The 72089-nt window shown below is 46.0% G+C and overlaps 1 protein-coding gene across 3 annotated transcripts; it reads left to right on the forward strand.

The window, feature by feature from the left end:
- The first annotated feature begins 1949 nt into the window (after positions 1–1949).
- LOC134346559 (nuclear factor 7, brain-like) lies at positions 1950–50419 on the forward strand. Of its 3 annotated transcripts, XM_063047976.1 has the most exons (7): positions 1974–2385; positions 2472–2567; positions 3376–3609; positions 5087–5109; positions 5206–5321; positions 45340–45640; positions 46359–50419. In XM_063047976.1, exons 1-7 carry the CDS (start codon positions 1975–1977, stop codon positions 46372–46374), a joined length of 1197 nt encoding a protein of 398 aa, XP_062904046.1. In that variant the 5' UTR covers position 1974; the 3' UTR covers positions 46375–50419. The 3 variants fall into 3 exon arrangements, with proteins under 3 accessions (XP_062904047.1, XP_062904046.1, XP_062904045.1); XM_063047977.1 differs by lacking the exon at positions 46359–50419 and having other exon boundaries at positions 1950–2385; positions 45340–45916; XM_063047975.1 differs by lacking the exon at positions 46359–50419 and having other exon boundaries at positions 5090–5109; positions 45340–45916.
- Positions 50420–72089: the final 21670 nt, after the last annotated feature.

Here is a 72089-nt window from a genome sequence, read left to right on the forward strand (position 1 = left end):
TGGATAGTTCGAATTCTGCATGGAGGACGGAGACCAGTGGTGTACTGCAGGGATCTGTTCTTGGACCCGTTCTCTTCGTGATTTTTATAAATGACCTGGAAAAGCAAGTAGACGGATGGTTTCAATCACATTCGTGAGGCATGACCTGCCCTTGATAAAACGAGGCAGGCGATCGTTTCATTGAACACCTACACTCTGTCCACCAGAGAAAGCAGGATCTCCCAGTGACCACATATTTTAATTCCACGTCCCATTCCCAATCTGATCTGTCTATACACGGCCTCCTCTACTGTAAAGATGAAGCCACACTCAGGTTGGAGAAACAACACCTTATATTCCGTCTGGGTAGCCTCCAACCTGATGGCATGAACATTGACTTCTCTAACTTCCACTAATGCCCCACCTCCCCCTCGTACCCCATCTGTTATTTATTTATATACACACATTCTTTCACTCTCTCTCCTTTTTCTGTCCTATGCCTCTTGCCCATCCTCTGGGTTTTCCCCCTCCCGCTTTTCTTTCTCCCTGGGCCTCCTGTCCCATGATCCTTTCATATCCCTTTTGCCAATCACCTGTCCAGCTCTTGGCTCCATCCCTCCTCCTCCTGTCTTCTCCTATCATTTTGGATCTCCCCCTCCCCCTCCCACTTTCATATCTCTTACTAGCTCTTCCTTAAGTTAGTCCTGACGAAGGGTCTCGGCCCGAAACGTCGACTGTACGTCTTGCTAGAGATGCTGCCTGGCCTGCTGCGTTCACTAGCATCTTTGATGTGTGTAGCCAGAGGCTTTTCCCAGGGCTGAATGGCTAACACGAGGGCGTACAGTTTTAAGGTGCTTGGAAGTAGGTACACGGGGATCTCAGGGGTAAGTTTTTCACGCAGGGAGTGGTGGGTGCGTGGAATTCATTGCCAGTGAAGGTGGTAGAGCCAGGTACAATAAGATCTTTTAAAAATCTCTTAGATTGGTACATAGTGCTTAGTAAAATAGAGTGCTATGCGGTAGGGAAATTCTAGGTAGCTTAATCTAGAGTATATTACATGGCCGGAATTACGCTGTGGGCCGAAGGGACTGTCATGTGCTGTAGATTTTCTATGTTCTATACTGGATGAACTCAGCAGGTCAGACTGCATCTATGGAAATGACAAATGATGAAGAAGGGAGGGGGGACAGAATTATTTTCTGGAAGCAGAAATAAAATTCATGCCATCAGGTTGGAGGGTACCCAGACATAATATACGTTGTTTTTCCTTCACACAAGGGAAAGCTATGTACTGACAGGTTGGAATGGGAATGAGAATTGAAATTAAAATGTTTGGCCACCAGGAAGTTCTATCTTTGGCAGATGGAGCAGAGGTGTTTGACAAAGCAGTCCCCAATTTACAACAAGTCACATCAATGTAGAGCAACATTGGGAGCGGCAAACTAAATAAATGACCCCAGCAGATGAAGTGTTGCCTCAGTTGGAAGGATTTTTTGGGTCCTTGAATGGAGGTGGGGGAGGAGGTGAATAGGTACTTTGGCTGCTTGCTGGGATAAGTGTCAGGAGTGAGATTAGTAGGGAGGGTGAATGGACAAGGAAGTCATGGAGGGAGTGATCCCTGCAGAAAGTAGAGAAGGGAGGAGGTAAAGATATGTTTGAGGACACGAATACAGTGGGGCAAGAGCACCCAGGAGCAGGGTCGGACAACAGGCCAACTGCTGTCTCGCTTTTAAGGAATTGCCCCTTTCAGTTCTGCCTTATATTGAACCAGGTTCCGCGCTCCGGGTTCACTTATATTTATTCAGACCTCTTTAATGTGTTTCTGATCCTACACTGATGTGGAAGTTGCCGCGATTCCTTCTCAGAGAATACTTGTACCTACGTTACGTTCATTCCCGAGACTGCAGCGCGCCTACTGGACAATCGCGGTACTGCAGGGGTTCAGCAGCTCCCAAAAGTGAAAGGATCCTGAACCAGGAAGTGCCGGGAATTAACATGGCTTCGAAAGGACAGGTCGAGAGTTGGACCGAGGAAGCCATCTGTCCCATTTGCTTGGATTTCTTCATCGATCCGGTTATACTGGAGTGTGGACACAACTACTGCCGCTCCTGTATCACACGGTGTTGGGAAAGGGAGGAGAGAAACTCCTGCCCGGAATGTAGAGAGGCGTTTGCAGACCGCACCCTAAGGGTCAATCGAGCCTTAGCAAATCTGTCTGAGAGAGCTCGAAAACTAAATCTGAATCCGAAAGAGAAGGAAAGTAAACTTCACTGCGAGGAACATGAGGAAGAACTGAAGCTGTTTTGTGAGACGGACAAGAAACTGATCTGTCTGATCTGTAGAGATGCGCGGGAACACAAGTCTCACAACTTCATGCCGATGAAAGAAGCTGTTGTAGTTTACAAGGTAAAAATAACCCGTTTTCGATCGTCTTTTTGTCTGATCCAAAAGTGTCATCTTTTTGTCTAATCTATTCACTCTTTGATTCCCAGGATCAGGTTAAATCTTCCTTAGACTCTCTCACAAAAAAGAAATCGGATTTTCAGGAAATGGAGCAACAACAGAAAGAGAAGATTTCCGGAGTTCGGGTGAGGCTTCCAGAGCAGAATTTCCATATCGTTGTGTAGTTTTGTTCCCTTTAATGCAGAATAGCAGAGTATCGCAATCCCAGTAGCCTGGGATCGATCCTGACCCCCGGAGCTGTCTGCGTGGAGTTTGCACGTTCTCTCAGTAACCAGTACCTTCTCTGAGCTGACATTCCATGGTTGGGACGGTATACTGGCTACTGTAATTAACCCTGTGAAGGTGTTTGTATGTGAATCAGGTGGGAGTTAATGGGTCAGTGAGGAAGGCTGGGTTTCAGGGAAATGTGATCGAAGATCTGAGAACCACTTACTTACTGCCTGTTATGCCCCTGGCGTTTAGGACAGCAATGAAGGTCCTCCATCTCTGGCCGTGTCCATGTCTTCATTGAACATGTCAGTCGCTACTTCTCGGTTTTCACTACTTTCAGTCATGCAGGTCCTGAGTGGAGACTCAGGAATAACATGACACTCAGATGTAGAAAGACTCTTCATTGTTTCCGTAGCAATTCTGTTTTACCTGTCAGTATTGTTAGCCCTGAGCTGAACCCATGAACCTGGAGGACCAGTAGACCACTCTTACTCTGGCCTCTACCCTTTGACCTGTTTGGCATGGGTGACCCTACCAAGAGTCAAAGCATAAAGCCCACATTCCAGCCAATATAGTTCTTTGGGTCATTGAGGCACACAAGCCTCCAAACCCAACGGCAAGGATGTGGTCCTCTTGGATGATGATGGGCTGGATAGACCTTCCATATCATAAGGAAATACATCAGGGCCAAATAATAAACTAGCCTCTCCTTTCATTCGACAGAAACAGTCACAAAGCTTTCAGTCCCAGATCATATCCCAGTTTGATGAACTGCGCCGGATTATCACCAAGAAAGAGCAGCGCGCGCTCCGAGATCTCAGGGAAGAAGAGGAGAGGATTCTGAATCCAATGGAGATAAATCTTCGAGAGATTCAAGAGAATCTAAATTCTATTCAGGAGGAAATCTCTAAGTTACAGACACGGATGGATCAGAAGGACAATTTGATATTCCTCATGGTGAGAGATTTCAGTTTGGTTCTGTAAAAGTGCAGTCACAAAATGATGTATATTAAATCAGTGTGGGATTTACAAATACTGTAGTTGTAAACTGATTTAAACCTGGCAGATGGTTTCACTGTTCCGGACTGCTGTCATTCCCAAACCAGCCTCCGACAACATCTATACATCACAGGGCAGTCTGCAACCTTCTCAGGAGTGAGTTACTCTGATCAGAGCACTGAGCTGGTGATCGTTTCTGTGATTCCCACGTATAATATCCCCTGATAGAGTAACAGCCAATTACGGTCAGAGGCTGTGAGTGTGTCTGGTGTGGTGGGTGTGAGGGTCTGTCTGCCGATCGTTGGGAACTGAGGTTGACTTGCAGAATGTGACCCACACATCAGATTTACCATCAATATCTGGTTTGTATCAGGTTCACTGTTTTGGAGAATTTTGTACCATCTGTTTTGTTTTTCTGTTATGTTCTTTTTCAGATTATAATCCCATTTTCCATCAAAGACAGGTCTTTCAGCCCTTCTTCTCCTATCAGCTTCCCTGCTTCACAAGCAACCTCCCACACCTTCACCACACAGAGCAACAGTGACCCCAACTCCATGGTCCCCCATGTGTTTATGCAGCTTCCCCATTACATTCAATCTCTGCTGTTCCACTTCAACCTCTCCTGTGGCAGTGAGTCCACGTTCTCTTCACCACATTTCTTGTGGCATTTATTAACAACTAACTGATGTTCATCTTTGACTTTTGGTCTCTGCCCAAGCAGAAATATTTTCTCTACTCCCACCCCATCAAATCCATTCGGAATCTTAAATTCCTCCATCTGATTCTCCCTGACATCATATCCAGATAAAAATACAAAACCTGTCCAGTGTCTCCTGTAAGTTCCATCCTCTCAGTTATGGTACAATTTTCATAAACATTCCTTGCGCTTACTCCCGTGGTTCTGTGTCCCTCTTTCATGCTTTATGAAAACAGGTTGAGTGCACTCGTCCCTTTGAGGTTGAGAGGCATTGATCGTGTGGATAGTCAGAGGCTCTTTCCCAGGGCTGAAATGAGTGCCACAAGAGGGCACAGGTTTAAGGTGCTTAGGAGTAGGTACAAAGGAGATGTAAGGGGTAGGTTTTTTTTTACGCAGAGGGTGGTGAGTGTGTGGAATGAGCTGCCGGCAACTGTGGTGGAGGCGAAAATGATAGGGTCTGTTAAGAGACTTTTGGATAGATACATGGAGCTTAGAAAAGTAGGGGGCTATTGGTAGCACTAGTAATTTCTAAGGTAGGGACATGATCTGCACAATTTTGTGGGCCGAAGGGCCTATATTGTGCTGTAGGTTTTCTGTTTCTATATTTCTTTCACCATCTGTGTTAGTGGGAGTAAGTGGGAATTTTCAGCAGTTTGTAATAACTTGGCTCAGATTCCTGCTGTTCGGATGCTGACAGCCAGTCTCAGTCAATTGAGATCTGTGTTTTATTTATTTCAGGAGGAAGCTCGTCGGAAGAAGAGGTAGGACATGGTCTTTACTGAAGCTCTGGATGGATTTGTAAAATAGTTCAAACATTGCTGATGATCAATTTATAACCAGCTGTATAATATTTACAGGATTAGTGAGGATACCCTGACATTGTCTGTGACAGATGGTGCCCTACTGGCTGAAAAATTCGATCATCCCTATTTGCTGATAGCATCGGAAAAAGTGTTTGACGGCATTAAGCAAGGTAAAACGTAGAGTTTCATTTGTCCTTGTTTATGAGACACAGTTTCAAAGGTTCAAAGGTCAGAGAAATGTATACAGTATACATCCTGAAGTGCTTTTTCTTCACAACCATCCACGAAAACAGAGAAGTGCCCCAAAGAATGAACGGCAGTCAAATGTTAGAACCCTAATTACCCCTGCTCCCCTGCCTTCCGCGGGTAAGCGCTAACGAGCAACAGTTCCACTCCCCCCACCGGCAAAATTAAAGCGCACTCACCACCAGCACTCAGCGTGAGCTAAGCCATAGCAAAGACACAGACTTGCAGTTACCCCAAAGACTACATTGTTCACCCGACAGTTCAACACGCTGCAGGCTCTCTCTCTCCTAATAAGGGAGAAAGAGGTGACTCCATTTATCCAGCCAGCGGGAGAGATAACAAACAACTCGCTGGATTATGATGTTAAAAGTCCGTTACGTCACTTATACCGAGCCCTGTGCCTGAAGATCGCAAAGAGTCCTGGTCCCCAGGCACCCAGCAGATGTTCCAACTCCCCCAATGACACACGGGTCTCCTGTGGTGACACCGACCCTTGATTCGCCCGTCTGCAGTTGCTTGGGATCCTTGGCTTCTGAAAAGATGCCGAGATCGTGGGCTGAGACTTCAGTATGTTGAATAGCAGCTGATTGTGGAACCCCGAGAGCGGGTCCCATTCTCACAAAGAACCGTAGTCAGCATCTAACTCCAGGTCAGGGTCTCCAAAAGAACCCTGAAAGGGAAAAACAGAGATATTAAAGATGGAAATAGAGCTGTTTCCGAAGATGCAAGCAAAGAAGTCACTGTTGGGAGCCATAACAACTTCACTCTGCCTCCTTGATATAATTAGATGCAAAATATGGCTGTAATAATACGGCTGAAGGGGAACAAGAGACAATAAGACATAGGAGCAGAATTAGTCTATCTGGCCCATCTTTGACCCTCCTTTGAACCCTCCCCAATGCCATCACATCTTTTCTCAGATCAGGAGCCCAAAACTGTTCACAATACTCAAGGTGAGGCCTCACCAGTGCCTCATAAAGCCTCAGCAACACATCCCTGCTCTTGTATTCTAGATCTCTTGAATTGAATACTAACATGGCATTTGCCTTCCTCACCACCGACTCAACCAGCAAGTTAACCTTCAGGTTGTTCTACCCAAGGACTCCCAAGTCTCACTGCATTTCAGATTTTTGGATTTTCTCCTCACTTAGAATACAGTCTGCAGATTTATTTCTACCACCAAAGTGCATGACCATGCTTTATCCAATATTGTATTTCATTTTCTCCTTTCTTCCCCATTCTCCTAATCTGTCTAAGTCCTTCTGCAGCCTACCTACTTCCTCAACACTACCTTCCCCTCCACCAATCTTTGTATCATCTGCCAGCTTGGCAACAAAACCATCTATTCCATCATCTAAATCATTTACATACAGCATAAAAAGAAGTGGTCCCAACATCGACCCCTGCGGAACACCACTAGTCTGGCACTAGATAGACTGGCAAATGATACCTAAAGGGTTGACGGTGGATATGCAATGGCAAGCATTTAAAGATCGCATGGATGAACTACAACAATTGTTCATCCCAGTTTGGCAAAAGAATAAACCAGGGAATGTAGTGCACCCATGGCTGACAAGGGAAATTAGGGATAGTATCAATTCCAAAGAAGAAACATACAAATTAGCCCAAAAAAGTGGCTCACCTGAGGACTGGGAGAAATTCAGAGTCCAGCAGAGGAGGGCAATGGGCTTAATTAGGAAAGGGAAAAAAGATTATGAGAGAAAGCTGGCAGGGAACATAAAAACTGACTGTAAAAGCTTTTATAGATATGTGAAAAGAAAAAGATTGGTTAAGACAAATGTAGGTCCGTTACAGTCAGAAACACGTGAATTGATCATGGGGAGCAAGGACATGGCAGACCAATTGAATAATTACTTTGGTTCTGTCTTCACTAAGGAGGAGATAAATAATCTTCTGAAAGTAATAGGGGACCGAGGGTCTAGTGAGATAGAGGAACTGTGGGAAATGCATGTTAGTAAGGAAGTGGTGTTAGGTAAATTGAAGGGATTAAAGGCAGATAAATCCCCAGGGCCAGATGGTCTGCATCCCAGACTGCTTAAGGAAGTAGCCCAAGAAATCGTGGATTCATTAGTGATAATTTTTCAAAACTCTTTAGATTCTGGATGAGTTCCTGAGGATTGGAGGGTGGCTAATGTAACCCCACTTTTTAAAAAAAGGAGGGAGAGAGAAACTGGGGAATTATAGACCGGTTAGCCTAATGTCGGTGATGGGGAAAATGCTAGAGTCAGTTATCAAAAATGTGACAACAGCACATTTAGAAAGCGGTGAAATCATTGGACAAAGTCAGCATGGATTTGTGACAGGAAAATCATGTCTGACGAATCTCAAAGAATTTTTGAGGATGTAACTAGTAGCGTGGATAGGGGAGAACCGGTGGATGTGTTATATTTAGATTTTGAAAAGGCTTTTGACAAGGTCCCACACAGGAGATTAGTGTGCAAACTTAAAGCACATGGTGTGGGGGGGGGGGGTATGGTATTGATGTGGATAGAGAATTGGTTGGCAGACAAGAAGCAAAGAGTGGGAATAAAAGGGACCTTTCCAGAATGGCAGGCAGTGACTAGTGGGGTACCGCAAGGCTCAGTGCTGGGACCCCAATTGTTTACAATATATATTAATGACTTAGACGAGGGAATTAAATGTAGCATCTCCAAGTTTGCGGATGACACGAAGCTGGGCGGCGGTGTCAGCTGTGAGGAGGATGCTAAGAGGATGCAGGGTGACTTGGATAGGTTAGGTGAGTGGGCAAATTCATGGCAGATTCAATTTAATGTGGATAAGTGTGAGGTTATCCACTTTGGTGGCAAGAAGAGGAAAACATATTGTTATCTGAATGGTGGCCAATTAAAAAAAGGGGAGGTGCAACGAGACCTGGGTGTCATTATACACCAGTCATTGAAAGTGGGCATGCAGGTACAGCAGGTGGTGAAAAAGGCGAATGGTATGCTGGCATTCATAGCAAGAGGATTCGAGTACAGGAGCAGGGAGGTACTACTGCAGTTGTACGAGGCCTTGGTGAGACCACACCTGGAGTATTGTGCGCAGTTTAGGTCCCCTAATTTGAGGAAAGACATCCTTACCATAGAGGGAGTACAAAGAAGGTTCACCAGATTGATTCCTGGGATGGCAGGACTTTCATATGATGAAAGACTGGATCGACTAGGCTTATACTGTTTGAAATTTAGAAGATTGAGGGGGGATCTTATTGAAACGTTAAAAATTCTAAAGGGATTGGACAGGGTAGATGCTGGAATATTGTTCTCGACTTTGGGAAGTCCAGAATGAGGGGTCACAGTTTGAGGGTAAAAGGGAAGCCTTTTAGGACCGAGATGAGGAAAAACTTCTTCACACAGAGAGTGGTGAATCTGTGGAATTCTCTGCCACAGGAAACAGTAGAGGCCAGTTCATTGACTATATATAAGAGGGAGCTAGATATGGCTCTTGTGGCTAGAGGGATCAGGGGGTATGGAGAGAAGGCAGGTACAGGGTTCTGAGTTGGATGATCAGCCATGATCATACTGAATGGCGGTGCAGGTTCAAAGGAACGAATGGCCTACTCCTGCACCTATTTTCTATGGTTCTATGTTTCTAGTCACTGGCAGCCAATGAGAAAATGATCCTTTTATTCCCAGTGGCTGCCTCCTACCAATCAACCAACTCTCTAAACATGCCAGTAACTTTCCTGTAATACCATGGGCTCTTAACTTGGTAGCAGCCTTGTGTGGCACCTTGTCAAAGGCCTTCTGAAAGTCCATTTAGGCAACTTCCCCTTCATCTATCCTATGTGTAATCTCGTCAAAGAATTCCAACAGGTTTGTCATGCAAGATTTTTCCTGAAGGAAACCATGCTGACTTTGTCCTATCTTGTCCTGTGTCACCAAGTACTCCATAACCTCAACCTTAATAATTGACTCGAACATCTTCCCATCCACTGAGGTCAGGCTAACTGTTCATAATATCCTTTCTGCTATCTTCCTCTTTTAAAGAATGGAGTGACATTTGCAATTTTCCAGTTGTCTGGCACCATGCCGGATTGCAATGATTTTTGAAAGATCATTTCTAATGCCTCCACAATCTGTACCGCTATCTGTTTCAGACCCCGAGTGTGCAGTTCATCTGGTCCGGGTGACTAATGTACCCTTGAGTCTTTCAGCTTTTTGAGCACATTCTCCCTTTTAAAATTAACTGCACTCACTTAGTTCATCTGCCACCTCCCTGGCCTCCGTTATTATTTCTCCGGCCTCATTTTCTAGCGATCCTACATCCACACTAATCTCTTTTTTTATTTTTACATACAGTACTTGAAAAAGCTTTTACTATCCACTTTGATATTGCTTGCTAGCTTGCTTTCATATTTCATCTTCTTCCTCCTAATGATTCTTTTAGTTGTACTGTGTAGTTTTCAAAAGCTTTTCAATCCTTTCTTCCCGCTAATTTTTGCTTTGTTTTATGCCTTTTCCTTTGCTTTTACATTACCTTTGACCTCCCTTGTATTATTTTTCCATTTGAGTATTTCTTTGTTTTTGGAATACACCATTCCTGCACCTTCTCATTTTCTCCCAGAAACTCACTCCATTGCTGCTCTGCTGTCATCCCTGCCACCATCTCCTCCCAAATTATTTTGTCCAAGTCCTTTCACCTATCACTGTAAATTCCCTTATTCCACTGTATTACTGCTATGTCAGACTTTAATTTCTCCCTATTGTTACGTACCCCGTAACTGGGTTGCCAAACCAGCAGAAATGGATCACTCAGTTGGAGTCTGGATTACTAGAACTAAGGAAGTTTTATTAAAGAAACAAGCAACACAGTAATCGAAAGGATAATAAATGCAACAGTTCAGCAATGATAACCACACATGTGCACAGAATTAAGATAACAGCATCAATCAAGCTCTATCGTTGTCTAGGGGTAAATGACCAAATTTAAAAGTGACTCAAAGTTCAGTCCAGTTTAGTAGTTCAGTTCGCAGTAATCGCTGCCACGGCGATGGACAACGTGGGGGGAGAGAGAGAGGGAACAGGAACAACTGATCATTCAGACACGGCTTCACTCACAGACCGACGATATGGCTCACAAGCAGCTTTTGGGCGGGTCCTTGGTGATGTCACCTGACGTCACCGACTGTGACCCCTCCTCCAGATGCGGTCGATCCTCTGCAGTGAACCCGGCACCCAGGCAAGGGCGGACACACACCGGGTTCCCGCTGATCGTACCTTTCCACCCTGGCCGTTGTCTGGTACTTTCCACTGACTCGTGAGAAGCGTACCGCTTCCAGGGTCTCGTTACCTCGGGTGGCGTGTGTCCTGCCTTAGCGAACTGGTCCCTTTTTATCCCCCTGCTGGGGTATCGCCTGTCCATCACTTCAAACAGTTCAAGGTTCAAAGGGGGGAGCCGCTCCAGACAGCTCTCTCTCCCCCGTCCCTTCATTACACATCTCCAGACGCTGCTCCATTGTTCCTTATCTCTCCTTCCCCTGAGGGCAGGTGGCAGACCACTTGCTGATGTCACTGATGCTAACCTAGGCCAGCAAACATCTTAATTTTATGTGTATTCTCGTCACACTATCAAATTTCAAGTTGGACTCAATCATTTTGTGATCACTGTGTCCTCGGTGTTCTATTACTTTAAACACCCTAATCACCCCCAGTTCATTCCATAACACCAAATCCAGTATTGCTGATCCCCCAGTAGGCTCAACGACAAACTGCTCTAAAAAGACATCTCATAGGCATTCAGCAAACTCACTCACTTGAGATCCATTTCCAACCTGATTTTCCCAATTGACCTGCATGTTGAAATCTCCCATAACTATCATAACATTGCCCTTTTGACACTCCTTTTTCCATATCCTGTTGTAATTTATGGTCCACATCCCAGCTACTATTGGGAGGCCTGTATATACCCTTGCAGTTTCTTGACTCAACTCAGAAGGATTCAACATCTTCCAATCCTATGTTACGTCCTTCTATTGATTTAGAAACATAGAAACATAGTAAACACAGCACAATACAGGCCCTTCAGCCCACAAAGCTGTGCCGAACACGTTCTTACCTTAGAAATTATGTCATTCTTTACCAGCAGAGACACGCCACCCACTCTGCCTGCCTTCCTGTCCCTCTAATACAACGTGTAACATTGGACATTCATCTCCCAACGACAACCATCCTTCAGCCACGATTCAGTGATGGCACAACATCATACTCAACAATCTGTAATAGTGCAACAAAATCATCCACCTTATTTCTTATCCTCTGTGCATTGAGATATAACACTTTGAGTACTGTATTTGCTACCCTTTTTGATTCTGCCTTCCTAAAGTACTGATACTCACCCTGTTGGCTGAGACTATGTCCCATCATCTGCCTGCTCTTCGTGACAGTCTGACTGGAGGCTATCTTTGTTTTTTTTTTACCATACTGCCTATCCTGTCCCTTCACTCTGGTTCCCACCTCCTGCCAAATTAGTTTAAACCCTCCCAAACTGCTCTAACAAACCTGCCCGCGAGAATATTGGTCCCCCTCGGTTCCAGGTGCAACTAGTTACTTTTGAACAGGTCGTACCTCCGCCAGAAGAGATCCCAATGGTCCAAGAACCTGAAGCCCTGTCCCTGCACCAGCATTTCAGCCACACATTAATTTGCCAAATCACAAACAAGCGAAAATCTGTAGATGCTGGAAATCCGAGCGACACAAACAAAATGCTGGAGGAAATCAGCAGGCAGGGAAAATCTACGGAACAAAAGTACACTTGACGTTTCGGTCTGAAATCCTTCGGCAGGACTGGAGGAAAAAAGCTGAGGAGTAGATTTGAAAGGTGGGGCAAGGAGAGAGAGAAACGCCAGGAGATACGTGATGGAGGGATGAAGCAAAGAGCTAGCAAGTTGACTGGTGAAAGAGACAGAAGGCCATGGAAGAAAGAAGAAGAAAGGGGAGGGGGAGGAGCACCAGACGGAGGCGATGGGTGGGCAAGGAGATAACGTGAGAGAGGGAAAGGGGATGGTAAATGGTGAAGGGTGGGGGGAGATGGATGCATTACTGGAAGTTTGGGAAATCGATGTTCATGCCATCAGGTTGGAGGCTGTCCAAACAGAATATAAGGTGTTGTTCCTCCACCATAAGTGTGGCCTTATCATGACGATAGAGAAGGCCATGGAGGGACATTTGGGAATGGGAAGTGGAAGTAAAATGGGTGACCATTGGGTGATCCTGCTTTTTCCGGCAGACGGAGCATAGACGCTCAGCGAAGCGGCCTGCCAATCTACGTCGGGTATCACGGGCAGACAAGAGGCCACGCCGGGAACTCTGAACACAGCATATGACCCTAACAGACTCACAGGTGAATTGTCACCTCACCTGGAAGGACTGTTTGGGGCTCTGAATGGAAGTGAGGGAGGAGGTGTAGGGGTGGGTGAAGCACCTTTCTGCTTGCAAGGATAAGTGTCAGGAGGGAGATCAGTGGGGATGGACGGATGGACAAGGATAAGTGTCAGGAAGGAGATCGGTGGGGAGGGACGGATGGACAAGGATAAGTGTCAGGAGGAAGATCAGTGGGGAGGGACGGATGGACAAGGATAAGTGTCAAGAGGGAGATCAGTGGGGAGGGACGGATGGACAAGGATAAGTGTCAGGAGGAAGATCAGTGGGGAGGGACGGATGGACAAGGATAAGTGTCAGGAGGGAGATCAGTGGAGAGGGACGGATGGACAGGGGTAAGTGTCAGGAGGGAGATCAGTGGGGAGGGACAGATGGACAAGGATAAGTGTCAGGAAGGAGATCGGTGGGGAGGGAAGGATGGACAAGGATAAGTGTCAGGAGGGAGATCAGTGGGGAGGGATGGATGGACAAGGATAAGTGTCAGGAGGGAGATCAGTGGGGAGGGACGGATGGACAGGGAGTCGTGTAGGGAGTGATCCTTGCAGAAAGCAGAAAGTCAGGGGGAGGAGGGAAAGATGTGTTTGGTGGTGGAATCTCGTTGGAGGTGGCAGAAGTTTCGGAGAATTATGCGCTGGATGCGGATGTTGGTGGGGTGGTAGGTGAGGACAAGAGGAACCCTATCCCTGGCAGCATGATGGCAGGAGGATGAGGTAAGAACAGACATGTGTGAAATGGAAGAGATGTGGTTGAGGGTAGCGTTGATGGTGGAGGAAGGGACCCGATGTCTTTTATAAACCAACAGGCTCTCACAGCCCACATCACGCACTTCCCGTTTCTACCTCTTACCCAAAATCCACAAACCTGCTTGTCCAGGTAGACCCGAGCAAATCTGCAGATGCTGGAATTTTAAGCAACACAGAAAAGTTGCTGGTGAACGCAGCAGACCAGGCAGCATCTCTAGGAAGAGGTACAGTCGATATTTTGGGCCGAGGCCCTTGGCCTGAAAGGTCGACTGTACCTCTTCCTAGAGATGCTGCCTGGCCTGCTGCGTTCACCAGCAACTTTGATGTGTGTTGTCCAGGTAGAGCCATTGTTTCAGCTTGTTCCTGCCTTACTGAACTCATAGCTGCATTTCTAGACTCTGTTTTATCCCCCCTGGTTCAGTCCCTTCCCACTTACATCCGTGACACCACACACACTCTTGACCTTTCAGGTACCCTGGCCCCTGTTGTAGCGTGGGTGAAATCACTGGAGAGACAGAGTCACTGGTAGATACAAAGCAGCTTCTTTATTCAACACAACAAGATACAGCAGGCATCATATGGACGGAGATGCTCAAGGTAGAAAGGTCTGCTAGCCCAATGTGGGCTCGATATTTATATGCTAAACACAAAAGGCAATTCCTATTTAGCAAGTTACAGACAATGCATAGACAATGCTTTCTTTTGAAGCTACAAACAAAACATTACACCTTCTGACTTCACCCTTTCCTCGTGACGCCAACATGTCTGGGTTGGTACTCACAGCCTTTAGGAGTGCAAGTCAAAGCCACAATACATTTATTTGGTATCTTATGTGCTAACATAGAGGACAATTAATATGTATGAAGTATGGATAAGGCTGTCTTCGAAATTACCTGTAAACTTCACACTTCCATCCGCAGCGCCTGGCTAGTATTCTGATATTCACAGCCTTTAGGAAATGCGTTGTTGTGAACTCAATCCACAGTACTTTGTCAAACAGGAGACTGGTGGTCAGAGTGATTTAACTGTAAATGAATCATCTACCCCAAAACTCACTCTAACAGCCCTCATCATCTTATTTTTACTATGGATGTCCCAGCCCCTGTACACCTCCATCCCCCACCAGGAAGGCCTCAAAGCTCTCCGTTCCTTTCTGAACACCAGTCCCAACCATGGATGGACATATCCATTCCCATCCACCACCACTCTCCTCCGCCTAGCGGAACATCCTCACTCTAGATAATTTCTCCTTTGGGTCCTCCCACTTCCTTCAAACAAAAGGGGTAGCCATGGGCACTTACATGGGTCCCAGCCATGCCTGCATGTTTATTGGCGACCTGGAACAGTTTATGTTGCAATCCTGCACTGGTGACTGCCCCGCACTTTTCTTTCGTTACATCAACAACTGTATCGATGCTGCTTCCTGTGTCCGTGCTGAAATTGTCGATTTCATCCACTTTGACTCCAACTTTCACCCTGTCCTCAGATTCACCTGGTCCATTTCCGACACTTCCTTTCCCTTTCTCGATCTCACAGTTTATATCTCCGGAGACAGCTTATCCACCGATGTCTATTATAGATCAACAGACTCTCACAACTACCTGGACTATACCTCGTCCAACCCTGCTACTTGTAAAAACGCCATCGCCTTCTCTCAATTCCTCCACCTTCATCGCATCTGCTCTCAGGATGAGGCTTTTCATTCCAGAACGAAGGAGATGTCCTCCTTTTCCAAGGAAAGGGGCTTCCCTTCCTCCACCATCAACGCTGCCCTCAACCGCAGCTCTTCCATTTCACACATATCTGCTCTTATGCCATCCTCCGGCCATGCTACGAGTGATAGGGTTCTTCTTGTCCTCGCCTACCACCCCAACTGCCTCCACGTCCTGCACATAATATTCTGAAACTTCCGCCATGTCCAACGGGATCCCACCACCAAACACATCTTTCCCTCCCCCGCCTCCCACTTTCTGCTTTCCACAGGGATTGCTCCCTACATGATTCCCTTGTCCATTCACCCCTCCCCACTGGTTTCCTTCCTGGCTGTTATCCTTGCAAGCAGAACAAGTGCTACACCTGCCCCTACATCTCCTCCCTCACTACCATTCAGGGCCCCAATCAGTCTTTCCAGGTGAGGTGTCACTCCAGGTGACTGGAGACCACTTCTCCGAGCATCTACGCTCCGTCTGCCAGAACAAGCGTGATCTCCCAATGCCACCCATTTTAATTCCACTTCCCATTCCGATATGTCTGTCCATGGCCACCTCCTCTGTCGGGATAAGGCCACACTAATGTCGGAGGAACAACACCTTATATTCCATTTGGGTAGCCTCCAACCTGATGGCATAAACATCGATTTCGCAAACTTCCAGTAATGCCTCCACAATCCGACCCTTCAACATTCCCCATCCCTTTTTCATCTCTCATGGTATCTACTTGCCTGAACACTGCCTCCCTCTGGGGCCCTCCCCCCACCCCCCCCCAGCCTTCTTTCTTCCATGGCCTTCTGTCTCTTTCACCAATCAACTTCCTAGCTCTTTGCTTCATCCCTCCCCTACCGAGTTTCACCTATCTTAAACACAAAATAATCTGCAGATGCTGGGGTCAAAGCAACACTCACAACACGCTGGGGGAACTCAGCAGGTCGGGCAGCATCCGTGCAAACGAACAGTCAACGTTTCAGGCCGGAACCCTTCGTCAGGACTGAAGAGGGAAGGGGCAGAGGCCCTATAAAGATGGTGAGGGGAGGGTGGGAAGGAGAAGGCTGGTAGGTGCCAGGTGAAAAACCAGTAAGGGGAAAGATAAAGGGGTGGGGGAGAGGAAGCAGGGAGGTGATAGGCAGGAAAGGTGAAGAAGGAATAGGGTAAAACACAATGGGTAGTAGAAGGAGGCGGAACCATGAGGAAGGTGATGGGCAGCTGGGGGAGGGGACAGAGTGAAACTGGGATGGGGGACGGGAGGGGGAGGGAATTACCGGAAGTTGGAGAATTCAATGTTCATACCAATGGGCTGGAGACTACCCAGACGGTATATGAGGTGTTGCTCCTCCAACCTGAGCTTAGCCTCATCATGGCAGTAGAGCAGGCCATGTATGGGCATATCCAAGTGGGAATGTGAATCAGAGCTGAAGTGGGTGGCAACCGGGAGATCCTGTTCATTGTGGCGGACGGAGTGGAGGTGCTCGACGAAGCGGACCCCCAATCTGTGTCGGGTTTCACCGATGCAGAGAAGGCCTCACCGGGAGCACAGGATGCAATAGATGACCCCAACAGACTCACAAGTGAAGTGTTGCCTCACCTGGAAGGACTGTTTGGGGCCCTGAATGGTGGCAAGAGAAGAGGTGTCACCTATGGCCTGGCGTTTCTCTCTCTCCTTCCCACACCTTCCAAATCTACTCCTCAGCTTTTTTTTCTTCAGTCCTGCTGAAAGGATTTGGCCCAAAACATTGACTGTACTTTTTTGCATAGATGCTGCCTGGCCTGCTGAGTTCCTCCAGAATGTAATAAATCATCCTGTTTCTACCCTCACTTGTGTGTGGCATAGGCATCAATCAAGAAATTACTTCCTGGGAGGTCCTGCTTCTCAGCTTTCTTCCGAGCTCTCTAAATTCTCTTTCCAGGACCTCCTTGCTCTGCGCTAACTGCCTATTCACATTTCCATTTCTCCTGACAGACTCCCAGCTACTCGCCTCCTGCAGCTTCGGGGTGACTACTTCCCTGTAACTCTGGTCAATTATCTCCTTACTCTCCTCTGCAATCCAAAGATCATTCAGCTGCTGCTCCAGATCCCAAAAATCTCCAAGGACTTGGGAGACCTTGTGCAGAACACCTTCAAGGTTAACTTGCAGGTTGAGTAGGTGGTGAGGAAGGCAAATGCCATGTTAGCATTCATTTCAAGAGGTCTAGAATACAAGAGCAAGGATGTGATGCTGAGGCTTTATAAGGCACTGGTGAGGCTTCACCTTGATTATTGTGAACAGTTTTGGGCCCCTCATCTTAGAAAAGTTGTGTTGGTATTGGAGAGGGTCCAGAGGAGGTTCACATGAATGATTCCGGGAATGAAATGGTTATCACATGAGTAAAGCTTGATGGCTCTGGGTCCGTACTGGCTGGAATTCAGAAGGATGAGGGCGGATTTCATTGAAACCTTTCGAATGTTGAAAGGCCTAGACAGCGTAGATGTGGAACAGATGTTTCCCACAGTAGGAGAATCCAAGACATGAGGGCACAGCCTCAGGATAGAGGGGCACCCTTTCAAAACACAAATGCGGAGAAATTTCTTTCACCAAAGAGTGGTGAATTTGTGGAATTTGCTGCCACATGCAGTTGTGGACACCAGGTCGTTGGGTGTATTTAAGGCAGAGATTGATAGGTTCTTGATTGGACATGGCATCAAAGGTTACAGGGAGAAGGCCGGAACCTGGAGTTGAGGAGGAGAAAGAAAAAGGATCAGTTATTATTGAATAGCGGAGCAGACTCGATGGGCCAGATGGGCTAATTCTGCTCCTATGTCTTATGGTCTTGTGCTCTAATATGGCCTTCAGGGAGCTGGAGCCGGATGCACTTCACACAGATGGTGTTCACTGGGAGACTCTGGTCTCCCAGGACTCCAACATCCAGCATGATGAACACACAACAGCTGTTTACTACACGAGGTACAGTAAGAGAAAAAAAGGGACCCTTAACATAAGCTAACCCAGAGCCAACGCCTCTTTAGAGCTGAAGACTCCTTTGTGCCAAAGCCAGACACTCCTACCCTCACCTACTACTACGATGTTGACTCAGGCCTAGGGGGCCGGCGTCGGGAACGATGACGGACTCTCCACTTCTCCCTCTCCCTCATCAGTGTGTTCAGTTCATCCACATTAGCCGTGCCGCTGTCTTCTGGGAGCGTGTTGACCATAGTCTTGGGAGGGCACCCAGGGTTTATCCTCCCATGCTTGGGTTCCCATATGATGATTAGGCTGGCAGGTAGCTCGGGGTGGCATAGACAGTGCCCCGCTAGTTGCAGTCTTCTCGCCTCGATTTTTGATTATGGCATTATGATGACAGACAACCCTACCCTCACCACTGACCTATTTCCAACAATGGCCGCTCCACTTGTTCCTTCCATACTTTTAAACAAGCGTCGCCAACCTGCGAGGAACCTCATCGCTGAGGCCTGCTCCTGCCGCTGATTGGGCCGTCAGAATGAGGCCAAACGCCTGCGAAGCTCTCCTTTTAAACAAGTGTCACCAACCTGATGGAAACCTCATCACTGTAGTCTGCTCATGTCTCTGATTGGGTCGTCAGAATTGAAATTAATTCCGGCACCAACCCCACCTGTTGGGAAGCATCACTGTCACATGTTCAGCTGGAGATGTCAAATCCCTGAACAGACCAACACAGGGGGCAACATACGACCAATACACGGCACTGTTATGTGAACCACTGCATCCTGATCCCATTCACACTGGACAAATACGCCATTGCATGAGTTTGAATCCCAACAGAGTATCTTTGGAATTAACATTCAATGAATGACATTAAAGGGGATAAAATCTGGTATCACTGTGGTGACAGGGATTGTCAGAAAAATACACCAGTCCTTCGTGCCGCTCACCCTGTCTGACCTGTCCGTGACCGCAGTCTGATTGACTCGGCTCTGTCCCCTGCTGGACTCGCGAGTCTCACTGTTGTTATCAAACCATCACATTGAAGCATTGTCAGACTGAGCCCGGAGGACACGCCAACCAGCATTGACCATGGTGAATGATGGGATAAGATCATGTAACCAGCCTAGCAAATCTCGGTTACACACTTGCACAAGGACGATCGATAGATTGTAGTCAGAGCATCAGCGTTGCACATTGTCAGTTTCCTACACACACACACACACACACACACACACACACACACACACACACACACACACACACCAGTGATAAATAACCCAGATACACCAGCAGACTGGAACACATCTTCAGAGACACGACACAAATTTACACTTAAGAATGAAGTCTGCCACCTTTATTCAATCTACCTATTTCTGTGGCACTGAACTGCCCTCTGAACTGACGTCACACCAACAGTTCACAGACAGACTCCAGGGTGAGATTCCTCAGGAGGATGATCTGGGAAGGGGTTTGGTAGATGTTGAACCCATGGCCCAACTCATCCATCCGGGCTAAGATGTCTTCTTGAGTATATCCCATTTCCGTGTGTTTGTCCCATATCCCTCTAACCATTCTTATCCGTGTACCTGTCTGAATGTATTTGAAAATATTTTAATTATACCATAGACCATAAGACTAAGATATAGGAGCAGAATTAGGCCATTTTGCCTATTGAGTGTGCTCTGCCATTTCATCATAGCTGATCCAATTTTCCTCTCGGTCCCAATCTCCTGCCATCTCCCCATATCCCTTCATGCCCTGACCAATCAAGAATCTATCACCCTCTGACTTAAATATAGATAAAAGGCTTCAATAGCAGCTTGTGGCAAAGAATTCCACAAATTCATCACTGTCTGACTACAGAAATTCCTCCAAATCTCTGTCCTAACAGAATGCTTCCCCATTTTGAGACTGTGTCTTCTGGCCTTAGAGACTCCCCCACCATAGGAAACATCCTCTCCATATCCACTCTGTCAAAGTCTTTCACCATTCGGTAGGTTTCAATGAGATCACCCCTCATTCTTCTGAATTCCAGTGAATACAGGCCCACAGCCATCAAACACTCTTCATATAACAAGCCATTCAACCTGGAGCCATTTTCATGAACCTCAATAGATAATAGACAATAGGTGCAGGAGTAGGCCATTCGGCCCTTCCAGCCAGCACCGCCATTCACTGTGATCATGGCTGATCATCCACAATCTGTTTCCAGTTCCTGCCTTATCACCATAACCTTTGATTCTGCTATCTTTAAGAGCTCTATCCATCTCTTTCTTGAAAGCATCCAGAGACTTGGCCTCCACAGCCTTCTGGGGCAGAGCATTCCATATATCCACCACTCTCTGGGTGAAAACGTTTTTCCTCAACTCCGTTCTAAATGGCCTACCCCTAATTCTTAAACTGTGGCCTCTGGTTCTGGACTCACCCATCAGCGGGAACATACTTCCTGCCTCCAGCGTGTCCAATTCCTTAATAATCTTATATGTTTCAATAAGATCCCCTCTCAGCTTTCTAAATTTCAGAGTATACAAGCCCAGTCGCTCCAATCTTTCAACATATGACAGTCCCGCCATCCCGGGAATTAACCTTGTGAACCTACGCTGCATTCCCTCAATAGCAAGAATGTCCTTCCTCAAATTTGGAAACCAAAACTGCACACAGTACTCCAGGTGTGGTCTCACCAGGGCCCTGTACAACTGCAGAAGGACCTCTTTGCTCTTATACTCAATTCCCCTTGTTATGAATTCAGCATGCCATTAGCTTTCTTCACTGCCTGCTGTACTTGCATGCTTGCTTTCAGTGACTGATGTACAAGAACACCTAGATCTCGCTGTACTTCCCCTTTTCCTAACTTGATTCCATTTAGATAATAATCTGCCTTCCTGTTCTTACCACCAAAGTGGATAACCTCACATTTATCCACATCAAGCTGCGTCTGCCATGCATCTGCCCACTCACCCGGCCTGTCCAAGTCACCCTGCATTCTCATAACATCCTCCTCACATTTCACACTGCCACCCAGCTTTGTGTCATCGGCAAATTTGCTAATGTTACTTTTAATTCCCTCATCTAAATCATTAATATATGTCGTAAACAGTTGCGGTCCCTTCACTGAACCCTGCGGTACCCCAGTGGTCACCGCCTGCCATTCCGAAAGGGACCCGTTAATCGCTACTCTGTTTTCTGTCAGCCAGCCAATTTTCAATCCATGTCAGTACTCTGCCCCCAATACCATGTGCTCTAATTTTGCCCACTAACCTCCTATGTGGGACTTTATCAAAGACTTTCTGAAAGTCCTGGTACACTACATCCACTGGCTCTCCCTTGTCTGTTTTCATAGTTATATCCTCAAAAAATTCCAGAAGATTAGTCAAGCACGATTTCCCCTTCATAAATTCATGTTGACTCGGACTGATCTTGTTACTGCTATCCAGATGTGTCGTAATTTCATCTTTTACAATTGACTCCAGCATCTTTCCCACCACCAATGTCAGGCTAACCGGTCTATAATTCCCTGTTTTCTCTCTTTCTCCCTTCTTGAAGACAGGGACAACATTAGCCACTCTCCAATCCACAGGAACTGATCCTGAATCTATAGAACATTAGAAAATGATTACCGCTGCGTCCACGATTTCTAAAGCCACTTCCCTGGGATGCAGACCATCAGGTCCCGGGGACTTATTAGTCTTCAGACCTAACAGTCTATCTAACACCATTTCCTGACTAATTAAAATTTCATTCAGTTCATCCATTACCCTAAATCCTTTGGTCACTATTCTATCTGGGAGATTGTTTGTGTCTTCCCTAGTGAAGACAGATCCAAAGTACCTGTTCAACTCATCTGCCATTTCCTTGTTCCCCATAATGAATTCACCCGTTTCTGTCTGCAAGGGCCCAACTATGGTCTTAACTACTTTTTTTTTTCCTTTTCACATATCTAAATAAGCTTTTACTATCCTCCTTTATATTCTTGGCTAGTTTACCTTCGTACCTCATTTTTCTCCGGGTATTGCCTTTTTGGTTACCTTCTGTTGCTCTTTAAATTTTCCCAATCTTCCGGCTTCCCACTCGTCTTTGCCATGTTATACCTCTTATCTTTTATTTTTATACTGTCCATTACTTCCCTTGTCAGCCACGGCCTACCCTTACTCCCCTGAGGATCTTTCTTCCTCTTTGGAGTGAACTGATCCTGCACCTTCCGCATTATTCCCAGAAACACTTGCTATTGCTGTTCCACTGTCATCCCTGCTAGGGTATTGTTCCATTGAACTTTGGCCAGCTCCTCCCTCATAGCACCATAATTCCCTTTGTTCAACTGTAATACTGACACTTTCGAATTTCCCTTCTCCCTCTCAAATTGTAGATTAAAACTTATAATATTATGGTCACTACCTCCTAATGGCTCCTTTACCTCGAGGTCCCTGATTAAATCCGGTTCATTGAACAACACTAAATCTAAAATTGAGTTCTCTCTGGTAGGCTCTAGTACAAGCTGTTCTCAGAATCCATCTCAGAGGGACTCCACAAACTCCCTTTCTTGGGGTCCAGTACCAACCTGATTCCTCCAGTCGACCTGCCTGTTGAAGTCCCCCATAACAGCTGTAGCATTACCTTTGTGACATGCCAATTTTAACTCTTGATTCAACTTACACCCTACATCCAGACTACTGTTTGGGGGCCTGTAGATAACTCCCATTAGGGTCTTTCTACCCTTAGAATTTCTCAGTTCTATCCATACTGACTCTATGTCTCCTGATTCTATGTCCCCCCTCGCAAGGGACTGAATATCATTCCTCATCACAGAGCCACCGCACCCCCTCTGCCCATCAGTCTGTCCTTTCGATAGGACGTGTTCCCTTGAATATTCATTTCCCAGGCCCTGTGCACTTGAAACCATGTCTCTGTTATTCCCACAACATCATACTTACCAATTTCCAACGGTGACTCAAGATCATCTACTTCATTTCTTGTACTCTGTGCATTCATATATAATACTTTTAATTCATTACTCCCCTCAACTCCCATATCAATTCCTATTTCACTTGGCCATACTGTAAGATCCCTTCTTGAGCTTTCGGCTCTGTTGATTCTGCTGTCTTTCTTAACTTTTCTTATTCTCACTTTCCCTTTATCTCCATCCTTATGTTTCCAGTTTGTCCCCTCCCCGCCCCCACTACTTAGTTTAAACACACCCGTGTTGCTGAGGCAAACATGCCTGCCAGAATGCTGGTGCCCCGCTTATTAAGGTGCAACCTGTTTGAACCTCTCCAGTTTCAGCTCATCCTTTCTAAGATAAAGGGCCCAAACCTGCTCATAATACTCCAAATGAGGCCTGGCCAGTGCTTTATAAAGTTTCAACATTACATTCTTGCTTTTATGTTCTTGTCTTCTTGAAATGAATCCTAAAACCACATTTACCTTCTTTACCACAGACTCAATCTGCAAATTAACATTTAAGGAATCCTGCACAAGGACTCCCAAGTCCCTTTGCACCTCAGTTTTTAAGATATATTTTCTCTCCATTTAGAATATAGTCAAGCCTTACATTTCTTCTACCAAAGTGCATGACCATACACTTCCCAAAACTGTATTCCATCTGCCATTTCTTTGCCCATTCTCCAAAACTATCTAAGTCCTTCTGTAGCTTCTCTACTTCCTCAAAAGTACGTGCCCTTCTGTGTATTTTGATATCGTCTGCAAACTTTTCAAAAAAGCCATCAATTCTACCGTCCAAATAATTGACATACAATGTAAAAATAATCAGTCCCAACACAGACCCCTGTGGAACACCATGAGCAACTGGCAGCCAGCCAGAAAAGGCTCCATATATTCTCACTCTTTGCCTCCTGCAAATCAGCCACTGCTTGTCCTTGCTAGGACCTTTCCTGTAATACCGTGGGCTCGTAGCTTGTTAAATAACCTCATGTGTGGCACCTTCTCAAAGGGGCCTTCTGAAAATCCAAGTACACAACATCAACACATTCTCCTTTATTTATCTGGCTTGTTATTTCTTCAAAAAATTCCAAAAGATTTGCCAGGTAAGATTTTCCCTTGAGGAAACCATGCTGACTACAGTCTATTTTATCATGTGCCTCCAAGTACCCTGACAACTCCTCCTCAATAATCAACTTCAACATCTTCCCAGCCACTGAGGTCAGACTAACTGGCCCAGAGTTTCCTTTATTCTGCCTCTCTCTTCTTGAACAGTGGAGAGACATTTAGAACTTTGCAGTCTTCCAGAACCATTCAAGAATCTAGTGATTCTTGAAGGATCATTACTAATGCCTCCACGATCTCTTCAGCCACCTCTTTCAGAACTCTGGCATGTACACCATCTAGTCCAGGTGACAGCTACCTTAATATCTTTCAGTTTCCCACGAACCTGTTCTCTGGTAATGCGAACTTCACGCACGGCATGCCACCTGACACCTGTAACTTCCACCATCCTGCTAGTCTCTTCCACAGTGAAGATTGATGCAAAATACGTCTTCAGTTCATCCACCCCTTCATTGTCCCCCATTACTACCTCCCCAGCATTATTTTCCAGCAGTCTGATATCCACTCTTGCCTCTCTCTAATCCAGAAATTAGCATCTCCCGCGTACTAATTTCTAGATTGCCCCCTATGCCACGTGTCAGTGAGGGTAGAAACAGGATGATTTGGCAGATAAATGTGTGGCTGAGAAGCTGGTGCAGGGACAGGGTTTCAGGTTCTTGGATCATTGGGATCTCTTCTGGGGGAGGTATGACATGTTCAATAGTGATGGGTTGCACCTGAACCGAGGGGAACCAATATTCTCGCGGGCAGGTTTGTTAGAGCTGTTGGGGACGGTTTAAACTAATGTGGTAGCGGGGTGGGAACCATGGTGAAGGGACTCAGGATAGGACGGATAGTGAAAAATAAAGATAGCGTGCAGTCAGACTGTCAGGAAGGGCAGGCATGTGATGGGCCTCAGTTGCAGTCAACAGGCTGAGTATCAAAACATTAGGGATGCAGAATCAGAAAGGACAGCAAATACGGTACTCAAGGTGATGTCTCTAAATGCACGTAGTGTAAGAAGTAAAGTGTATGATCTTGTTGCACGATTACAAATTGCCAGGTATGATGTTGTAGCCATCACTGAATTGTGGCTGAAGGATGGTTGTAGTTGGGAGCTGAATATCCAAGTTACACATTATATCGGAGTGATAGGAAGGTAGGCAGAGGGGGTGGTGTGGCTCTACTGGTAAAGAATGGCATCAAATCACTAGAAGAATGTGACATAGGATCGGAAGATGTTGAATACTTGTGGGTTGAGTTAAGAAACTGCAAGGATAAAAAGACATTGATGGCAGTTATATACAGGCCTCCCAACAGAGCTGGGAATTGGAACACAGATTACAACAGGAAATGGAACAGGCATGTCAAAAGGGCAATGTTATGGTAGTGATGGGAGATTTTAACATGCAGGTCGATTTGGGAAATCAGGTTGGTAATGGATCTCAAGAGAGTGAGTTTGTTGAATGCCTAAGCGATGGCATTTAAATCAGTTTGCATTGGTCTACCAGGGGATGAGCTATACTGGACTGGTTGTTATGTAATGAACCGGACGCGATTAGGGAACTGAAGGTAAAAGAACTCTTCAGAACCAGTGATCACAGTATGATTGAGTTCAACCTGTAACTGGATAGGGAGAAAGTAAAGGCTGATGTAGCAGTATTTCAGTGGAGTAAGGGAAATTACAGTGGTATGAGAGGAGTTGGCTGAAGTAATTTGGAAAGAGCTGCTGGCAGGGATGTCAGCAGAGCAGCAATGGTGTGCGTTTCTGGGAAAAATGAGGAAGGTGCAGGACATGAGTATTTCTTCATTTCTTCCAAAAATGAAGAAATACTCAAATGGTAAAATAGTACAACCGTGGCTGACAAGGGAAGTCAAAGCTATTGTAAAAGCAAAAGAAAGAGCAGACAACAAACCAAAAATTAGTGGGATGATAGCGGATTGGGAAGTTTTTAAAAACCTACAGAGAGCAACTAAAAAAATCATTGGAAGGGAAAAATATGAAATATGAAAGCAAGCTAGCAAATAATATCAAAGTAGACGGTAAAAGTTTTTTCAAGTGTGTTAAAAATAACAGAGAAATGAGAGTGGATATAGGACCGCTAGAAAATGAGGCAGGAGAAATAATAACAGGGCACAAGGAGACGGCTGATGAACTAAATGAGTATTTGCATCAGTCTTCACTGTGGAAGACACTAGCAGTGTGCCTGATGTTGTAGTGTGTGAAGGAAGAGAAGTTGGTGAAGTTACTGTTACAAGAGAGAAGGTGCTCAAAAAGCTGAAAGACCTAAAGGTTCATAAGTCACCCAGACCAGAGGAACTGTACCCTAATGTTTTGAAAGAGGTCGCATTAGAGATTGTGGTGGCATTAGAAATGACCTTTCAAAAATGATTGGACTCTGGCATGGTGTCAGAGGTCTGGAAATTTGCAAATGTCACTCCACTCTTTAAGAAAGGAGGAAGGCAGCAGAAAGGAAATTATAGACCAATTAGCCTGGCTTCAGTGGTTGGGAAGATGTTTGAGTCAATTGTTAAGGATAAGGTGATGGAGTACATGGTGACACAGGAAGAGATAGTATAAAGTCAGCATGGTTTCCTTCAGGGAAAATCCTGCCTGACGAACATGTTGGAATTCTTTGAGGAGATTACAAGTAGGATAGACAAAGGGGCTGCAGTGGATGTTGTGTATTTGGACATTCAGAAGGCCTTTGACAAGGTCCCACACAAAAGGCTGCTTACCGAGTTAGAGCCCATGTTATACAGGGAAGATACTGGCATGGTTACAGCATTGACTGATTGGAAGGAGGCAGCAAGAGGGAACCAAAGGATCATTTTCTGGTTGGCTGTCAGTGACTAGTGGTGTTCCGCAGGGGTCAGTGTTGGGACCACTTCTTTTTATGCTGTATATTAATGATTTAGATGATGGAATAGATTGGTTTTTTGCCAAGTTTGCAGATGATACAAAGATTGGTGGATGGGCAGGTCGCTTTGAGGAAACAGGTAGGATGCAGAAGGACTTAGACACATTAGGAGTATGGGCAAGAAAGTGGCAAATGAAATACAATGTTGGAAAATGTATGGTCATGCACATTGGTAGTAGAAATAAATGTGCAGACTATTTTCTAAATGGGATATGAGATCTAAATCTGAGATGCACAGGGACTTGGGAGTCCTTGTGCAGAACACCCTAAAGGTTAACTTGCAGGTTGAGTTGGTGGTGAGGAAGGCAAATGCCATGTTTGCATTCATTTCAAGAGGTCAAGAATACAAGAGCAAGGATGTGATGCTGAGGCTTTAAAAGTCACTGGTGAGGCCTCACCTTGAATATTGTGAACAGTTTTAGGCTCCTCATCTGAGGAAGATGTGCTGGCATTGGAGAGGTTCCAGAGGAGGTTCACAAGGATGATTCCAGGAATGAAAGGGTTGTCACACAAGGAACATTTCATGGCTCTGGGTCTGTACTCACTGAAATTCAGAAGGATGAGGGGGGGATCTCATTGAAACCTTTCGAATGTGGAAACGCCGAGACAGAGTAGATGTGGAAAGAATGTTTCCAATGGTGGGAGAGTCCAGGACAAGAAGGCACAGACTCAGGATAGAGGGGTGCCCTTTCAAAACAGAGATGAGGAGAAATTTCTTTAGCCAAAGGGTGGTGAGTTTGTTAAATTTGTTGCCACATGCAGCTGTGGAGGACAGGTCGTTGGGTGTATTTAAGGCAGAGATTGATAAGTTCTTGAATGGACATGGTTTCAAAGGTTACGGGGAGAAGGCTGGAAACCGGGCTTGAGGAGGAGATAAAAAAAAGGATCAGCCATGATTGAATGGCGGAGCAGAGTCGATGGGCAGATGGCCTAATTCTACTCCCATGTCTTATGGTCTTTTAAATTTTATGTATCTGAAGAAACTTTTAGAAAGAGGTGATATAGGATCGGAAGGTGCAGAATCTTTATGGGTTGAGCTGAGAAGTTGCAGGGGTAAGAGGACCCTGATGGCAGTTATTTATAAGCCTCCAAACAGCTGCAGGGATGCGGACTACAAATTACAACAGGAAATAGAAAAGGCTTGTCAGAAGGGCAGTGTTGTGATAATTGTGGGGGATTTTAACCTGCGAGTGGATTGGGAAAATCAGGTCGGCACTGGATCTCAAGAGAGAGAATTTGTAGAATGTCTGCGAGATGGCTTTCCAGAACAGCTTGTTGTTGAGCCCACTAGGGGATCGGCTGTACTGGATTGGGTATTGTGTAATGAACCGGAGGTGATTAGAGAGATTGAGGTGAAGGAACCCTAAGGAGACAGTGATCATACATAATTGAGTTCACTGTGAAATTTGAAAAAGAGAAGCCGAAATCTGATGTGTCGGTATTTCAGTGGAGTAAAGGAAATTACAGTGGCATGAGAGAGGAACTGGCCAAAGTTGACTGGAAAGGGACACTGGCGGGAAAGACAGCAGAGCAGCAGTGGCTGGAGTTTATGTGAGAAGTGAGGAAGGTGCAAGACAGGTATATTCCAAAAAAGAATAAATTTTCGACTAGAAAAAGGATGCAACTGTGGTTGACAAGAGAAGTCAAAGCCAAAGTTAAAGCAAAGGAGAGGGCATACAAGGAAGCAAAAATTAGTGGGAAGACAGAGGATTGGGAAGTTTTTAAAACCTTACAAAAGGAAACCAAGAAGGTCGTTAAGAGAGAAAAGATTAGCCATGAAAGGAAGCTAGCAAATAATATCAAAGAGGATACTAAAAGCTTTTCCAAGTATATAAAGAGTAAAAGACAGGTGAGAGTAGATATAGGACCGATAGAAAATGATGCTGGAGAAATTGTCATGGGAGATAAGGAGATGGCAGAGGAACTGAACGAGTATTTTGCATCAGTCTTCACTGAGGAAGACATCAGCAGTATACCAGACACTCAAGGGTGGCAGGAAAGAGAAGTGTGTGCAGTCACAATTACGACAGAGAAAGTACTCAGGAAGCTGAATAGTCTAAAGGTAGATATATCTCCTGGACCAGATGGAATGCGCCCTCATGTTCTGAAGGAAGTAGCTGTGGAGATTGCGGAGGCATTAGCGATGATCTTTCAAAAGTCGATACATTCTGGCATGGTTCCGGAGGACTGGAAGATTGCAAATGTCACTCCACTATTTATGAAGGGGGCAAGGAAGCAAAAAGGAAATTATAGACCTGTTAGCTTGACATTGGTGGTTGGGAAGTTGTTGGAGTCGATTGTCAAGGATGAGGTTACAGAGTACCTGGAGGCATATGACAAGATAGGCAGAACTCAGCATGGATTCCTTAAAGGAAAATCCTGCCTGACAAACCTATTACAATTTTTTGAGGAAATTACCAGTAGGTTAGAAAAGGGAGATGCAGTGGATGTTGTACATTTGGATTTTCAGAAGGCTTTTGACAAGGTGGCATACGTGAGGCTGCTAAACAAGATAAGAGCCCATGGAATTACGGGAAAGTTACACACGTGGGTAGAGCGTTGGCTGATTGGCAGGAAACAGAGAGTGGGAATAAAGGGATCCTGTTCTGGTTGGCTGCCGGTTACCAGTGGTGTTCCACCGGGTCAGTGTTGGGGCCGCTTCTTTTTACATTGTACATCAACGATTTGGATTATGAAATCGATGGCTTTGTGGCTAAGTTTGCTGATGATACGAAGATAGGTGGAGGGGCCCGTAGTGCTGAGGAAAGGGAGAGTCTGCAGAGAGACTTGGATAGATTGGAAGAATGGGCAAAGATGTGGCAAATGAAGTACAATGTTGGAAAGTGTATGGTGATGCACTGTGGCAGAAAAAATAAATGGGCAGACTATTATTTAAATGGGGAAAGAATTCAAAGTTCGGAGATGCAACAGGACTTGGGAGGCCTCATACAGGATACCCTTAAGGTTATCCTCCAGGTTGAGTCGGTAGTGAAGAAGGCGAATGCAATGTTGGCATTCATTTCTAGAGGAATAGAGTATAGGAGCAGGGATGTGATGTTGAGGCTCTATAAAGCGCTGGTGAGACCTCACTTAGAGTACTGTGGGCAGTTTTGGTCTCCTTATTTAAGAAAGGATGTGCTGACGTTGGAGAGGGTACAGAGAAGAATCACTAGAATGATTCCAGGAATGAGAAGGTTAACATATGAGGAACATTTGTCTGCTTTCGGACTGTATTCCTTGGAGTTTAGAAGAATGAGGGGAGACCTCATAGAAATATTTTGAATGCTGAAAGGCATGGACAGAGTGGATGTGGCAAAGTTGTTTCCCATGATGGGGGAGTCTAGTATGAGAGGGCATGACTTAAGGATTGAAGGGCGCCCATTCAGAACAGAAATGCGAAGAAATTTTTTTCGTTAGAGGGTGGTGAATCTATGGAATTTGTTGCCATGGGCAGCAGTGAAGGCCAAGTCATTGGGTGTATTTAAGGCAGAGATTGATAGGTATCTGAGTAGCCAGGGCATCAAAGATTATGGTGAGAAGGCGGGGGAGTGGGACTAAATGGGAGAATGGATCAGATCATGATAGAATGGCGGAGCAGACTCCATGGGCCGAATGGCCAGTTTCTGGTTCTTTGTTTTATGGTCTTATTCTCCAAAATTATCTAAGTCCTTCTGTAGCTTCTCTACCTCCTCAAAAGTACCTGCCCTTCCACCTATCTTCATATCATCTGCAAACTCTTTAACAAAGCCATTAATTCTATCATTCAAATAATTGACATACAATGTATAAAGAATCAGTCCCAACACAGACCCCTGTGGAATACCACTAGCCACTGGCAGCCAGCCAGAAAAGGCTCCATTTATTCCCACTCTTTGCCTCCTGCCAATCAGCCACTGCTTTGTCCATACTGGGATCTTTCCTGTAATACCGTGGGCTCGTAGCTTGTTAAGTAGCCTCATGTGTGGCACCTTGTCAAAGACTTTCTGAAAATCCAAGTACACAACATCAATGATTCTTCTTTGTTTATCTGGCTTGTTATTTCTTCAAAGAATTCCAACAGATTTATCAGGCAAGATTTTTCCGTGAGGAAACCATGCTGACTACGGCCTATTTTATCCTGCGCCTCCAAGTACCCTGACAACTCCTCCTCAATAATCAACTTCAACATCTTCCCAGCCACTGAGGTCAGACTAACTGGCCCAGAGTTTCCTTTATTCTGCCTCTCTCTTCTTGAACAGTGGAGAGACATTTGCAATTTTCCAGCCTTCCAGAACCATTCAAGAATCTAGTCATTCTTGAAGGGTCATTACTAATGCCTCCACGTTCTCTTCAACCACCTCTTTCAGAACTCTGGCATGTACACCATCTAGTCCAGGTGACAGCTACCTTAATTTCTTTCAGTTTCCCAAGAATCTGTTCTCTGGTAATGCGAACTTCACGCACGGCATGCCATCTGACACCTGTAACTTCCACCATACTGCTCGTCTCTTCCACAGTGAAGACTGATGCAAAATACGTCTTCAGTTCATCCACCCCTTCGTTGTCCTCCATTACTACCTCTCCAGCATTGTTTTCCAGCGGTCTGATATCCACTCTTGCCTCTCCCTAATCCAGAAATTAGCATCTCCCGGGTACTAATTTCTGGATTGCTGCCTGTGCCACGTGCCAGTGAGGGTAGAAACAGGATGATTTGGCAGATAAATGTGTGGCTGAGAAGCTGGTGCAGGGGGCAGGGCTTCAGGTTCTTGGATCATTGGGATCTCTTCTGGGGGAGGTATGACCTGTTCAATAGTGATGGGTTGCACCTGAACCGAGGGGAACCAATATTCTCGCGGGCAGGTTTGTTAGACCTGTTGGGGAGGGTTTAAACTAATGTGGTAGGGGGTGAGAATTGCAGTGAAGGGACTCAGGATAGGACGGATATTAAAAAAGTAAAGATAGCGTGCAGTCAGACTGTCAGGAAGGGCAGGCAGGTGATGCATCTTAGTTGCAGCTGAGTATCAAAACATTAGGGATGCAGAATCAGAAAGGACAGCAAATACGGTACTCAAGGTGATGTATCTAAATGCACGTAGTGTAAGAAATAAAGTGGATGATCTTGTTGCATAATTACAAGTTGCCAGGTATGATGTTGCAGCCATCACTGAATTGTGGCTGAAGGATGGCTGTAGTTGGGAGCTGAATGTCGAAGGTTACATATTATATCAGAGTGATAGGAAGGTAGGCAGAGGAAGTGGTGTGGCTCTACTGGTAATAATAATGGCTCCGTCTGTCTAAGTAGACAATGGACGTGCCCTTGGGGGCACAGACCTGGGCGATGAATATGGAGATCCTGGGCTGCCCAGACATCAAGATCCCCTCTCGGCCTCGCGGATGTGGTCCAAAGGAATGTGAAGCAGTACATTTGGCATCACCTTGGCTGCAGGAGCTGCTGGGTGGTGACGTGGTACGTCATCCAACCGCCTTAGGGGCTCCACTCTGGATTTATGTAGGGTTTACTCCTTAGCCTTCTCTTCTCCTGAAAATACCCACAAGGCACTGGGATCCGTAACCCTGGATAGGGGTCCATACCGGGTACTGTCAGCCGGAGCCAGCTAAGCCCAGGACTCATGTAAGGCAGGGTCGTCACGCCCTGTAGTAGCAACATATGAAGCCACTACCCACTACCTTTCTACTGGTAAAGAATGGCATCAAATCAGTAGAAGAATGTGACATAGGATCGGAAGATGTTGAATACTTGTGGGTTGAGTTAAGAAACAGCAAGTATAAAAAGACGTTGATGGCAGTTATATACATGCCTCCCAACAGAGCTGGAAGGTGGACCACAGATTACAACAGGAAATAGAAAAGATGTGTCAAAAGGGCAATGTTATGGTAGTTATGGGAGATTTTAACATGCAGGTTGATTGGGAAAATTAGGTTGGTAGTGGATGTCAAGAGAGTGAGTTTATTGAATCCCTGAGAGATGGCATATAAAGCAGTTTGTCATTGAGGCTACCAGGGGATCAGCTATACTGGATTGGCTGTTATGTAATGAACCGGAGGCGATTAGGGAGCCGAAGGTAAAAAAACCCTTAGGAACCAGTGATCGCAGTATAATTGAGTTCAACTTGAAATTTGTTAGGGAAAAAGTAAAGTCTGATGTAGCAGTATTTCAGTGGAGTAAGGGAAATTACAGTGGTATGAGAGAGGAGTCGGCCAAAGTAAATTGGAAAGAGCTGCTGGCAGGGATGTCAGCAGAGCAGCAATGGTGTGCGTTTCTGGGAAAAATGAGAAAGCCGCAGGACACGAGTATTTCTTCATTTCTTCCAAAAATGAAGAAATACTCAAATGGTAAAATAGTACAACCGTGGCTGACAAGGCAAGTCAAAGCCATTGTAAAAGCAAAAGAAAGAGCAGAAAACAAAGCAAATATTAGTGGGATGATAGCACATTGGGAAGTTTTTAAAAACCTACAGAGAGCAACTAAAAACATCATTGGAAGGGAAAAGATGAAATATGAAAGCAAGCTAGCAAATAATGTCAAAGTGGATGGTAAAAGTTTTTTCAAGTATGTTAAAAATAAAAGGGAAATGAGAGTGGATATAGGACCGCTAGAAAATGAGGCAGGAGAAATAATAACAGGGGACAAGGAGATGGCTGGTGAACTAAATGACTATTTTGTATCAGTCTTCACTGTGGAAGACACTAGCAGTATGCCTGATGTTGTAGTGTGTGAAGGAAGAGAAGTGGGTGCAGTTACTATTATGTAAAGCTCCGCTATATTGACTCGTATATATCTAAGGGAAATCCCGCCCGGCGCCCACCTGGATGGCTCCCGCTGGGTCAGTTGCTGTACCACTGCCACCCACGTCAGTCCCAAGCATCAATCATCAGGCAGCACGCACAGTACGTTTTACCAAGTACACTTTATAGATATTACTAAGTCTATGACATTAATGTAAGTTCCATAGAGAAAAAAAGAAGTAATGGAAAAAGGCGCTAGACTTATCAAAATTCAAGTTCTTCATGCACAAGTTGGAGCTCAGAAAGTTGTTTGGGACCACCCGGACCCTGTCGACTCACGGCTTGGGACCACCCGGAGTGATCAACCGGAGCCTTCCCCGTCTCCCGTCCGACACCCTGCCAAAAACCTTCATTCCCAGTCACATGAGACAGCATTATCACCCCAAGAAATAATAACATGAATACCCATTGGCTAATAGCACACTGCTATCTGTATTAACCGAAGCAAATTTCTAGCTTGAGATTTTCTCAGCATTTACCATAACATAGAAGCCATTTTAATCCACATACGCAGCAGTTTAAAAGATTAACAAAACAAAGAAGCCATTTAAAATTTAACGTACAAAGAAGAGACCCCGTATACTTACAAGAGAGAAAGTGCTCAAAAAGCTGAAAGACCTAAAGGTACATAAGTCACCCGGACCAGAGGAACTGCACCCTGGGGTTCTGAAAGAGGTAGCATTAGTGATTGTTGTGGCATTTCAGAAATAATTCGACTCTTGCATGGTGTCAGAGGACTGGAAAAGTGCAAATGTCACTCCACTCTTTAAGAAAGGAGGAAAGCAGCAGAAAGGAAATTATAGACCAGTTAGCCTGACCTCAGTAGCTGGGAAGATGTTTAAGTTAATTGTTAAGGATAAGGTGATGGAGTACATGGTGACACAGGACAAGATAGTATAAAGTCAGCATGGTTTCCTTCAGGGAAAATCCCATCTGACGAACCTGTTGGAATTATTTGAGGAGATTACAAGAAGGATAGATAAAGGGGATGCAGTGGATGTTGTATATTTGGACATTCAGAAGGTCTTTGACAAGGTGCCACACATGAGGTTGCTTCCCAAGTTAAGAGCCCGTGGTATTACAGGAAAGTTACTAACATGGTTAGAGCATTGACTGATTGGTAGTAGGCAGTGAGTGGGAATAAAAGGATCCTTTTCTGGTTGGCTGCCAGTGACTATAGGTGTTCTACAGGGGTCCGTGTTGGGATCACTTCTCTTTATGCTGTGTATAAATAATTTAGATGATGGAATAGATGGCTTTTTTGCCAAGTTTGCAGATGATACAAAGATTGGTGGATGGGCAGGTAGTGTTGAGGGAACAGGAAGGATGCAGAAGGACTTAGGCAGATCAGGAGTATGGGCAAGAAAGTGGTAAATGAAATACAATGTTGGAAAATGCATGGTCATGCACATTGGTAGTAGAAATAAATGTGCAGTCTATTTTCTTAATGGGGAGAAAATCCAAAATTCTGAGATGAAAACTCCCAAGTCCTTGTACAGAACACCTTAAAGGGTGACTTGCAGGTTCAGTCAGTGGTGAGGAAGGGAAATGCCAAGTTAGCATTCATTTCAAGAGGTTTAGAATACAAAAGCAAGGATGTGATACTGAGGCTTTAAAAGTCACTGGTGAGGCCTCACCTTGAATATTGTGAACAGTTTTGGCATCTCATCTTAGATAGATGTGCTGGCATTGGAGAGGTTCCAGAGGAGGTTCACAAGGATGATTCCAGAATGAAAGGGTTATCATACAAGGAACATTTCATGGCTCTGGGTCTGTACTCGCTGAAATTCAGAAGGATGGGGGGGGGGAGGATCTCATTGAAACCTTTTGAATGTTGAAAGACCTAGACAGAGTAGATGTGGAAAGGATGTTTCCCGTTGTGGGAGAGTCCAGGACAAGAAGGCACAGCCTCAGGATAGAGGGACACCCTTTCGAAACAGAGATGAGGAGAAATTTATTTAGCCAAAGGGTAGTGAGTTTGTTAAATTTTGCCACATGCAGCTGTGGAAGCCAGGTCATTGGGTGTATTTAAGGCAGAGATTGATAAGTTCTTGAATGGACATGATGTCAAAGGTTACGGGGAGAAGGCTGGAAACTGGGCCTGAGGAGGAGATTAAAAAAAGGATCAGCCAGGATTGAATGGCGGAGCAGAGTCAATGGGCAGATGGCCTAATTCTGCTCCTATGTCTTATGGTCTTTTAAACTTTGTGTATCTGAAGAAACTTCTGCTGTCCTTTTTAATATTATTGGCTAACTTAATTTTGTATTCCCTCTTTAGCTTCTTAATGACTTTTTTTAGTTGCCTTTTAAAAGCTTCCCAATCCTCTAACTTTCCACTACTTTTTGCTCTGTTTTATGCCCTCTCTTTGGCTTTTATGTTGGCTTTGACTTCTCTTGTTAGCCACATTTTGCCTTCAGAGTACTTCTTCTTTGGGATGTGGAAACATAGAAACATAGAAAGCCTACAGCACAATACAGGCCCTTTGGTCCACAAAGCTGTGACGAACATGTCCTTACCTGAGAATTTACCTGGGGTTACCCAAAGCTCTCTATTTTTCTAAGATTCATGTACCTATCCTGGAGTCTCTTAAACGACCCTGTCATATCTGCCTCCACCACCGTCGCCGGCAACTCATTCCACGCACTCACTACACTCTGTGTTTAAAAAAAAACTTACTCTTGACATCTCCTCTGTACCTACTTCCAAACACCTTAAAACTGTGCCCTCTCATGTTAGCCATTTCAGCCCTGGGAAAAAGCCTCTGACTATCCACATGATCAATAACTCTCATCATCTTATACACCTCTATCAGGTCACTTCCCGTCGTCCGTCGCTTCCAGGAAAAAAGGCCGAGTTCACTCAATCTGTTTTCATAAGGCATGCTTCCCAATCCAGGCAACATCCTTGTTAATATCCTTGGCATCCTTTCCATGGTTTCCACATCCTTCCTGTAGTGAGGCGACCGGAATTGAGCACAGTACTCTAAGTGGGGTCTGACCAGGGTGCTATATAAGTGCAACATTATCTCTCGGCTCCTAAACTCATGACCTCGATTGTTGAAGGCCTATGCACTGCATGCCTTCTTAACCACAGAGTCAACCTACGTAGCTGCTTTGACTGTCCCATGGACTCGGACCCCAAGATCCCTCTGATCCTCCACACTGCCAAAGGTCCAAGAGTCATTAATACTATATTCTGCCATCATATTTGACCTGTCAGAATGAACCACCTCACAGTTATCTGGGTTGAACTCCATCTGCCACTTCTCAGCCGAGCTTTGCATCCTATCAATTTCCCGCTGTAACTTCTGACAGCCCTCCACACTATCCACAACAGCCCAACCTTTGTGTCATCAGCAAATTTACTAACCCATCCCTCCACTTCCTCAACAAGGTGATTTATAAAAATCACGAAGAGTAGGGGACCCAGAACAGATCCTTGAGGCACACCACTGGTCCCCGACCTCCATGCAGAATATGACCCGTCTACAACTACACTTTGCCTTCTGTGGGTAAGCCAATTCTGGATACACAAAACAATGTCCCCTTGGATCCCATGCCTCCTTACTTTCTTAGTAAGCCTTGCATGGGGTATCTTGTCAAATTCCTTGCTGAAATCCATATACTTCTTCCGTCATCAATGTGTTTAGTCACATCCCCCAAAATTCAATCAGGCTCATAAGGCACGACCTGCCTTTGACAAAGCCATGCTGACTATTCCTAATCACATTATGTCTCTCCAAATGTTCATAACTCCCATCTCTCAGGATCTTTTCCATCAACTTACCAACCACTGAATTAAGACTCACTGGTTTATAATTACCTGGGCTATCTCTACTCGCTTTCTTGAATAAGGGAACAACATCCACAACCCTCCAATTCTCCATAAGCTCTCCCATCCTCATTGATGTTGCAAAGATCATCGCCAGAGGCTCAGCAATCTCCTCCCTCGCTTCCCACAGTAGCCTGGGGTACATCTCGTCTGGTCCCGGTGACTTATCCAACTTGATACTTTCCAAAAGCTCCAGTGCATCCTCTTTCTTAATATCTACATTTTCAAGCTTTTCAGACCGCTGTAAACCATCCCTACAATTGCCAAGATCCTTTTTCATAGTGAATACCGAAGCCAGGTATTCACTAAGTACCTCTGCTATCTCCTGCGGTTCCACACATGCTTTTCCACTGTCACACTTGATTGATCCTATTCTCTCACATCTTATCCTCTTCGCAAATTTGTAGAATGCCTTGGGATTTTCCTTAATCCTGTCCTAATCCTATTTGTTTCCCTGAGAACATCTGTTTCCAGTTTATGCTTCCAAGTTCCTTCCTGATAGCCTCATATTTCCCCTTATTCCAATTAAACGCTTTCCTAACTTGCCTGTTCCTATCTCCCTCCAATGCTATGGTAAAGGATATAGAATTGTGATCACAGGAGACAGAATTGTATGTATCCTGTGTCTTCCGAATTGCTTGTCTCCCTGCCAGTCTTCTTTTCCAATCAATTCTGGCCAATTCCTCTCTCATGCCTCTGTAATTCCCTTTACTACACTGTCATCCTAATGTATCTGACTTTAGCTTCTCTGCAAATTTCAGGGTGAATTTGATCATATTATGATCACTTGTTCCTGAGTCTTATTTCTTAAGTTATCTATTTAAATCTAATCAACACCCAATCCAGAGTAGCAGATCCTCTTGTGGGGTCAACCATGAGCTGATCTAAAAAGCCATCCCAGTGGCACTCTCAAAGTTCTCCCTCCTGTAATCCAGCACCAGAATAATTTTCCCAATCTACCAATCTATCCCATGACCATGGTAATATTGCCCTTTTGGCATGTATTTTCTATCTCTCATTGTAATTTGCAAGCCAAGTCCCTACTAGTGTTTAGGGGTTTGTATACAACTCATTTTTACCCCTGCAGTTCCTTAGCTCTATCCACAATGATTCAATACCTTCTGACCCTGTGTCACATCTTTCTCATGATTTGATTTTATTTTCTACCAACAGAGAATGGCGCCCCATCTCGCATCCTGCCTGTCCTTTCGATACAATGTTTATCCTTGGACATTAAGCTCCTTGCTGTAACCTTTTAGCCATGATTCAGTGATGCCTATAACATCATACCTGCAAATCTGCAACTGTGCTGCAAGTTCATCTACCGTATTCCGTATACTGCGTGCATTCAAATACAACACCTTCAGTCTTTTTCCAATTTTGTCCGCCTTTTACATTACAACTCATACTGTTGAATACAGTTTTGCCCTATCAACAGCCTCTCCTCACTACACATTGCCTTTGTTTGTAAACCAGCTGCCTCATCTTCAACACTATTATCCATTGAAATATACGCAGCTCAGGACACTAGTTACACCATGCTCAACCTTTTGATTTCTAACTTTGTCTGAGGTCTTATCTCCACAACCTCTCGACTAACTGTTCTGACACTCTGGTTCCCATCCCCCTGCAACTCCAGTTTAAACTCCACTGTGCAGCATTAACAACCCTTCCCACCAGGATATTAGTCCCCTCCAGTTCAGGTGCAAACTGTCCCTTCTGTACAGGTCCCACCTTCCCTGGAAGGAGCCCAATGGTCCAAAAATTTTATGCCCTCCCTCCTACACCAACTCCTTAGTCACATATTAAACCGTATAATCTTGCTTGTTCTGGCCTCACCAGCACGTGGCACAGAGAGCAATCCTGAGATCACAACCCTGGAGGTCCTGCCCTTTAACTCAGCACCTAACGCCTTGAACTCCCTTTGCAGAACCTCGTCACTCGCCATACCCATGTCTCTGGTACCAATATGGACCACGGCTTCTGGCTGTTCACCCTCACACTTAAGAACGCTGAGGACTCAATCCGAGATATCCCAGACCCTGGCAACCAGGAGGCAACATCCCATCTGGGAATCTCGTTCTCGCCCACAGAGCCTCCTGTCCTTTTCCCCAACTAACAAATCCCCTGTCACCACAGCATCTCTCTTCTCCCCACTTCCCTTCTGAGTCACAGAGGCAGACTCAGTACCCGGGACCTGAGCAGTGAGACTTTCCTCTGTTAGGTCATCTCCCCCCAACACTCTGGACAGTATCCAAATTGATATACCTGTTGTTGAGGGGGATGGCCACAGGGGTACTTTGCACTGTCTCCCTAAACCCAGTTTCCGTGTCCTGCACCTTGTTGTAATTACCTCCCTGTACGTCCTGTCTCTCATCCCTTCAGCCTCCCGAATGATCCGGAGTTCACCCAGTTCCAGCTACAACTCCTTAACGTGGTTTGTTAGAAGCTGCAGCTGGATGTACATCTCACAGTTGTAGTCCTCCAGGACACTGGAGGTCTCCCTGCCTTCCCACATCCCGCAAGAGGAGCATGTGACTACCGTCCTAGCTGAGCAGATAAAAAGAAGAGAAGGAAAAAAAAAAAGAGCTTTTCTTTCTTTTGTTTTCTCTTAACCACGTGGCCAAGTGGTTAGGGCAATTGACTAGTGATCTGAAGGTCGTGAGTTCGAGCCCCAGCCGAGGCAGCATGTTGTGTCTTTGAGCAAGGCACTTAACCACACAGTGCTCGACGACAACACTGGTGCCAAGCTGTATCGGCCCTTGTCCTTCCCTTGGACAACATCGGGAGACTTTCAGCAAAGGCAACTGCCGGTCTTCCATACAAGTGAAGACTTTCCAGGTGCAGATCCATGGTCTTGCAAGACTAACAGATCCCTTTTATTTTCTCTGTGCGAAGCCTCGAAGAGCTGAAGCCTCAAGGTTACCACTCTGACGATGTCCACTCAGACGATGGCTGTTGTGTTTGCCCGTCTTCCTTTAATTTGTTCTTCCTAATCAATCCCAGATGCCAATTGGTCACTGATTGCCCTGCAGCTCCCTTAAAAAACTTTCCCCTCTCACCTTCCCTCTTTGCCCTTTGGTTTTGGACTCCCCGTTTATGGGAAAAAGACCATGAGCCTACACCTTACATCTGCCCCTTATGATTTTATATACCTCGAAATGGGGTCACCCCTCAACATCCATCGCTCCAGGGAAATAGCCCCAGCTTATCCAGTCTCTCCTTTTAACCCAAGCCCTCCAGCCATTGTTACAGCCTCCTGAAGCTTCCTGACCAGTGTAATGACATCTTCCCAAAGTCGGGGACCCAGAAATGCACACAATACTCCAAGTGTGGTCTATGATCAACATCAAAGGCCTTGGTGAAGTTCATGTGGACAATGTCTACCACCCTGTCCTGGTCAATCCTCTCTGTCACCTCTTCAACAAACTGGAATTTGTGAGACGTGATTTTCCATGCACAACGCCGTGCTGACTGTCCCTGATCTGTCCTTGTCTTTCCAAATGCAGCAGGCAGGACTTAGGGAGAATGTTTCCCCTGTCTGAGGAGTCGAGGGTCAGGGGTCACTGTCTCAGGATGGGGTGGACCCTCACAGGATGGTCTATCTTTGGAATTCTCTGCTCCAGAGGCTGTGGGGTCTCAGTCATTCAGTTCATTTAAAGTCACAGAGTCATCGTTGTACAGTATTGAAATGGGTCCTTCGGCCCGTCACCTCTGTTCTGACCTATTTAGGTCAGTCTCCTTCTGTGCCTTGTCTATTAAAGTGTCTGTCTGAGTGTCTCGTAAACACAGTGATTGTATCTGATTCCATCACCTCCTCTGGCAGCAAGTTCCAACATCAACCACTCACTGTTCAAATAAATTCACCTTTAAACTCCTTCCTCCCTCCTCAGACATATGACCTCTTGTATTTGATCCCCCTCCTGTGGGAAGAAGATTTCAACCATCTGCTCAATCTACAACTTTATATGTTTCTGTCAGTTTACCTGCATTTTGCCTGTATCCTGCTAAACCTTCCTTGTCATTATTTCTCAACTCATCTTCTGTGCCAGTTTCTACCACATTACAGAAGCAAATGTGCTGCAGGTCCTAAAATGCAGAAATGTAGATAAATCCCCAGGTCCTGATCAAGTGTATCCGAGGACATTGTGGGAAGTTCAGGAAGAAATTGTGGGGTCCTTTTGGAGATATGTGTGCCATCGATAGCTGTGGTGAGGGGCCAGAAGACTGAAGGGAGACTAATGTTGAACATTTATTGAAGATCGGCTGTAGGGAAAAGCCTGGGAAGTACAGACCAGTGAGCCTAACGTCGGTGGAGGGTACATTAATGGAGTGGATTGTGAGAGACAGCATCTACATTCATTTGGAAAGACAAGGACTAATCAGGGATACCCAGCTTGGTTTTCTGCATGGACAGTACAGTAGCATAGTGGTTAGCACAACGCTTTACAGTACCAGTGACCCGGGTTCATGTCCCGTCACTGCCTGTATGGAGTTTGTACGTTCCCCATGACCACGTGGGTTTCTTCCAGGTGCTCCGGTTTCACAGTCCAAACCCGTACCGGTTGGCAGGTTAATTGGTCATTGTAACTTGTCCCATGGTCAGGATTGGATTAAATCAGGGGTTTCTGGGTGGTGGGGTCATTGTAACTTGTCCCATGGTCAGGCTCGGATTAAATCAGGGGTTGCTGGGTGGTGGGGGTCATTGTAACTTGTCCCATGGTCAGGCTCGGATTAAATCAGGGGCTGCTGGGTGGTGGGGTCATTGTTACTTGTCCCATGGTCAGGCTCGGATTAAATCAGGGGTTGCCGGGTGGTGGGGGTCATTGTAACTTGTCCCATGGTCAGGCTCGGATTAAATCAGGGGTTTCTGGGTGGTGGGGGTCAAAGGGCCGGAAGGGTCTATTCCGTGCTGTATCTCAATAAATAAATTACAGCTGATGAAAGTGCAGTAGACATCGTCTCCATGGAGTTTAGCGAGGGATTTGACAAGGTAGCAGACAGTTAGATCACATGGGATACAGTACGACCTGGAATAGGATACAGAATTGTCTGGGTGGAGTCCTGTGACCAGTGGTTGTGCTGCAGGGATCGGTGCTGGGTCCACTGTTTTTCATCATTCCATATGACTTGGAGAGAATGTAGGTGACATGTTTAAAAACACAAACACAAGGAGATCTGCAGATGCTGGACATTCAAGCAACACACACAAAAAAATGCTGGTGAACGCAGCAGGCCAGGCAGCATCTATAGGAAGAGGTACAATTGACATTTCGGGCTGGAAGCCTTCGTCAGGGCTAACTGAAAGAAGAGATAGTGAGAGATTTGATAGTGAGGGAGAGGGGGAGATCCAAAATGATAGGAGAAGACAGGAGGGGAGGGGTGAATCTTAGAGCTGGAAAGTTGATTGGCAAAAGGGATACTAGACTGGAGAAGGAAGATGATCATGGGACGGGAAGCCTGGGGAGAGAGAGAAGTGGGCAGGGGAGCCCGGATGGTGGAGAGCAGGCAAGGATTTATAGTGAGAGGGACAGAGGGAGAAAAGAGAGAGAGAGAAAAGGAGGGGAGAAGAAAAATGAATGAATGAATAAATAAATAAATAAGTGATGGGCTGTGAAGGGGAGGAGAGACATTAATGGAAGTTGGAGAAGTCAATATTCATGCCATCAGGTTGGACAGTGAAGAGGTTATTTATTTATTTAGATACAGTGTGAAACAGGCCGTCCCAGACCAATGACCTGCTCCACCCAGCAGCCCAACTATTTCAAACTAGCCTAATCACGGGGCAATGTACAATGACCATGTAACCTAAAAACCATTATGTCTTTGTACGAGCGTCACAGAGTGATAGAAACTAACAGCACAGGCCCTTCAGCCCACCTGGTCTGTACCAAAACATTTAAACTACCTGCTCCCATCGACCTGCACCGGGACCATTGTCCTTCAACTCCTACCATCCTTGTACCTGTCCAAACTTCTCCTAAATGTTTAAATCGAGTTTGCATGTACCACTGTTACTGGCAGCTTGTTCCACACTCTCACAACCCTCTGAATGAAGCAGGTTTCCTTCAGTTAGTCCTGACGAAGGGTCTCGGCCTGAAACGTCGACTGCGCCTCTTCCTATAGATGCTGCTTGGCCTGCTGCGTTCACCAGCAACTTTGATGTGTGTTCCTGTATTAAATACTTTGATTTTTGAAGGACAATGTGACAAAAGCTTCTTTTTACCCTATCTACCTCTAGCACTACTTTCAATGAATTATGAACCTGTGTTCCCAGATCTGCTGTGGAACATAGTCCTCAGTGCCCGACCATTCACTGTGTAAGACCTACACTCGGGTCCTACCGAAGTGCAACAGCTCACAATTGTCTGCATTAAATTCCAGCTGCCACTTTTCAGCCCATTAAACCAGCTGCTCCAGACCCCACTGCAAGTAAAGATGGTTCTCCCCGCTGTCCACTCCTCCCCAATCTGAGGAATGAATCGAGAGCACGAGGTAATGGGGAGAATGTACAAATTCCTTCCAGATGGTGTTGGAATTGATCTCTGAACTCCAGAATGCCCCAAGGTGGCATAGTATTGTGTTTTCCGCTACATAACCCTGTTGCTCATCGTTTATCCAAGATTACAACGAGATCTTGATTAATTGGGTCTCTGGCCCATTGGATGGAAATTGATTTTAATTCAGAGATGAGGGTGTTGATTTTGGAAGGGAAACCAGGACAGGATTTATACAGGAATCGGTGGGGCCCTGGAGAGTGTTGTGTACAGAGAGACAAGGAGGTGATTGCCTTCATCAGTCAGAATACTGAGTACAGGAGCTGGGACATCACCTTATGAGTGTACAAGACATTAGGAAGGCCACATTTGGAGCAGTATAAAACACATACACTGCTGGAGGAAATCAGCAGGTCAGGCAGCAGCTATGGATATGAATAAACAGTTGATGTTTTGGGTCAAGGTTTTGTGTGTGTTGCTTTGGATTTCCAGCATCTGCAGATTTTCTTGTCTTTATGATTTGGATCACACTGTCCAGTGCTGGTGATCTGTCCACAGGAAGAATGTCATTAAACTGAGAGGGTATGAAACAGATTTACAAGGATGTTACTGGGACTGGATGGTTTCGGTTATAAGGAGAGGCTGGATATTCTGGGTCGTTTTCCTGGAGCTCAGGAGGCTGCCAAAGGAAATTGTAGAGGTGGATAAAGTTACAATGATTTAAAAGACATCTGGACGGGTACGTGGGTGGGAAAGGTTTAAAGGAATAATGGGCAAATACAGGCAAGTGGAACTAGTTCATTAAAGTGAGTTGGTCAGCACGAATGAATTCTGCCTTACCTCCTCTTTAAATGCCTCCAGTGTTTACTCACCCCGTCCTCATCTGGATCCAGTTGTTGCTCCACCACTTCCTCATACCCGTTTCCACTGCTATCTCCCTTCTTTCCGGGAAAGGTCCCTGTCGGCCACCCGACTGAGCCTGAGGCCGAGCGGCCTCTCCCCCGGTCCCGGGACCGCGCTGCCCGAGTCTCCCCCCGATCCCCGGGGACTCTCTAATTCTCTGCTTCTCCCCCCAGTCTCTGTCACCCTGGATGTGGAAACGGCGCATCCGCGGCTCGAGGTGTCTCAGGATCGGAAGAGTGTGAGACGGACCGGGACCCAGTGGAATCTCCCTGACACCGGGAAGAGGTTCACAGACCGGCCTTGTGTGCTGGGATCGGAGGGATTCACATCGGGGAGACATTACTGGGAGGTGGAGGTGACGGGGAGTCGGAGCTGGGGTTTGGGAGTCGCCGCAGAGTCTGTGGAGAGGAAGGGAGAGTTCACACTGAGACCGGAGACCGGATTCTGGATCATCGAACGGATTGATGACGAGATGTGGGTTGACACCTCCCCTGCGTCCTGTCTCCCCGACGGTCCCATCCCCGGGAGGGTGGGAGTTTATCTCAGTTACGAGTCCGGGACAGTTTCATTTTACAACGCGGAGACCAAGTCCCATCTCCTCACCTTCACTGGGAATAAATTCACGGGGAAACTTTATCCTTTCTTCTGGCCATGGCAAAAAGACAAGTGGCTGAGAACTTGCTCCGATTCCGCTCCGGGTCTGTAAACGGGTCGGGTCCTGGGACTGGCGTCAGGAGTAAGTCAGTTGATCCTGAAATAAAGGGAGGGAGGTGGGGAGGAGTGTGTGGGTGATGGGCAGATGGAGAGGGTGGGGAGGTGGGGAAGGAGATAGGGTGATGGAGCTGGTGAATCAGGAGGAGAGAGACAATTACATAGTAAAAGTGACAGGGAACGACTACTAGAAGTTTGAGAATTCAGTGTTGATGTTGCCAGGTTGACGATCACCCTGACGGAACATGGGGAGCTGTTCCTATAATTTATGAGACAAATGGAGCCGGGATCTCTACGTTAAATCAGATATTCATTTTGGGACCCAGTTCACACTCAGGAAATGCAGGAGAAACACAGCAGGTTGGTCAGGATCTGTGGAGAGATGAAAAGGCTTAATGTTCCACGTCGGTGACTCTCCCGGAATTGATTCAAACACTGCCTGCTCTGTTATGGGTTTCAAGTAATTTCTGTTTTGTTTTAGTTCTTCCAGCATCTGATTCAAGAAAAAAATGGGAGTGCAGTGTAATTTCCTCTGGAAGGGGGATATGGAAGAAGGAATGTGCTCGGAGAGGGGAGTGGACCATTAGAGAAATCGATGCTCAGGTTGGAACTACCCGGAGAGGTACGGTGAAGGTTAGAGAGACATGGACATGATATTTTGGAGCCGGAAGTGTGGCAACACATGCAGGCTGATCCCAGCACAATCCTCGGGCAGACTGTGTTGGTCATTGACACAATGGAGAAATGTAAATGGTGATGTCCCCTGTGTGTATTTGTGTATGGTGGAGACAGAGAGAGAGTCTGAGATCTCAGGGAAGCACAAAACTCTTTCAGGGCTCAACAGACAGGATGCAGGGAGGACTTTTCCCCTGTCTGAGGAGTTGAGGGTCAGGAGTCACTGTCTCAGGATGGAGTGAACCCTCAGTGACTTCACACACTCTGGATATTTTCAGTGATTTCAAGTTCCCTGGCCCCAATCATCTTATTTTCACTATGGATGTCCAGTCCCTATGCACCTCCATCCACCAACAGGAAGGGCTCAGAGCTCTCTGTTTCTTTCTGGACACCCGTCCCAACCAGTTCCCTTCCACCACCACTCTCCTCCATCTAGCGAAACTTGCCCTCACTCTTAATAATTTCTGTAATTTCCACCATCTCCAACGGGATCCCACCACCAAGCACATCTTTCCCTCTCCCCCACTTTCTGCTTTCAACAGGGATCACTCCCTACACGGCTCCCTTATCCATTTGTCCTTTCCCACTGAACTCCCTCCTAGCACTTCCAAGGGAGGCGACACTTCACCTGTGTGTCAGGTGGGGTCATAGACTGTGTTCGGTGCTCCTGGTGCGGCCTTTTGTACATCGGTGAGTTCTGACATAGATTGGGAGTCAGCTTCATCAAGCACCAGAGAAAACTGGATCCCAGTAGCCACCCATTTTAATTCCACTGCCTATTCCCATATGTTCATCGAGGGCCTCCTCTACTGTCACAATGAGGCCACACTCAGTTAGAGGAGCAATATCTTATATTCCGCCTGGGTAGCATCCAACCTGATGGCATGAACATCGATTTATCGAACTTCCAGTAATGACCACCCCTCCTTCACCATTCCCTGTGTCCTTTTCCCTCTATAACTTTATCTCCCTGCCAGCCCATCACCTCCCTCTGGTGCTCCTCCCACTTTTCTTCTATGGCCTTCTGTTCTCTCCTGTAGGACTCACCCTGCTCCAGTCCTGTATCTCTTTCACCCAATTCCCAGCATCCGGTTTCACCTATCACCTCGTGTTTCTCTCCCCCCCCCCCCAACCTTTTGACTGTGATTCCTCATGTTTTTTTCTCCAGTCCTGCTGAAGAGCTTTGGCCTGAAACGTCACCTGTAACATAGAAACATAGAAACTAGGTGGAGGAGTAGGTTATTCGGCCCTTCCAGCCTGCACCGCCATTCAGTATGATCATGGCTGATCATCCAACTCAGAACACTGTACCTGCCTTCTCTCCATAACCTCTGGTCCCTTTAGCCACAAGGGCCATATCTAGCTCCCTCTTAAATATAGCCAATGAGCTGGCCTCAACTGATTCCTGTGGCAGAGAATTCCACAGATTCACCACTCTCTGTGTGAAGAAGTTTTTCGTCATCTCGGTCCTAAAAGGCTTCCTCTTCATACTCAAAATGTGACCCCTCGTTCTGGAATTCCCCAACATCAGGAGCAATCTTCCTTCATCTAGCCTGTCCAATCCCTTTAGAATTTAATACGTTACAATAATATCCCCTCCCCCTCAATCTTCTAAATTCCAGACAATATAAGCCTAGTCGATCCAGTCTTTCATCATTTGAAAGTCCTGCCATCCCAGGAATCAATCTGGTGAACCTTCTTTGTACTCCCTCTATGGCAAGGATGTCTTTCCTCAAATTAGGGGACCTAAACTGCGCACAATACTCCAGGTGTGGTCTCACCAAGGCCTTGTACAACTGCAGTAGTACCTCCCTGCTCCTGTACTCGAATCCTCTTGCTATGAATGCCAGCATACCATTCGCCTTTTTCACCGCCTGCTGTACCTGCATGCCCACTTTCAGTGACTGGTGTACAATGACACAGAGGTCTCGTTGCATCTCCTCTTTTCCTAATCGGCCACCATTCAGAAAATAATCTGTTTTCCTGTTCTTGCCACCAAAGTGGATAACCTCACATTTATCCACATTAAATTGCATCTGCCATGAATTTGCCCACTCACCTAACCTATCCAAGTCACCCTGCATCCTCTCAGCATCCTCCTCACAGCTAACACTGCCGCCCAGCTTCGTGTCATCCGCAATCTTGGAGATGCTGCATTTAATTCCCTCGTCTAAGTCATTTATATATATTGTAAACAACTGGGGTCCCAGCACTGAGCCTTGCGGCACCCCACTAGTCACTGCCTGCCATTCTGAAAAGGTCCCGTTTATCCCACTCTTTGCTTCCTGTCTGCCAACCAATTCTCTATCCATAACAATACCTTACCCCCAATACCATGTGCTTTAAGTTTGCACATTAATCTTCTGTGTGGGACCTTGTCAAAAGCCTTTTGAAAATCCAAATATACCACATCCACTGGTTCTCCCCTATCCACTCTACTAGTTACATCCTCAAAAAATTCTATGAGATTCGACAGACATGCTTTTCCTTTCACAAATCCATGCTGACTTTGTCCGATGATTTCACCGCTTTCCAAATTTGAGTACTTTTTTTCGTAGATGCTGCCTGCCCTGCTGAGTTCCTCCAGCATTTTGTGTGTGTTGCTTGGATTGAATTGAATTGACTTTATTTCTTACATCCTTCACATACATGAGGAGTAAAAATCTTTACATTACCTCTCCATCTAAATATGCAGTCATAGTAATTTATAATAAATAGAACAGTCAGTGTAACATAGAAATACACTCAAATCAGTGTGAGTTTATCAGTCTGATGGCCTGGTGGAAGGAGCTGTACTGGAGCCTGTCGGTCCTGGCTTTTATGCTGCGGTACCATTTCCCGGATTATAGCAGCTGGAATAGATTGTGGTTGGGGTGACTTGGGTCCCCAATGATCCGACGGGCCTTTTTTACACACCTGTCATTGTAAATGTCCTGAATCATGGGAAGTTCACAAGTACGGATGTGCTGGGCTGTTGGCACCACTCTCTGCAGAATCCTGCGATTACGGGAGGTACAGTTCCCATACCGGTCAGGATGCTCTCAGTTGTGCCCCTGTAGAAAGTACTTAGGATCTGGGGGCCCATACCGAACTTCCTCAACCGTCTGAGGTGAAAGAGGTGGCTGTTGTGCATTTTTCACCACACAGCTGGTGTGTACAGACCACGTGGGGTCCTCGGTGATGTGGATGCCGAAGAACTTGAAGCTCTTTACCCTCTCAAACCCAAATCCATTGATGTCAATATGGGTTAGCTCGTCTTCATTCCTCCTGTAATCCACAACCAGCTGCTTTGTTTTTGCGATATTGAGGAAGAGGTTGTTTTCTTGACACCACTGTGTCAGAGAGATAACTTCTCCCCTGTGGGCCACCTCGTTATTGTTTGAGATTAGGCCAATCAGCGTAGTGTCGTCGGCAAATTTAATTAGCAGATTAGAGCTGTGGGTGGCGACACAGCCCTGAGGAGCTCGTGTATTGAGAGTCAGAGGGGTGGAGGTGAGGGAGCCCACTCTTACCACCTGCTGGCGATCTGACAGGAAGTCCAGGATCCAGCTGCACAAGGCAGGGTCAAGGCCGAGGTCTCTGAGGTTCCTGTCGAGCCTGGAGGGAATTATGGTGTTGAATGCTGTAGTCCAAGAACAGCATTCTCACATAAGCATCCCTCTTCTCCAGATATGTAAGGATGGTATGTAGAGCAGTGGCTTTTGCAGATATCCCACCCTGCAAAAACTCATTTCAGGGAGGTAGCACCCCTGCCCCCAGCAACCCCATATTCCCCCACTCCCCACCACCGTCGACCTCCAAGGGTGCATGTAATACTGTGTTTAGTCATTTTGTCTAATCTGTAAACCAAGTTGGGTATATGTAGCAAATGTGACATTAAAATATGTACTTATATTATATTATCATGTTTATTCCATTACAACTTTAAGCAAGTCTACAGGGAGTTTGGCCTCATCACGTAGGACATCAACAGCATAGCTCCTTGGCAGCTGGCCAGCTGGTTTAAATCAGGGGTCCACAACCTTTTTTGCACTGCACACCGGTTTAATATTGACAATATTCTTGCGGACAGGTCGACCCCCTTGGGGGTGGTGGTGTTAAACGCGACTGGAATATGGGTGATAAGTCACTTGTAAGTTGTTAATACACTTAATTTCATTGCTGAAGGGGATTATCTAATGAATTTAATATTAAGCATACAGCGCATATTTTTCTCGCATGAATGTAGTGATGTCGATTATAACAGTGGTCCCAAATCTCTGGGCCACGAAGAATGCAGCGGTACAGCGGTAGCCAGAATGCACCCAGCACATCTTTAAGAAAAAGGCCGAAATAAACAAGCTAATTGATTAAGTGCTGCCCGGCAAGTAAATGTCGGCCCAGATCAGAGACGGCGCAATCGGCAATTGACTTTATCTGGGCTGACATTTACATGCCAGGCGGCACCTAATTAATTAGCAACACACATAAAAGTTGCTGGTGAACGCAGCAGGGCCAGGCAGCATCTCTAGGAAGAGGTACAGTCGATGTTTCAGCCCGAGACCCTGGAGATGCTGCCTGGCCTGCTGCGTTCACCAGCAACTTTTATGTGTGTTGCTTGAAATTCCAGCATCTGCAGTTTTCCTCGTGTTTGCGTTACTTAATTAATTAGCTTGTTTATTTCGGCTTTTTTTTTCTTAAAGATGTGCTGGGTGAGTTCCAGCCACCGCTGTACCGCTGCATTCTTCGCGGCAATGTATCAGTCTGTGGCCCGGAGGTTCGGGACCACTGAATTATAAGTCACTTATAAGTCAATAGCATCATAACATTTTAAGTAACCTTTGGATATTAAACAGACAGCGCAAATTTTCTTTGTATGAACATATAAAATCATTGCAACACACCAATATCACTGAATCAATGGAAGCCCTGGGCTTGTTTCCCTGCAACAACATGGCCCTATCGAGGGGTGATGGGAGACTGCGATACTAGAAGGGGGTTCCTCATGTCCAGTCTATTCCGCAATTTAGTTTTCGTTGCATTCATTGCAGAAAACTCCGCTTCGCAGAAATATGTTGGAAATGGAAGCAACGTTTTCAGTGCTTTAATGGCTATCTCAGGATATTCAGCCGTGACTTTGATCCAGAATGAAGGCAGAGATGTTATGTCAAACATACTTTTCAGCCCACCGTCATTTGCAAGCTCGAGGAGTTGATCTTTTTTCCGCGCTGACATGGATGATTCACCGGGGACATTCACAAATGGGTCACGGACCCATTCCTTTGCAGGTCTTGGGTCAATGATGACCTCGCGTGCGTGAAAAGTCAACAGTGCGTGACACGGAATGAGGAAGGGTGCAGCTGACTCATATCGTTTCATATCACCAAATCATATTTTTTCCTCGCGGCCAGGTGGTTGGGGACCACTCTTAGCACGAGGAGAGACCAATCAGGATGCTCGCTTTCCCTCTCTCTCTCTCCCTGTCAAAAAAATCTATTTCCGGGATATTGTGTATAATTTCCGGGCGTCAGGGAGCCACTATCGAAATGCGGGAGACTCCCGAAACTTCCGGGAGAGGTGGCACGTCTGCTATTGCATCGTCTGTTGATCGGTTGTGTCAGTAGGCAAATTGTAGGGGGTCCAATGTGGATGGCAGCTTGCTGCAGATGCTCTCAAAGCATTTGCTTATTATTGAGGTGAGTGCAATAGGATGTCAGTCGTTCAGGCATGTTACCTTGGTCTTGTTTGGTACAGGGACAATGGAGGATAATTTGAAGCAGGAAGGTACTCTACACTGGGAGAAGGAGACGTTAACTATTTCCAGCATCTGCAGAGTTTCTCGTTAGAGTTTCACGGTGCAGGGTCGCCACCTGCTGCTGGAAACCGGTACTGCAGGAAGAGCAGAAACACAATGCTGTAACTCGGCTGGAATGTGGGCATCGGTAGCAGGGCCAACATTTACTGCCCGCCGACTGCCCAAAAGAAAGTCGAAATGAGGTACTTGTGGCCCCCGCGTACACAGACAGATCGCTAAACCGAGGAAGGAATCAGAATTAAATCACGTTTATTATCACCGGCTTGTGTTAGCTTAGCAGCAGTAGTTCAATGCAATACATAATATAGAAGAACAAAAAATAATAAGTAAACGAATAAGCAAATCAATTACAGTATATGTATATTCAATAGATTAAAAATAGTGCAGGAATAGAATTATATTAAAAAAGTGAGGTAGTGTTCACGGGGTCAATATCCATTTAGGAATTGGATGGCAGAGGGGAAGAAATTGTTCCTGAATCGCTGAGTGTGTGCCTTCAGGATTCTGTAACTCGTTCCTGATGGTAACAAGGAGAAGAGGGCATGTCCTGGGTCTTGGGGGTCCTTTCTGAGGCACTGCTCCTTGGAGATATTTGAATACCATGGAGGCTAGTACCCAAGATGGAGCTGACTAATTTTACAACTTGATGTAGTTTCTTTTGATCCTGTGCAGTCGCACCCCCGCACCTTCTCCAAACCAGACAGTGATGCCGCCTGTCAGAATGCTCTCCATGGTACATGTATAGAAGTTTTCAACTGTTTTAGGTGACAAACCAAATCTCCTCAAACTCCTAATGAAAGATAGCTGCTGTTCCGGTTAGACCAGATTAGATCTTCAGAGATCTTGACACCCAGGAACCTGAAATTGCTCACTCTCTCCACTTCTGATCCCTCTTTGAGGACCGGTTCATGTTCCCTCGTCCTACCCGTTCTGAATCCACAATCGGTTCTTTGGTCTCACCGACGTTGAGTGCAAGGTTGTTGCTGTGACTCCACTCAACCAGCTGGAATATCTCGCTCCTGTACGCCCTCTGGTCACCACCTGAGATTCTGCCAGCAATGGTTCTATTATCAGCAAATTTATAGATGGCATTTGAGCTATACTCAGCCACACAGAGAAAGTAGAGCTGTGGGATGAGCACACATCCCTGTGGTGTGCCAGCGTTGGTTGTCAGCGAGGTGGAGATATTATTACCAATCTGCACATATTGTGGTCTTCCAGTTTGGAAGTCAATGATCCAGATACAGAGACTTAGGTTCCGTATCTTATTGATCAGGGCTGTAGGAATGATGACGTTAAATGCGGAGCTACAGTAAGTGAACAGCATCCCAACGTAGTCTTTGTATTGGCCAGGTGATCCAAGGTCATTTGAAATCATACCATAGAAACTACAGCACAGAAACAGGCCTTTTGGCCCTTCTTGGCTGTGCTGAACCATTTTCTGCATAGTCCCACTGACCTGCACACGGACGGACCATATCCCTCCATACACCTCCCATCCATGTATCTGTCCAATTTATTCTTAAATGTTAAAAAAGAACCCGCATTTACCACCTCAGCTGGCAGCTCAGTCCATACTCCCACCACTCTCTGTGTGAAGAAGCCCCCCCCCATGTTCCCTTTAAACTTTTTCCCCCTCACCCTTAACCCATGACGTCTGTTTTTTTCTCCCCTTGCCTCAGTGGAAAAAGCCTGCTTGCATTCACTCTATCCATACCCATCATATTTTTATATACCCCTATCAAATCACCCCTCATTCTTCTACGCTCCAGGGAATAAAATCCTAACCTATTTAACCTTTCTCTGTAACTGAGTTTCTCAAGTCCTGGCAACATCCTTCTCTGCACTCTTTCAACCTTATTTATATCCTTCCTGTAATTTGGTGACCAAAACTGAACACAATACTCCAGATTCGGCCTCACCAATGCCTTATACAACCTCATCATAACATTCCAGCTCTTATACTCAATACTTTGATTAATAAAGGCCAATGTACCAAAAGCTCTCTTTACGACCCTATCTACTTGTGACGCCACTTTTAGGGAATTTTGTATCTGTATTCCCAGATCCCTCTGTTCTACTGCACTCCTCAGTGCCTTACCATTAACCCTGTTTGTTCTACCTTGGTATGTCCTTCCAACGTGCAATACCTCACACTTGTCTGTATTAAACTCCATCTGCCATTTTTCAGCCCATTTTTCCAGCTGGTCCAAGTCCCTCTGCAGACTCTGAAAACCTTCCTCACTGTCTACTACACCTCCAATCTTTGTATCATCAGCAAATTTGCTGATACAATTTACCACATTATCATCCAGATCATTGATATAGATGACAAATAACAATGGACACAGCACTGATCCCTGTGGCACACCACTAGTCACAGGCCTCCACTCAGAGAAGCAATTTTCTACCACCACACTTTGGCTTCTTCCATCGAGCCAATGTCTTATCCAATTTACCACCTCTCCATGTATACCTAGCGACTGAATTTTCCTAACTAACCTCCCATGCGGGACCTTGTCAAAGGCCTTACTGAAATCCATGTAGACAATATCCACTGCCTTCCCTTCATCCACTTTCCTAGTAACCTCCTCGAAAATCTCCAATAGATTGAAGAGCCATTGAGATCGTGTCTGCTGTAGACCTATTGTGGCGATAGGCAAATTGCAGTGGGTCCAGGTCCTTGCTGAGGCAGGAGCTGAATCTAGCCATGACTAAACTCTCAAAGCATTTCATCACAGTAGATGTGAGTGCTACTGGACAATAGTCATTAAGGCAGCTCACACTACTCTTCTGGGGCACTGGTATAATTGTTGCCCTTTTGAAGCAGGTGGAACCTTCGCACCATAGCAATGAGAGGTTGAAAATGCACCTGCCAGTGTTTGACACAAGTTTTCAGAGCATGACCAGGTGGTCCAACGAGACCCGCTGCTTTGGTAGTGAAGCATCGGTGCCATTCGGGTTTCGTTTTGTAGGAAGTAATGTCCTGCAAACCCTGCCAGAGTTGACAGGCTTCCGATCTTGCCTGCAACCTTGCTCGGAATTGTTTCTTCATTCGTGAAATAGCCCTCCACAAGTCATACCTGGATTTCTTGTACAGATCTGGGTTGCCAAGACTCAAATACTACAGATGTAGCCCTCAGCAGACGACATACCTCCTGGTTCATCCATGGCTTTTGGTTTGGAAATGTACAGCAAATTTTAATAGGCACACTCATCCACACAGGTTTTAATGATGTCGGCATTAAACAACTGCGGCATACTCATCCAGATTCGAAGATAAATCCCTGAATGCAGTCCAGTCCACGGATTCAAAGCAGTCGTGTAAGCGCTCCTGTGCTTCCCTTGTCTGTACCTTCTTGGTCCTCACTACTGGTGCTGCAGTCTTCAGTCTCTGCCTGTACTCAGTGAGTAGAAGTACAGCCAGGTGATCAGACTTCCCGAAGTTGGGTTTGGAATAGCACGGGAAGCTCTCTTGATCTTCGTGTAACAGTGGTCTAGTGTGTTGTTTCCTCTGGTACTACAAGTAATTTGTTGATGATAATTATTTAGTAACTTTTCCAAGCTGGCCTGCTCAAAATCCCCCAAAATGTTGGGGTAGGCGTGAGGTTCTGCAGTTTCATGCATGTTGATCACATCGTTCAGAACATCTGGAGCCTGTTTGACATTGTCCTGAGGTGGAATGTACAACGTGACCAAAATGACCGCTGAGATCTGCTGCGACAAGTAAACTGGCCGGCACTTGATTGCAAGATATTCCAGCTCTGCTGAGCAGGATTGGGACGTTACCCACACAATAGTACACCATGAGGAGTTGATCATAAAGCATACACCTCCACCTCTGTTTAGCGAGACTTGACAGCCCTATCGTGACTGTGTATAGTGAACCCGTCAATCTGAATTGGTGCGTCCAGTACGGACCGGACTGGGCTAACCAACACTCTGTGAAGCAGAGGACGCACATGGTCCTAATGTCCCTTTGATACAGCACCCTAGCTCTGAGATTGTCAATTTTATTTACCGGAAACTGTACGTTTGCCAACAAGGTAGTTGGTACCGGAATTCGAAAGCCTCGTTTTTTTTTTAAAGCACTTGTAGCACCGAGCAACAGCCGTGCTTCCAATGAGGAGTCCTCCCAGAGAGAATATTGTGGCCGCAGCCAGCGGTATTTTCGTCTGTTTTACACAGCGATAAATTGTTCAGTCGCATTAAAATCCTTTATTCACTGTACAGACCTTGGATGCAGTTGTGACTGTCAGATATAGCCGGCTGAAGCAGGAATAATTAACCATGTCCATCAAGCTGAGCCGCTATGAGTTTGCCCTTTTGCCGATGCCCTGGAAGACTAGAACTTAAAGCTGCCAGCACACTTCTGACCACAGGCCTTGGTCCGGACTCACAGAATCGCAGATATCGAGCTTCAATCTCCAGACTCTACAGTTTCGGCCTTCGACCTCAGTACCTCAACATCCAGACTTGCCAATCCTTGGACCTTGAGCTCTGGCTTCAACTCCGGATTTCGCCGACTTCTGGGTATGCAACTGAGGGCTCACTGATCACAGGACATTGACGTTGGGGCCTTGAACTCTGCACTGTCATGGACCTCCGATCCCAGGACTAACCAATTTGCTCATCATTTGTTGGGTAGCTTCTATGGTACATAAAACATACAACATAGAATAGTACAGCACAGTACAGGCCCTTCGGCTCACAATGTTGTGCCAACCCTAAAACCCTACCTCCCATATAAGCACCCACATTAAATTCCTCCATATACCTGTCTAGTAGTCTCTTAAACTTCACTACTGTACCTGCCTCCACCACTGACTCAGGCAGTGAATTCCACGCACCAGCCACATTCTGAGTAAAAAACCTTCCTCTAATATCCCCCTTGAACTTCCCACACCTTACCTTAAAGCCATGTCCTCTTGTATTGAGCAGTGGTGCCCTGGAGAAGAGGCGCTGGCTATCCACTCTATCTATTCCTCTTACTATCTTGTACACCTCTATCATGTCTCCTCTCATCCAGGCAGCATCCTGGTAAATCTCTTCTGTACCCTTTCTATTGCTTCCAAATCCTTCCTATAGTGAGGTGACCAGAATTGGACACAGTACTCCCAGTGTGGCCTAACCAGAGGTTTATAGAGCTGCATCATTACATCGCCACTCTTAAACTCTATCCCAGGACTTATGAAAGCTAACACCCCATAAGCTTTCTTAACTACCCTATCCACCTGTGAGGCAACTTTCAGGGATCTGTGGATATGTACCCCCAGATCCCTCTGCTCCTCCACATTACCAAGTATGCTGCCATTTACTTTGTTCTCTGCCTTGGAGTTCGTCCTTCCAAAGTGTACCACCTCACACTTCTCCGGGTTGAACTCCATCTGCCACTTCTCAGCCCACTTCTGCATCCTATCAATATCCCTCTGCAATCTTTGACAATCCTCTACACAGTCTACAACACCACCAACCTTCGTGTAGTCTGCAAACTTGCCAACCCACCCTTCTACTCCCACATCCAGATCGTTAATAAAAATCACGAAAAGTAGAGATCCCAGAACAGATCCTTGTGAGACACCACAGGTCAGAATCCTCCAATCTGAATGTACTCCTTCCGCCACCACCCTCTGCCTTCTGCAGGCAAGCCAATTCTGAACCCACCTGGCCAAACTTCACTGGATCCCATTCCTTCTAACTTTCTGAATAAGCCTACCGTGTGGAACCTTGTCAAATGCCTTACTAAAATCCATATAGATCACATCCACTGCACTACCCTCATCTATATGCCTGGTCACCTCCTCAAAGAACTCTATCAGGCTTGTTAGACATGATCTGCCCTTCACAAAGCCATGCTGACTGTCCCTGATAAGACCCTGATTCTCTAAATGCCTATGGATCCTATCTCTAAGAATCTTTTCCAACAGCTTTCCCACCACAGACGTAAGGGTCACTGGTCTATAATTACTCGGACTATCCCTACGATCTTCTTTGAACAAGGGGACAACATTCGCCTCCCTTCAATCCTCCGGTACCATTCCCGTGGACAATGAGGACATAAAGATCCTAGCCAAAGGCTCAGCAATCTCTTCTCTCGCCCCGCGCAGCGGCCTGGGGAATATTCCGTCAGGCCCCGGGGACTTATCCGTCCTAATGTATTTTAACAACTCCAACACCTCCTCTCCCTTAATATCAACATGCTTCAGAACATCAACCTCACTCATATTGTCCTCACCATCATCAAGATCCCTCTAATTGGTGAATACCGAAGAGAAGTATTCATTGAGGACCTCGCTCACTTCCACAGCCTCCAGGCACATCTTCCCACCTTTATCTCTAATCGGTCCTACCTTCACTCCTGTCACCCTTTTTTTCTTCACATAATTGAAGAATGCCTTCGGGTTTTCCTCTGCCCTACTCGCCAAGGCCTTCTCATGCCCCCTTCTTGCTCTTCTCAGCCCCTTCTTAAGCTCCTTTCTTGCTTCCCCATATTCCTCAATAGACCCATCTGATCCTTGCTTCCTAAACCTCTTGTATGCTGCCTGCTTCCACCTGACTAGATTTTCCACCTCACTTGTCACCCATGGTTCCTTCACCCTACCATTCTTTATCTTCCTCACCGGGACAAATTTATCCCTAACATCCCGCAAGAGATCTCTAAACATCGACCATATGTCCATTGTACATTTCCCTGCAAAACTATCATCCCAATTCACACCCGCAAGCTCTAGCCTTATAGCCTCATAATTTGCCTTTCCCCAATAAAAAATTTTCCTGTCCTCTCTGATTCTATCCTTTTTCATGATAATGCTAAAGGCCAGGGAGCGGTGGTCACTGTCCCCCAGATGCTCACCCACTGAGAGATCTGTGACCTGACCCGGTTCATTATCTAGTACCACATCTGGTATGGCATTCCCCCTTGGTCGGCCTGTCCACATACTGTGACAGGAATCCGTCCTGGACACTCTTAACAAACTCTGCCCCATCTAAACCCTTGGAACTAATCAGGTGCCAATCAATATTAGGGAAAGTACACACTATCAGGCTGAAGGACTGTTTCAAATCTTATTGATTCTACCCCTTTCCAGTCCTGATGAACGTTCATGGCCTGAATCGTCAGTTGTTTATTCCCCTCCGTAGATGTTGCCTGACCTGATAAGTTCCTGCAACATTTTCTGTGTTAAACTTGACTTCAATCCTGTTGTTATAAGACTGTTGAATGGTTCTCTTGATGAACCTTTGACTTCACAGTTTACCTAATCAAGGCCTTCCACCTTATTGTCTGCCTGCTCTGCAATTGACATCGCCTCAAGATTCAGGGGAGTAGATTTAGGATGGAGATGAGGAGGAACTGCTTTTCCCTATGTAAGGGGTTTATTCTTTTATGTTACTGAGTAGGCTAGTCAAAGTGGCTTCTTTGTTATGTTATAATTAAAATGGCTTCTCTGTAATGTTAACTGCTGAGACAGTGGTTCTTTTCTAGCAGCTTGTTTGGGTTATATTATTGACGGGGAGGGGGTGAATGAACCAATTCATGTCCATGTTATTCTTTCTGTGGGTGATATTCTGTCTCATATGGCCAGGAACTATGTGCTTTGGGGGGCGGGGGTTGCGTTTCAGGAGGAGACCGGGGAGCTAAAGGACGTGCTGGAAACGCTCTGGTCGAGCGTTGGTCCCGAGCGGCGAGTCGGAGGGGATCGCAGGGTGAAGAGAAGACCCCGTTATTTTAGCTCCAACTTGTATGCAGGAAGGAGTTGAACTTTGATTAGTCTGGCGCCTTTTTCTTTCTCTTTTATATTGTATCTCTATTAATCTAACAGGCCCAGTAAGATTTATAAAGTGTAATCTGTAAAGTGTACATTGTGTGCTGTCTGATAATTGATGTGTGAGTTTGTACCAGGTGGCATTACACAGCACCGACGCAAACCGTGAGACACGGTTTGGCGGGCGGACAGGGTTTCCCCTGGATAAACACGAACCGATAGAGCTGAGCGCTACACCTAGGAGTGGAGAATCTGTGGAGTTCTCTGTCCAATGAAGCAGTGGAGGCTCCCTCAGTAAATATATTTAAGAGAAGGTTGGATAGATTTTTGCACAGTGGGGGAATTGAGGGTTATGGGGAGAAGGCAGGAAGGTGGAGATGAGTCCAAGGTCAGATCAGCCATGATCTTATTAAATGGCGGAGCACTCGATGAGCCAGATGGCCTTCTCCCGATCCTATTTCTTATGTTCTTATGTTTATTCTGCATTCTGCTATCGTTTTCCCTTGTGCTGCCTCAGCAGAGAAGGCTTGTTGAAGATCATGGAGAAGTTTGGCTGCCCCATCAAGTTCATCACAATCGTCCGGCAGTTCCACGACGGTATGATGGTGAAAGTTCTGGATGACGGCGACGAGTCGGAGGCCTTCCCAGTGACAAATGGCGTCAAACAAGGCTGCGTTCTTGCCCCAACTCTGTTCAGTATGGTATTCTCTGCCATGCTGACAGATGCCTTCCGTAACTACGAAGAAGGAATCCACGTCAGGTACAGGACTGACGGCAGGTTGTTCAACCTTAGGCGCCTGCAGGCAGTTACAAAGGTGCAAGAGACTGTCCTCAGACTCCCTTGTCCTGCCTCAATGCACTATTGTAATGGTTTGACCTGCAGAAGCATCGGGCAGAAGATACGAAAGCCCGTCCCACCAGGGTGAAAGACAGCTTCCAGCCCACTGTCCTCAGACTCTTGAACGGACCTCTTGCGGAAGAAGATCGATTCTCGGCACTTTATCTTTTACTTGCACCGCACTCTTTCAGTAGCTGCGACCCTTTATTCTGCATTCCAGTGAGATGGCGGTGCACTCAGACGCAACGGCCTCTCCGGGGACAACCAAAGGTGGTTTGTCTTTCTTTAATGTATTTTTTATGATCGCAAGCCAAGCTGGACATTAAGAACTGCACGTCAACCCCATCAGTGAGCTGCTCGTTGGTGGAGGAGCTGGACTTGGCGTGTTATTGTCTGCTGCAGAAAGGCTTTGGAGTCAGTGCAGGAAGGCAGGATGTACTCTAACAGCGAGTGATTGCCTGCGATGTTTTACTTCAGATCACAAAACCCTGTTGGACGTTGGCAGTGTACGACACTGCCAGTCCATTTCCCTTGCTTATTGGTGAGACAGGTGGCAGGGAGCTGTGTGGCCTCCGTTGTAGTGATGTCGAGGCCTCAAGCTGCGGGCTCGCCTTTTACACCAGTCCAGGAGAGGAAACAGCGAAGGCAGTGTCACGCGGCATCCCTGGGGTTCGGGGTTGGCCTGCCCGTAAGACCGTACGGTGTATTAAAGGCACCTTGTTGCTCCTGGTTTCCTGCCCCTCGAGTAGCAGAGTAGCCCTGACAGTGCATGCACATTGGGAAAATGGTTCGTCATTGTCACAGGTATTGTGCTATTTAAGACCATAAGGTGTATTGAAGGCACCTTGTTGCTCCTGGTTTCCTGCCCCTCGACATAGGTTGTCCTATGGAAATGGCCTTCTGAGTCCTTTCAGAGTAACCCTGGCAGTGCATGTTGTAGACAGTGCATGCACATTGGTATAATAGTTTGTCGTTGTCACAGGTACGGAGGTACAGTGAAATACTTTGTTTTGCATGCCTTCCCTACAGATTATTTCATCACATCAGTGCATTGAAGGAATGCAAGGGAAAAGCAGTAACGGATTGCAGAATAAAGTGTTACAGTGACAGGGAAAGTGCAGTGCAGGAAGACAATGAAGAGTGTGAACATAACCAGGTAGACGGGTGAGATCAGTAGTCCGTCCATCATACTCTGGCAATATTCAGCAGAACAACACACAGAACAACAATGAAACAATACAAGGCAACAGGGAAACAACATCATCCCTTGTCTCTCTGTAGTTTTACAAAATATGGTTGGCTTTACAGCTTGATCCATGTGACTTTTCATGTTCTTTGTGCAGTCGGTCAGACTGACTGACCCACTTTTCAGGGAGATGAAGGCTTTTCACCTCAGGATGTCCTGGCTGCTTCTTTACCCTGAGACCCACAATACGACCGCACATATCGTACTGGTTTGGGCATCTCCCTCAGAGGGTGTCACAGAACGGAAAACAGAAATTTGGGTAAGTACCTGGATGCGGAGTATGGGGGGCTATGGTCCAGGTGCAGTTTGCTGCAACTAAGCATAAGACCATAAGACATAGGAGCAGAATTAGGCTATTTGGCCCATCAAGTCTCCTCTGCTATTCAATCATGGTTGATCCTTTATTCCCCTCCTCAGCCCCACTCCCTGTAACCTTTGATTTTGTGGCCAATCAAGAATCTATCAACGCTGCCTTAAATACACCCAACGGCCTGGCCTCCACAGCGGCCTGTGGTAACAAATTCCACAAATTCACAGCCCTCTGGTTAAAGAAGTTTCTTTGCATGTTTTAAATGGACACCCCTCTATTCTGAGTCTGTGCTCTCTTGTCCTAGACTCTCCCTCCAAGGGAAACATCCTTTCCACATTGACTCTGTCTACACCTTTCAATATTCAAAATGTTTCAATGAGATCTCCTCTCATCTTTCTAAATTCCTGTGAGTACAGACCCAGAGTCATCAAACGTTCCTGTATCATTCCTGGAATCATCCTTGTGAACCTCCTCTGGTCCCTCTCCAATGCCAGCACATCCTTTCTCAGATGAGAAGCCCAAAATTGTTGACAATGCTCAAGGTGAGGTCTCACCAGTGCCTTATAAAACCTCAGCATCACATCCCTGCTCTTGTATTCCTGAATGTGCTTTCCATCACCGACTCAACCTGCAAGTTAACATTTAGCATGTTCTGTAGAAGGACTCAAGTTCCTTTGCATCTCAGATTTTTGGATTTTGCCCCGTTTACAAAATAGTCTGCACATTTATTTCTACTACCAAAGTGCATAACCATGCATTTTTGAACATTGTATTTCACTGTAATTTGGTATTTTCATGCCCATTTCCCTATCCTGTCTTAGTCCTTCTGCAGCCTGCCTGTTTTCTCAACACTACCTGCCCCTCCACCAGTCTTCAGGTCATCTGCAGACTTGGCAACAAAGCCACCTATTCCATCATCTATCCCACTTGTAATCTCCTCAAAGAATTCTAACAGGCTCGTCAGGTACAACTTTTCCTTAAGGAAACCATTCTGACTTTGTCCTATCTAGTCCTGTGTCATCAAGTACTCCATAACTTCCTCCTTAAAAATTGACTCCATCATCTTCCCAGGCACTGAGGTCAGGCTACCGTTTCTATAATTTCCTTTCTGCTACCTTCCTTCTCTCTAAAAGGGTGATGTGATATTTGCAAATTTCCAGTCCTCTGGCACCATGCTGGAGTCCAATGATTTTTGAACAATCATTGTTGACTCCACGATTTCTACTGCGACCTCTTTCAGACCCGCAGAGTGCAGTTCATCTGGTCTGGGTGACTTATATACCCTCAGGTCTTTCAGAATAATCGTTCATTACAGAATATATGGACTGAGGGCCTATTTCTGTTGCTGTGCTGTAGTGAGACTGCAAGATATAGTAGCAGAATTACGCCATTTGGCCATGGAGTCTGCTCCACCATTTCATCACGGCTGATCAATTTTCCCCTCGTTGTCCTGACAGTCACCCAGTTACCTGTCCTCTGTAATCAAGAGGTGACTACCTCCCTGTAGCTCCTGTCTATCCCCTCCTCATCCTCCTGTATGAGTCGAAGGTCATCGAGCTGCAGCTCCAGTTCCTTAGTACGTTCCGTGAGGAGCTGCAGCTCGGTGCACCTGGTGCCGATGTGGTTATCCAGGAGACTGGAGGTCTCCCAGATTTCCCACATCTCACACTCAGTTCAAAACTGGAGTACTCTGGAGTCATTCTCACTGCAGTATTATGCCCAAACAGTCGAGGAATGAATACGTAAGAACAAAAAGGGAAAGTTACCAGATAGTTTACTTCACCCAAGCCTGATCTCGCTGAAGCCAGACGAGCCAAAGTCACTCTAAACACTTGCACAATGAAAAGAATTGCCACTCTGTTTGCAATTGTGTTATTTGTATTTGCTTTTTGGAATGAATCCCACTTGGTGATTGGTCGCAGTCCAACGCTGAGAAACTGCCACAAAGCTCTGCCTTTTAAATGTCGATTGCGGACCTGGTTGTATAACAGAATCACGTTTATTATCGCCAGCATGTGATGTGAAATTTGTTAACTTAGCAGCAGCAGTTCAATGCAATATATAATTTAGCTGAAAGAGAGAGAGAGAGAAAAATAAGACATTATAATAAATAAGTAATTCGATTATGTATATTCAATAGATTTTTTAAAATGTGCGAAAACAGAAATACTGTATATTAAAAAATTGAGGTAGTGTCCAAACCTTCAACGTCCATTAAGGAATCGGATGGCAGAGAGGAAGAAGCTGTTACTGAATCACTGAGTGTGTGCCTTCAGGCTTCTGTACCTCCTACCTGATGGTAACAGTGAGAAAAGGGCATGCCCTGGGTGCTGGAGATCCTTAATAATGGACGGTGCCTTTCTGAGACACAGCTCCCTAAAGATGTCCTTGGTACTTTGTAGGCTAGTACCCAAGATGGAGCTGACTAGATTTATAACCTTCTGCAGCTTCTTTCGGTCCTGTGCAATAGCCCCTGCATACCAGACAGTGATGCAGCCGGTCAGAATGCTCTCTACAGTACAACTATATGTACAACGAAACGTGGCTCTCTTAATGCATTCCTGCTGATTGATTGGTCGCAGTCCAACATTGTCGTGCTCTATGACTCAATGCTTTTATGAGGAAGAGAGTCGAGTACTCGAGGGCACAGTCACAGATTAAAGGGATGTATCTTTAGACTGAAGATGGGGAAGAATTATTTTTCAGACTGATTGTGGTGAATCTGTGAAATTCCTTGCCTCAGAGGGCTGTGGAGGCCAAGTCAGTGGGTGGACTTTGGAGATTGGAGTCCAATGCTGGCGTTCTCTGAAAGCAAATTTGTGCATTCCTTCCTGTGTGTGTGTGGGTTTCCTCTGGGTGATCCGGTTTCCTCCCACAGTGTGGGGATCTACCAGTTAATTGGTTAATTGTCATTGTAAGTTGTCCAGTGATTAGGCCGGGGTTAGGTAGGTGGTTTGCTGGGCAGTGGAGCTTGTTGGGCTGGAAGGGTGTGTTATGTGCTGTATATCTAATCAAAATTTAAAAAAAGTAACTATCACTGACATGTTGTTTTGCAGTAGCGGTACAGAATAACAGATATACATTATATAAATTTCAAGAAGAAATGTACACAGAAAATTAAATTAAATTAAAGTGAAAGGGGAAAGCAGAAAAGAGATCAAGGTCGGTTTTTGATCGATGAGGGGTGGTTAAGGGCAACGGAGAATGGGGAAACGAGGGAAGCCAAAATCAGCCAGAATTGAGTGGTGGAACAAACTCGATGGGCCAAATAGTCTAATTCGGCCCCTGTATCTTGCTGTCTGATGGAGTGTGGGAAGCACGACATGGGATTAGTTGGTGCTTGATGGTCGGTGTGGAATTGCTGGGCTCAGGACCTGTGTGCAGATGCTGGAAATTTGAAAGACAGTAAGCAAACCCTGTGTGCAGCATGTCAAGATGTGGTCTAACCAATGGCCTACATAACTGAAGGAAATATCTCACTTTTTTGCATCCATTTCTGTTGGGCAGGTAAATGACAGATAAAGATGATGTTTCGTATGAAAAGAGACAGTCAGATAGAAATGCAAACCACACTGGTAAATAAAGACTTTGGCCTGCTGATTGTCAGGAATATAACACCTTCAGTGGTTTCACAGAAAAGGTGCATCATTTATACTATCTGTGGTTATGTGTCTGTGATGCTGCTGCGATGGAGTTTTCACTGTACTAGTACCTTGCTGCTCTTGATATTGAACTAAACTAGAGAAAATTGCCCAGCTTTTCACATCACAGACATCCCGTGTCCACTGGGCTGGAGCTGGAGGTCTGTGCTGGGGTTAAAGACTGTGTTTGTACGAGGGAGGAATGAGGCTTCTTCTTGCTGTTGTTTTGTTGCTTGTTGTGTTCCGTGTTGCTCTGCCGGCCATTGTGGGCATGCTGTCTTGGCACTGGTATGTGTGGCGACACTTGTCCCCAGCACTCTCTTGGCTGCGCTGGTAGTTAATGCAAACGATGCATGTCACTGTATGCTTTGATGTAGGAGAGTCCCCCGTTGATTGGTGACTACCGTGAATGATGCGTTCTGGCTATCTACAGGGTATACACAAGGCAGGGCAACAAAATACGGAGAGTAAGGTGGTGTCTCTCTATCAGGCTCCGCCGCTGATCGATCCAAAACTACAGCAGAGACCAATACAGGTTGGCACCAGCAGTGTTGCAGGAGTTGCCAGTTTGCACTGAACTCAGCGCAGGCCTGTCTTTGGGACATCATCTCCAGATTTTTCCTCGAGGTTTGCTCCCAAAGCCTTCTCTGTGCGTAGTTGTAGCCTCAAGGCAGCGGAGGTTTCAGATCGGAGTTTTCCTTAGACCATAAGACAAAGCAGCAGAAGTAGGCCATTCGGCCCATCGAGTCTGCTCCGCCATTTTATCATAAGCTGATCCATTCTCCTATTTAGTCCCACTCCCCCGCCTTCTCATCATAACCTTTGATGCCCTGGCTACTCAGATACCTATCAATCTCTGCCTTAAGTACACCCAATGACTTGGCCTTCAATGCTGCCCGTGGCAACAAACTCCATAGATTCACCATCCACTGACTAAAAAAAAATTCTTCGCATTTCTGTTCTGAAAGGGTGCCTGTCAATCCTTAAGTCATGCCCTCTCGTACTAGACTCCCCCATCATGGGAAACAACTTTGCCACATCCACTCTGTCCATGCCTCTTAACATTCGAAATATTTCTATGAGGTCTCCCCTCATTCTTCTAAACTCCAAGGAATACAGTCCAAAAGTGGACAAACGTTCCTCATATGTTAACCCTCTCATTCCCGGAATCATTCTAGTGAATCTTCTCTGTACCCTCTTCAAATTCAGCAAATCCTTTCTTAATTAAGGAGCCCAAATCTGCCCACAGTACTCCAAGTGAGGTCTCACCAGCGCCTAATAGAGCCTCAACATCACATCCCTGCTCCTATACTCTATTCCTCTAGAAATGAATGCCAACATTGCATTCGCCTTCTTCACTACTGATTCAACCTGGAGGTTAACTTTAAGGGTATCCTGTACGAGGACTCCCAAGTCCCGTTGCATCTCAGAACTTTGAATTCTTTCCCCATTTAAATAATAGTCTGCCCGTTTATTTTTTCTGCCAAAGTGCATAACCATACAGTTTCCAACATTGTACTTCATTTGCCACTTCTCTGCCCATTCTTCCAATTTATCCAAGTCTCTCTGCAGACTCTCCGTTTCCTCAGCACTACTGGCCCCTCCACCTATCTTCGTATCGTCAGCAAACTTAGCCACAAAGCCATCTATTCCATAATCCAAATCGTTGAAGTACAATGTAAAAAGAAGCGGCCCCAACACTGATCCCTGTGGAACACCACTGGTAACCGGCAGCCAACCAGAATAGGATCCCTTTATTCCCACTCTTTGTTTCCTGCCAATCAGCCAACACTCTATCCACGTATGTAACTTTCCCGTAATTCCTTGGGCTCTTATCTTGTTAAGTAGCCTCATTTGTGGCACCTTGTCAAAGGCCTTCTGAAAATCCAAATATACAACATCCACTGCATCTCCCTTGTCTAGCCTACTGGTAATTTCCTCAAAAAATTGTAATAGGTTTGTCAGGCAGGATTTTCCTTTAAGAAATCCATGCTGAGTTCTGCCTATCTTGTCATATGCCTCCAGGAACTCTGTAACCTCATCCTTGACAATCGACTCCAACAACTTCCCAATCACCGACGTCAAGCTAACAGGTCTATAATTTCCCTTTTGCTTCCTTGCCCCCTTCTTAAATAGCGGAGTGACATTTGCAATCTTCCAGTCCTCTGGAACAATGCCAGAATGTATTGACTTTTCAAAGATCATCGCTAATGCCTCCGCAATCGCCACAGCTACTTCCTTCAGAACACGAGGGTGCATTCCATCTGGTCCAGGAGATTTATCTATCTTTAGCCTATTCAGCTTCCTGAGTACCTTCTCTGTCGTAATTGTGACTGCGCACACTTCTCTTCCCTGCCACCCCTGAGTGTCTGGTATGCTGCTGTCTTCCTCAGTGAAGACTGATGCAAAATACTTGTTCAGTTCCTCTGCCATCTCCTCATCTCCCATTACAATTTCTCCAGCATCATTTTCTATCGGTTCTATATCTACTCTCACCTGTCTTTTACTCTTTATATACTTGAAAAAGCTTTTAGTATCCTCTTCGATATTATTTGCTAGCTTCCTTTCATAGTTAATCTTTTCTCTCTTAATGACCTTCTTGGTTTCCTTTTGTAAGGTTTTAAAAACTTCCCAATCCTCTCTCTTCCCACTAATTTTTGCTTCCTTGTATGCCCTCTTTGCTTTAACTTTGGCTTTCACTTCTCTTGTCAACCACGTTTGCATCCTCTTTCAACTCGAAAATTTCTTCTTTTTTGGAATATACCTGTCTTGCACCTTCCTCATTTCTCGCATAAACTCCAGCCGCTGCTGCTCTGCTGCCTTTCCCGTCAGTGTCTCTTTCCAGTCAACTTTGGCCAGTTCCTCTCTCATGCCACTGTAATTTCCTTTACTCCATTGAAATACCGACACATCAGATTGTGGCTTCTCTTTTTCTAATTTCACAGTGAACTCTGTCATGTTATGATCACTGTCTCCTAAGGGTTCCTTCACCTCAATCTCTCCAATCACCTCCGGTTCATTACACAATACCCAATCCAATACAGCCGATCCCTTAGTGGGCTCAACAACAAGCTGTTCTAAAAAGCCATCTCGCAGACATTCTACAAATTCTCTCTCTTGAGATCCAGTGCCGACCTGATTTTCCCAATCTACTCGCATGTTAAAATCCCCCACAATTATCATAACACTGCCCTTCTGACAAGCCTTTTCTATTTCCAGTTGTACTTTATAGTCCACATCCCTGCAGCTGTTTGGAGGCCTATAAATAACTGCCATCAGGGTCCTTTTACCACTGCTATTTCTTAGCTCAACCCATAAAGATTCTGCACCTTCCGATCCTATATCACCTCTTTCTAATGATTTAATATCGTTTCTTAACAATAAAGCCACGCCTCCCCCTCTGCCTACCTTCCTATCCTTCCGATATACCGTGTATCCTCGGACGTTCACCTCCCAGAGACATGCATCCTTTAGCCAGGTTTCAGTGATGGCCACAATATCATACCCGCCAATCTGTAGCTGTACAACAAGATCATCCACCTTATTCCTTCTGCTGCGTGCATATAAGTACAAGACCTTAAGACCAGTATTTGATACTTTTTGCTTTGATTTCACTGCAACTTTATTGCACTGCAACTCATCCCAATGGCTATAAATTTGCCCCATCACCTGCCTGTCTTTCCTGACATCTTCACTGCTCACTATCTTAGATTGATTTTTGTTTTCCCCTTCCTCCGCTCTATCATTCCGTTTCCCACCCCCGTGCCAAGTTAGTTTAAACCCTCCCTAACAGCTCTATTAATCTTTCCCACCGGGATATTGGTTCCCTTCTGGTTCAGGTGTAACCTGTCCTTTTTGAACAGGTCATACTTCCCCCAGAAGAAATCCCAACTATCCATGAATCTGAAGCCCTGCCCCCTACACCAGTCTCTCAGCAACGCATTCACCTGCCTGATCCGACTACTCTTGCCCTCGCTAGCACGTGGCACAGGTAGCAATCCCGAGATTACTACCCTGGAGGTCCTGCTTCTCAGCTTCTTTCCTAACTCCTGGAAACCTCTCTTCAGGACCTCCTCCTTTGTCCTATCTATGTCATTGGTACCAACATGTACCAAGACAACTGGCTGCTCACCCTCCCCCTTTAGAATATTCAGGACCCGATCCGAGACATCCCGAACCCTGGCACCTGGGAGGCAACACACCTTGCGGGTATCTCTGTCAGGCTCACAGAATCTCCTGACTGTCCCCCTGACTATGGAATCCCGCACGACTGCCGCATTTCTCTTCTCCCTCCTTCTCTCCTGCACAACGGCGCCAGGCTCAGTGCTAGAGACCCGGTCACTGTGGGCGTCCCCCGTCAGGTCATCCCCTAAACAGCATCCAGAACAAGATATTTGTTGCTGAGGGGCACAGCCACAGGTATGCTCTCCACTATCCGGGCATTTCCCTTCCCTCTCTTGACAGTGACCCAGTTTTCTGACCCCTGTAGCCTAGACATGACTACCTCCCTGTAGCTTCCGTCTATCTCCTCTTCACTTTCCCTGATAAGCTGTAGGTCATCAAGCTGTAGCTCCAGATCCCTAACACGGTCTCTGAGGAGCTGCATCTCGGTGCACCGGGCGCAGATGTGGCCATCAGGGAGGCTGGAGGTATCCCGGGATTCCCACATCTGACACCCTGAACAAAGCACTAACCCTGCAGGCATTCTACAGGAATGAAACAGGAAAAATAAGTCTACTCACTCTCTTACCTCGCCAAACAGAAGAACTTTTTAAACCGTTAACTCGTACTGTTAGCTGTGAGAGCCCTGCTGTTCCTGTCTGTCCGGGCCGATTCGCGAAAGGGGTGGGGGAGGGGGTAGAAAAAAAAAGTTGGCGCTTCGCTCTCACCTCTTCCCGTTTACCGCCGAAGCCCGTTGAGGCCAAAGCCCTACACTCTGCTCCCACTCACTCAGCTGCCCGCTGTATCGGGTGGTCTCCTTTTTAAACTCTCCGCGCGGTCCTATTGACGTCACGTGCCTGCGCAGTCTCGCCCATCTTGGACTCAGAAGTTTTTTAAAAAACTGCCTTCCTTCAGAATTCAGCTCCCACGACGCTCTGTAGTCCCGATCCAAAGGGCCAAAGGACCTTCTCCCATGTGCACCTCCAACCATGGCTGAGGATCCCCATTTTCCCAAACCGACTGGTTTAAGGCAGCAGTAACCCGTCTTTGCCCATTCTTCAGTCAGTAGCAGTGGCTCCATGGGATTAGTAGCCAAGGCAGGGAGCTTGACTTGGTTGTCAGAGGCTAATTGAGACACACACCATTGGTAGGTAGTGGGAGCTTACCACTGCACCCACCCCTGGCAATGACAACCTTAAGGAGACTGTTTTGATGTGCAGATGACAAATAAACTTCAATCTTCAATCTTGAATCTTGAATCCCTTTTCTTCTCTGCCGCCGAGACTGAAAATATTTCTCTTCGTCTCATCTCCGTTGTCGGTCCTTCAGCTTGAAATGTTAACCGGTTTCTTCTGCAGATTCTGTTTGACTGGCTGAGTCCGTCCAGCATTTCTGCTTTTCTCTCAATGTCTGCGGCTCCTTGTTCAGCAGCTTCAGCTGTCGTGAGCGACTTCTTGGAGTCTGACCTCAGGGTTACAGAGGGTCAGAGAGCCCCAGGATAGCAGCCTGCCTGGAAAGTGCACTCCCCATAAATGGTTAAAACATCACTCGTCTGGATTGGTTTCCGTCCTGACACGAGGTTTCAGAAACTCAGTAAAGATGCCGATCTGGTGGGATCTGAGTGGAGGTAGGTGCTTCTGCTCAAACAGAAAGTGGCATTATTCATTCCGTGTGACAGCCAGAGGAAACTTTGCAACTTGAAGATGGAAAATGCAGAAGGGCTACATTTTCCCTTTCACACACCGAGCGATGGCATTCGGGAATCCCCTTCCACGTGACATTTA

The sequence above is a fragment of the Mobula hypostoma genome, chromosome 5, assembly GCF_963921235.1.
Source record: "Mobula hypostoma chromosome 5, sMobHyp1.1, whole genome shotgun sequence".
In the NCBI taxonomy this organism is placed as follows: domain Eukaryota; kingdom Metazoa; phylum Chordata; class Chondrichthyes; order Myliobatiformes; family Myliobatidae; genus Mobula; species Mobula hypostoma.

Excerpts from the sequence above, each read along its gene's own strand:
- LOC134346559 (XM_063047977.1), top strand. The coding sequence starts at position 1,975 with ATGGCTTCGAAAGGACAGGTCGAGAGTTGGACCGAGGAAGCCATCTGT. Across the intron at positions 2,386-2,471 it reads AAGCTGTTGTAGTTTACAAG|GATCAGGTTAAATCTTCCTT; the intron begins GTAAAAATAACC and ends TTTGATTCCCAG. Across the intron at positions 3,610-5,086 it reads ACAATTTGATATTCCTCATG|GAGGAAGCTCGTCGGAAGAA; the intron begins GTGAGAGATTTC and ends TATTTATTTCAG.